The sequence below is a fragment of the Chlorocebus sabaeus genome, chromosome 13 (assembly GCF_047675955.1).
Source record: "Chlorocebus sabaeus isolate Y175 chromosome 13, mChlSab1.0.hap1, whole genome shotgun sequence".
NCBI classification, from domain to species: Eukaryota; Metazoa; Chordata; class Mammalia; order Primates; family Cercopithecidae; genus Chlorocebus; species Chlorocebus sabaeus.
In genome coordinates this window covers 36,220,249-36,283,291 of record NC_132916.1, presented here as the reverse complement: position 1 = coordinate 36,283,291, position 63,043 = coordinate 36,220,249, and the positions used below count along the sequence as shown (strand labels likewise).

At 38.6% G+C, this 63,043-nt stretch overlaps 3 protein-coding genes across 11 annotated transcripts; 1 reads left to right on the top strand and 2 right to left on the bottom strand.

The window, feature by feature from the left end:
* Positions 1-2,327: 2,327 nt before the first annotated feature.
* On the bottom strand, positions 2,328-15,653 carry FAM229B (family with sequence similarity 229 member B). Of its 5 annotated transcripts, none has more exons than XM_008007301.3 (4): positions 15,524-15,653; positions 5,690-5,849; positions 3,785-3,923; positions 2,328-2,542 (listed from the first exon to the last, which is right to left on the bottom strand). In XM_008007301.3, the coding sequence occupies exons 3-4, from the start codon at positions 3,907-3,909 to the stop codon at positions 2,425-2,427; spliced, it is 243 nt and encodes an 80-aa protein (XP_008005492.1). In that variant the 5' UTR covers positions 3,910-3,923; positions 5,690-5,849; positions 15,524-15,653; the 3' UTR covers positions 2,328-2,424. The 5 variants fall into 5 exon arrangements, with proteins under 5 accessions (XP_008005492.1, XP_008005490.1, XP_008005491.1 ...); XM_008007299.3 differs by having other exon boundaries at positions 15,535-15,645; XM_008007300.3 differs by having other exon boundaries at positions 5,690-5,846; positions 15,535-15,645.
* Positions 15,654-15,719: 66 nt separating this feature from the next.
* Positions 15,720-31,974, top strand: TUBE1 (tubulin epsilon 1). Of its 5 annotated transcripts, XM_073022421.1 has the most exons (13): positions 15,768-15,834; positions 15,938-16,011; positions 16,637-16,689; positions 19,001-19,058; positions 19,585-19,676; positions 21,717-21,832; positions 23,160-23,281; positions 26,370-26,557; positions 26,768-26,943; positions 27,812-27,952; positions 29,763-29,903; positions 30,575-30,749; positions 31,074-31,974. In XM_073022421.1, exons 6-13 carry the CDS (start codon positions 21,732-21,734, stop codon positions 31,230-31,232), a joined length of 1,203 nt encoding a protein of 400 aa, XP_072878522.1. In that variant the 5' UTR covers positions 15,768-15,834; positions 15,938-16,011; positions 16,637-16,689; positions 19,001-19,058; positions 19,585-19,676; positions 21,717-21,731; the 3' UTR covers positions 31,233-31,974. The 5 variants fall into 5 exon arrangements, with proteins under 5 accessions (XP_008005487.2, XP_008005486.2, XP_008005485.2 ...); XM_008007296.3 differs by lacking the exon at positions 19,585-19,676 and having other exon boundaries at positions 15,720-15,834; positions 26,370-26,462; positions 26,709-26,943; XM_008007295.3 differs by lacking the exon at positions 19,585-19,676 and having other exon boundaries at positions 15,720-15,834; positions 26,370-26,462; positions 26,706-26,943.
* Positions 31,975-32,698: 724 nt separating this feature from the next.
* On the bottom strand, positions 32,699-49,151 carry CCN6 (cellular communication network factor 6). Its single transcript, XM_008007304.3, has 5 exons — positions 48,782-49,151; positions 41,610-41,907; positions 37,884-38,126; positions 34,578-34,771; positions 32,699-33,303 (listed from the first exon to the last, which is right to left on the bottom strand). Exons 1-5 carry the CDS (start codon positions 48,881-48,883, stop codon positions 33,022-33,024), a joined length of 1,119 nt encoding a protein of 372 aa, XP_008005495.3. The 5' UTR covers positions 48,884-49,151; the 3' UTR covers positions 32,699-33,021.
* Positions 49,152-63,043: the final 13,892 nt, after the last annotated feature.

Genomic DNA, 63,043 nt, shown 5'->3' with positions numbered 1-63,043 from the left:
AAGCACATCTTACCATGGTGGAGCAGGAGAGACAGAGGGAAAAGGGGGAAGTGCTACACACTTTTAAACAACCAGATCTCGTAAGAACTCACTCACTATCATGAGAACACCAAGGGGTGTTCTCCATATCCATAGAGAATACTCCATATTCATATCCATATGGGTGTTCACCATAATCCAATCACCTCCTACCAGGTCCCTCCCCCAATACTGGGGGTTACAATTCAACATGAGATTTGGGTTGGGACACAGAGCCAAATCATATCATTTACTAATGCTGTCATCTGTCATTCTGAGTCTGTTACCATCGACTAAAGATTCTCCTGACTGTGGAATGCCTTTTCCTTTTTTTTTTTTTTTGGCATGCCTGGTAATTTTTTAATAGATGCTAATCACTGTGAATGTTACACTTCCGGTGCTGGATTTTATTGTAGTTTTTATTTTTATTCTGAGGGGTTGTCTCCCCTTGGATGCAGTTAAGTTACTTGAAATCAGTTTGATTCTTTCAAATGTTGCTCTTAAACTCTGTTAAGGCAAGTCCAGAGTAGTCTTCAGTCTATTCCCATCTCAATAACCTAACCCTAACCCTACTTTGGCAATATCTTGCTGAAGACTCTACTCAATGATCCATGTACTATATTAAAAGATCCACTATTGTTGAAACACGCATTCTTCCCAGCCCTGTATGAGCTCTGGGGAATTTTTCTTTTTTCTTGTTTTCTTTTTTTTTTTTTTTTGAGATGAAGTCTCATTCTGTCACTTAGGCTGGAGCACAGTGGTGCAATCTCAGCTCACTGCTACCTCCACCTCTCGGGTTCAAGCAATTTTCCTGCCTCAGCTTCCCAAGTAGCTGGGATTACAGGCACCTGCCACCATACCCGGCTAATTTTTGTATTTTTAGTAGAGTTGGGGTTTCACCATGTTGGCCAGCCTGGCCTCAAATGCCTGACCTCAGATGACCCATCTGCCTTGGCCTCCCAAAGTGCCAGGATTACAGGTGTGAGCCACCAAGCCCAGCCCTCTGAGGAATTTTTCATCACTCCTTTCTCCTGTCATTCTTTCTCCAGCCTCAGGCAATTTCCTGCCTCAATTTTGTTTTCTTCCTTTAAGGAATGTTCCATTTTATTTGGCAGACAAAATGAGGTTACTTAGAAATCATCCTGAGTCTCTCAAGGATTATTTTTAAGCTTTCTTAAAGTTGGTATACATGAGCCTTTAGTCTAGCTCCAGTTTGGATCTCCCATGAAAGTATGACTTTTCTGAGTTTCTGCTCAATGCCCCACATGTTCAAGATCTTTCCACTTTAACTAGTTGGCATTCAAACATCTCCCAGCTTGGTGTGAGCTCTGAGAGTTTTTCATCTTATAACTCCCTGTCAGTTTTTCTTTTTCACCTAATGTAACACATATGCATCTATGTCTACTTAATTATAAGTTAATAAACTTCTCATTTTAAAAGGCTTACATGTATATTTTCAGAAGCAGCAAGGTAGACAAAAAACACTGGTGAAAATTGTATCTGATCCTAAAGTCAGTCTTTTGGAGACTACAATTTCATTAGATAGATGCTGACAGCCATCAAGAGAAAAGGAAATCACGCTGAGTTTCTGGGGACTACTGCAAGAAGAAAAAGAACATAGAGAGCTGGCCTCAACCTCAAAAGTGATCCTACATCTAACCAAATTTAAAAATCCACATGAAGTTTCTCAAAACCTACTACACACAATTTATCAAGATAACTGGTTAGCACTTGGGGTACAATGTGATAACCTGACATCATTTTTCTTGGAAAAATCGGGGTTAGAACCATAGCTTTGACTTCATTATCAATACATTTAACCAACAATCTGGGCTCCTCTATGGAAGTAGCTTAAATGCCTTGCAGATTAACCATGGACTAAGAACTTTCTTTGATCTTGAATACTCTTCCAAAACACACAACCCCAGGGCTCCATTTCTCATCCAACATAATTATTCCTGAGCAGAGCATTATCTAATAATATCAAGCCAGGAAACTGTCTTGGGGTACTAAGGTGAAAGGATTTAGCCAAGTAGCAATCCAAATATGAACAAGGAAATGAGCCTAAGACACATTAAGTATTTAGAATAAGCCCCACCTGACTGATGACCAAGGTAGATTAAGCTTCATCTTTAATTATTGATGTTAATGATCTGCCGTGAGCAAGACGATCTCTAAGGTATTTTCTAATTGTGAAATATTATTCTGTCTTATGTGTCAGACATAACTGATAGCCTAACATTACGTGTGCTTTACTGACATTTCTGTCTGTCTTACCAAAAGTAAATAGTTCAACTGTTGTCATCATCTAAAGGTGCCACCACTTTTATTTGTTTACCAGATCAGCAGATGATACTGGTCCATTACCCTTGACCTAGTCAGACCTTGACAAAAGACTTAATGATGCTATTTAGGATGCATTTCCTTGCTGCTTTGTGCAGGCGGCTTTCTCATTGTTGCATAGACAGTGATAGGAACATCAGTTATTGTCAGGCAATGACTTCCAGGGCACCTCCGGAGTTGCCTGAATAAAAAAGCAAATGACATGTAGTTAGATATTAAAAAGGGGAAATTTTTTTTCAGAGCACCAAAGTGTGATTGTATATTTTACTGTTTTAAAACACTTTGAAATCTCTGAATGTCATAAAATGAGTATAACATGGTGATGCTGATGAGGCACCCATTTTAGACTGATATAACAAAGAAATTGTGGCCTCTGACATACATTTAATCACAGGAAATTCATATATTCAAAGATAATCCTCCAGATATTCATTTTGAAAGGTATGCAATGATTGCTAAATGGCAAAACAAAAGTGCATAGTTACAAACATAAGAGATAATACCATGGCAATTCATGTGCATATGCACCCTAAATCGCCTCAGTTGAGTGATTTCAAAACAAGAATGTTTGTGGCAAAATACAAAACTGAACATAGTATTTCACATACTGTTCAAATGTTGATAGAATCTCATATTTGAAATGGCCCTTAAATGACACCTAGTCCAAAAATACATCTAGTATATGAATTTCCTTTCCAACATTCCCACCAAATAGTCATTCAGCCTTGCACATTTCAAAAGACCGGGAGCTCACTACTTCCCAAAGTAGCCTATTTCATCCTGACTAACTCCAATTTTTAAGTACCTACACCTGTTAAACTTAAATCTGTGTTCCCAAAATTTCCAAGCCATGAGAATCTAACAATGTAGTATCTAAGGTTTTGCTATAGTAAACATCACAGAAGTGAAACTAATCATTCTGCAAAAATACTTTGTCTCACAGAATCTTCATACTCTATACCACTCTTTCTGCCAAAGGTCACAGCACAGCCAAAGTGACACTAATCAAAGCCAAAGTGACACTGAATCTGAGGTCTAAGTCTTTCATATTTTTAGCCTTATGCCTAGCACGGTGCCCTACACACACTAGCAACTGAAGATTTGTTTGTTTAATTGAATGTTATCTAATCGTGAAGCTATCAACAATCTATTAGGTTGGTGCCAAGGTAACTGTGGGTTTTTTGTTAATAGCTAAAAATGTACCTGAAAGAGAGAGTATGAATTGGTCTATCATCAAGACTTACAGAAATACAAAATACAGACTCCATACTAAGGAAACCTGGGCTCTGTTCATACTAATTTAGAAACAACAATATTTTTGAATTGCTGAGGGTTTTTTCTTGCTAATACTGAATATCAGCTGAAGGTTGTATTGATGATAGCCAGTATGTATTTCCTCACTTGTGAGGATAGAAGACTTTACCTGGTTGGTGACATCTCCTTCCCATTACAGGCAGCACTGGAGCTCAGCCCCGGTTCCAGCCCAATTGAAGAGTCTCCTCCTTCCACTGGAAACCTCCTTGGCTGGGTTCCAAATCGAAAAGGCATAATTCACTGAAAACCTAGATTAGAAAGTTAAAATATTGAAAACCTAGATTAGAAAATTAAAATGTTGGGGGTGGAGATAGATTGTCTTCAAAGACTTGTATGGAATGTTTTACAGAGTCAGAGTCTCACTATGTCGCCCAGGCTGGAGTACAGTGGTTATTCACAAGTGCAATCAAAAGGCACTACAATTTTGAAACCCTGGGCTTAAGCGATCCTCCTGCCTCAGCCTCCTGAGTAACTGGAACTACAGGTGGACACAATGTGCCTGGCCTTGGGATTTTTAATATTACTATTTTGTTATAGACATATAGAAATATTCTGAATGTTATTCTATTTTTAAATGGCTAAAAAAGTGTTTAAAATTACTGTATTTCACAACCATCCCTTACGTACAATTTTAAGTCTTGCAAAAAATACAAAATAGCCACCAAGCAATGCAAGGAAAATGTACCCTATGGTTAACATAACTGAAGACCATTTCTGCTGTGTGAAAACAAAATTCAGTTTGTCTTTAAATGGTTGTTGCAATCAACAAGCACCTCTCTACCTATCTATGCTCTTCTCTTCCTTTGGAGCACAGCTTCACATTCACTGAAATATCTTCAGCTAATCCTTCTTTTCCAGGTGATTATTCATTTCCCCCCTGCTTCTCTATAGTCACAGTATAGTCCCTGGCTCTGGCCCTTCCCAACTGTGTGATCTTAGTCAAGGTACTTACCTATATTTCTCAAGGGTACATTGGTGATAATATTTTCTACTTCTAGGGTAATAGTGAGGATTAAGTAAGGTAATACACATAAAGTGCAGTGCCTAACACACAGTAAGTGCTCAGTAAATGTTAACTATTACTATTCAGCAGGTACTACTGAGCATTAGTAAATGCATAGAAATGTCTGCAAGTATACCTGATATATGAAATTTATTATGAAATAGATATGATTTATACACACAAACATATATAAATGAACTCCTTACTGCCTACCTTGGAACTCTTCCCTACCCCATTGCTCCCACCCTTCACTCACTATGGCCAATGCAATCCACTAAGCCTGAATTTATATTTTACTTACTCTATAACTTACTTTTATAACCCCGATTATCTACATTTTCATAGCAACCTTTATTTCTGCTTGGTAACAGTTATCCTTCTAATTCAGGGTTTCTCAATCATGACACTATTCACAGCTGGGATCAGACAGTTCTTAGTTGGGGAGGGAGGATACTGTCCCGTGCACTGTAGGATGTTTTGTAGCATTCAAGGCCTTCACCCACTGGATGCAAATAGTACCCCTCTCCCAAAGTTGTGACAGTACAAAATGTCTATAGACATTGTCAAATGTCCCTGGTGGGAGACAGAGGCAAAACTGCCCACTGTTGAGAAACACTATCCTCATTTTTTGTAAATGTTTAATATCCCCCCTCATTCCAAGTCTGTCTTTGTCATCACTGAATACTTAATACCTAGAACAGTGCTTGGTTAGCTTTATCTTGAAATAATTTGCATGTATTCAACTATTAGTACACAAAGGATAGGAAAAATTTTAAATGGTGCAACTATTTCTTACACTTAGTATAGTATTCTATGCCTAAAAGTAAATGTTTATTGGTGGTAATAATAAAATCAAATAACTTTTGTAGACTGTGTGTCAATATCAAGAAAAAAAGTGTTTTGCTCAATGATGATTTAGTAAAACCATAGTAAACTCTGTGGTTTAGTATAACTACCTGTCTATGCAGGTATTAACATTTAACTAATTTGATCAAGGATAAACAGACTTACCAAAAGAGGCTGAGTCTGATTTCTGTAGAGGCGAATAAATCAATGCTTTCTACTGGCCTTCCATAGAAGGCTGGAATTGCCAAAGGAATGATGATCAAATGTTCCAGTGACACCCGGAAATTATGACATCAGGAGATTCTTTCACATAGTTTCCTACCTGCTAAAGAATCAAACATCTCAATGCATAGCTCCAACAACAAGCTGAGGCTTAGCTAACAATTTTCTGTAAAGCTTTTTGGAGAGTTTCATTCTTGTTTTTACTGGCTTATTTCCCTACAATATTAGTATTTTCATCCATGAATGGGGACCTACAGTCTGATCCATCTGTACAAAATCAGAATTGAGATTCTTCTCATTTTATATCCTGTTTTCCTCATTCTCTTTCTCTCCTAGACCTTCTCTTATAATATCCCAAATAAATACAACCTATCTATATCCTCATCCCACTCCAATATCCTCAAACCCAAATTATACCTTTACAAATTTCTCTATAACTCTTACATGGGATTCTTTACACCCTCTCTCTAATGCCTGGACTAACCTTTTTTTTTTTTTTTTTTTCCTGTTTCCTCAAGAGAGCCTTCAAATTCCCAAATGGCTGGAAGAATTACAATTGTGAAAGGAAGAATACACCTTGTACTGTCCTCATTATTCTGTTCCCTGGGCCCCGGCCTGCTTCTCTGCTGATTTCTCTAACTGCTCTCCCTCTCCCAACTCATTCTTGGCTTCTAAATCAATAGCTTACCTCATGAACAGCTGCTCTACTCAGTAATGTTTAGTTTAACCCTTACACCAGAACATAACTCTTCAGCTAAGCAGTTTTTCAGTTTTCATATCTGATGATTAAACCATTAAATGTTAGTGAGCATTCTTACCACTGTTGTGTTTTCATATGACTCATGTTATAGAACACTGGCATTTTACATAAGAATTAACTTGATGTTGGATACAATCTTACCTCTACCTTCTTTTTCTTACTAGGGTACTATCTGTGAATAAGTTGATCACCATTTTAGCTTGGAAAACTGATGGTGTCACAGTCACACAAACAAATAATTGCTGGCCATTGTTAGCTAAGGTATCATTAGGACCTAAATATTTAGTACTTAGGATGGCAAAAAAAAAAATAGTTTACATATTTGAGAAGTGGTAGCAGTGGGAAAATGATGGGTTTCAGCATCAGAATTAGGTTTGATTTTTTTTCTTTTTTTTTTTCTTTGAGACAGGGTCTTGCTCTGTCACCCCGGCTGGAGTGCAGTGGCATGATCATGGCTCACTACATGCAGCCTCAACCTCCTGGGCTCAAGCAATCCTGCCACCTCAGCATCTCAAATAGCTGGGACTACAGGTGCAAACCACCATGCCCAGCTAATTTTGTATTTTTTTTGTAGAGACAGGGTTTTACCATGTTGCCCAGGCTGGTCTCAAATTCCTGGGCTCAAGTGATGCACCCACCTTGCCCTCCCAAAGTGCTAAGGTTACAGGCATGAGCCCACTGTGCCCAGCCAGGTTTGAATTTTGACACAATGTTAGCTCTGAGATTTTAAGCAAATCACTAAAAGTTTGTCTGTAAAATGGTATTAATTCCTACCTTATAAAGTTGTTGTGAGGAATTAAAAACAATTTAACATGTATAAAGCCAATGACTGGGACACAAGAATTCAATCAGCACTACTTCCTACATATTTTTGTGTCATTCTTGAAATCAGAGTATTAAGACACTGATTTCACTTTTTAGTCACCGATATATATGAAGTAAAATATCTGTAAGTGGAATATTCTTAAAATTCTGTAATTTACCATTTTAACTAGTCCATTTGCCATACCATGCTTCTTTAGAATGGGTGATACGATGAAACAAATCAAACGTTAGCCTTAATGATGAAACTTTACAACAGTAGAATGATACATCAGAACACAAAAGGAACTTGAGTCTCCAGCATATTTTCATAAAGCAATAGATAAACGGAGCAATACAAATGGTGAATAAAAAGATGGGGAAGTATCCAAATACCTCCTTAAGTATCATAAGCTCAAGAGCAATAGTCTTTCAATTCTCAAGATATTAACTCATGAGATGCAGAAAATTAGTGATATTTGAATTTGTCATGTTCTAAGAAAAAAAGATCCATGGACTTCATTCATTCATTTAAGGAATATTTGCTGAGAATCCACCACGAGTCAGGCACGTGTTAAGTGTTAAAGATAAAAGGTTAAGCTAAAACCAACACAGTTCCTGTTGTGGTAGAGTTTATAGGTTACAATAGGATTTGTTTTGGTCTAGGATATTTAATCTAAATCTAAAAGATGAGTGGGCATTAATTGGTGGCAATGAGTGGGAGACAAAAACATTGACACAGTTGAGGAGGGGGCAAACAGAGGAAAACAGCATGTGCAAAGGTCATGCCAGTAAAGACAATAAAAAAATCTGAAAGGCCAGCATAACCAAAGCATGGAAAACAGAAAATAAATATAGTCTGAGACATAAGTACAGACCAAATCATGCAGGAGCATAAACTCAAGTTAAAATTTTAGACTTTGTCTTATGAACAAGGAAGCCCATCAAATAATTTTAATTTCTCAGGACACATATTTAGGTTTCATTGATTTTTCTCTATTTTCTATTTACCATTTACTTGATTTCCACTCCAATCTTTATTATTTCTTTTCTTCTGTCTACTTTGGGCTTAATTTGCTTTTCTTTTTCTAATTTCTTAAAGTAGAAGCTTAGGTCATTGATTTTAGTGCTTTCTTCTTTTCTAATGTAAACATTTAATTCTACACATTTCCACCAAAGCACTCCTTTAGCTGCATTCCACAAAATTTTTAATTTTGTATTTTCATTTCCTTCAGTTAAAATTTTTCTTTTTTTTTTCTTTGGCCTATGGGTTATTTATAATTATATTGTTTAATTTTCCAATATTTAGGAATATTCTACTTTTCTGTTACTGATTTATAATTAGGTTCCATTTTTGTTAGAGGACATTCTTTGTATGACTTGAATCCTTTTAAATTTACTTAGACTTGTTTTTATAGCCAGAATGTAAACTGCCTTGGTAAATGTTGCGCACATACTTGAACGTATATGCTGCTATAGTTGGCTTCAGTGTTCTATATAAGTATTTTCCAATATTTAGGAATATTCTACTCTTCTATTCTGATTTCTAATTAGGTTGGTTCCGTTTTTGTCAGAGAACATTCTTTGTACGACTTGAATTCTTTTAAATTTATTTAGAGTTATTTTTATAGCCAGAATATAAACTGCTTTGGCAAATGTTCCACAAGTACTTGAATGTATACGCTGCTATAGTTGGCTTCAGTGTTCTATGTAAGTAATTTGTTGATTAACAGAATTGTTCAAGTCTTCTACATTCTTACTGATTTTCTATATAACTGGTTTATCAACTATTGAAATAAGGGTGTGAAATCTCCAACAATAATTGTAATTTTATTTACTTCTCCTTTCTATTCTGCAGTTTTTAGTTCAGGTATTTTGAATATGTGTATAATTTATAGATAAATTATATCACCTCACATACACTAGAAGAACCGTATAAAAGTATAGTCCATTTCCCCTCCCACTACATATAATTTTGTTGTCATATTTTAATGCCATCTATAGTACAAACCCCATACACAGCGTTATACATTTTCCTTTAAGCAATTGTCTTTAAAACAAGAGAAGTCTTTTATATTCATCTACATATTTATAGTTTTCAGTGCTCTCTATCCCTTTGAGTAGGTCCAGATTTTCATACAACATAATTTTCCCTTTGCCTGAATGTTTTCATTTAACAGTGCTTGTCTGTTGCTGATTAATTAATTTAGCTTTTATATCTCTTTTTTTCATATTCATTGTGGAACAATATTTTAACTGGGTATAGAATTCTCAATTGTCAGTTTTGTTTTCTTTAAGTACTTTGAAGATTTGGGTCCACTATTTTCTGGCTTGCATTGTTCCCAATAAGAAGTCTGTTGATTTTTTTTATCTTTGTTCCTCTATATGTAATATGTCTTTTTTCTCTGGCTGGCTTTAATATTTGCTTTTTATCACTGATATTAAGCAATTTGATTATAACGTACTTGTTGTAGTTTTCTTTCTGTTTCTTGTGCCCAAGATTCACCGAGCTTCTTGGATCTGTGGGTTCATAATGCTTATAACATTAGAAAATTTTTTAGCCTTTGTTTCTTCAGATATTTTTTTGTTCCCTCCTCTGGCACGCCAATTACATGTATGTTACATTGTTGAAAGTTGTCCCACAGTTCACTAGTTCTCCTTTTATAAAAAATCTTTCTGTTTTCTGTTTTATTTTGCACAGTTTCCATCACTACATCTTTAAGTTTGCTGATCTTTTATTTTGCCTAATGTCTAATCTGCTCTTTATTCCATCCATTTTTTTCACCTTAGATGTTGTACTTTTCATCTCTAGAAGTCTAATTGGGATCTTTTTTTTATATTTCTTTGTCCCTTCCCAACCAGCCTGGGCTTCCTTCTGTCTTTCTGAACATATACTGCTTTAATGTTCTTTTAATTTTATGTAATTTTCATGTTTACTAATTCTTTCATTTGTGCCATTTCTTGTTCTGTTTTTAACTAATTTTTCACCTCATTATGGGACTCACCTTTGCATATCTGGCAATTTTTGACTTGAGTGCCAGGCATTGTGATTTTACATTGGTAAACAATTTTATTTTTATTCCTCTAAGTATTTTTAAGTTTTGGTCTGGGACACAGTTATTTGGAAACAGCCTGGTTCTTTGGAGGCTTGGTTTCATGCTCTCTTAGGCTAGATCATAACAGCCTTTCATCTAGGGCTAATTTTTCTCCACTACTGAGGTACCTTTCTGAGTATTCAACTCAATGTTCCAGCTATTTTAAGGTTTCTCCACTCAAGATACAGGGAATGTGAATTAGTCCTAGCCCTATGTGAACCCTAGGAATTGTTCTGCCTGCTTATTTCCAAGGTTCTTTCCTCAGTGTTACTTAGTTTCCATGAATTCATGCAAGGATCAGCACTCAGTTTAGGCTCATGAGGAACTCCCTAAAGATTTACAGTTTTCTTTTTGCATACTCTCTCCTCTTTGGCATTCTGCCCTGCAAATTGTAGCTGTCTGATCGTCCAAAATTTCTAACTCTGTCGCCTCAACTCAATGTGGCCATTGGGTTGTATTTGGACTCTATTCATTAGAAAGGTGACATTAGGTCTAGCCTACCCTCAAGGAGAGGGGCTTACACAAGAACAGGAGACAGAGATCATTGGGTGCCATCTTAGAAGATGCCTACCACAGATGCTGTATTCTGATGTAATGTCTGAGAATGCTTGTGCAGTACACACAAGTGTTTATCAAATATTTCTGGCTTTCTCTTTTCCAGAAATTGAAATTTCTGGCCACCTTATGATTACTTGGAGCCCATGTGATTAGTTTTAGTTAGTGAATTATAAGCAACCATTAATTGCTAGTGCAAGACCCTCCTGAGCTTTGTCTCTACCACAAAAACCAGAAATGTATCTCATATCATAAATAAAAATCAACCAAAATTAGTTCAAGACTCAAACGTAAGACCTGAAACTAAAACTACTAGGAGAAAACAGGAAAAAAAAATCTCCACAACATTAGTTTGGGCAATCATTTCTTGGATACGACCCGAAAAGCAAAGGAACAAAAACGAAAGTAGACAAAAGGGATTGCATCAAACTAAAAAGCTTCTGCACAGCAACGGAAACAATTAATAGAATGAAGAGAAAACTCACAGATTAGGAAAAGATATTTATAAACCATACATCTGCTAAGGGGACAACATCCAAAATACATAAAGAACTCAAACAACTTCATAAGAAAACACATAGCCCAATTAAAAATGGGCAAAGAATCAGAACAGACATTTCTCAAAAAATACATATAATGGCCCACAGATATATGAAAAACTACTCAATATCACTAACCATTAGGGAAATGAAAATTTAAAAACATAATGATATTTATCACCTCACACCTGTTAGAATAGCAGCTATCAAAAAGATAAAAGGTAAATGTTGGCTAGGATGTGGAGAAAAGAGAGCCTTTTTAACACTGGTGGTGGGAATTAAATTAATTCAGCCATTATGGAAAACAGTATGGATTCCTCAATCAAAAATAGAATCACCGTATGATCCAGCAATCCCACTTCTGGATATATATCCAAAGGAACTGAAATAAGTATGTCAAAAAGATATCTGCACTCCCATGTTTACTGCAGCATTATCCACAATAGCTAAGATATGGAAGCAACCTAACTATCCATCAACAGATAAACAAATAAAGAAACAGATAAAGAAAATGTGGTATATATACACAATGGAATACTAGTCAGCCCTAAAAAAGAAGAAAATGCTGTCATTTGTGACAACATGGATGAACCTGGAGGACATTATGCTAAGTGATATTAGCCAGCCACAGAAACACAAACACTGCATGATCTCACTTATACGTGGAATCTGAAAAAGTCAAGCTCATAAAAGTAGAGAGTAGAATGGTGGTTACCAGAGGGTAGTAAAGCTAGAGGGTGAGACAGGGATAGGGAGCAGAAGATGTCCAAAGGATACAAAGTTTCAGCTAGGAGGAATAAGTTTTATAGATCTATTACACAGCATGGTGACTAGTTACTAATAATATATATTTCAAAACTGCTAAAAGAATAGATTTTTAATGTTCTCATCACAGAAAAAATCTGAGTATGTGAAATGACAGATATGTTAATCAGACTGATTTAATCATTCCACAATGTAAATTTTATCAAAAAATCAACTGTACCCCATTAATATATATAATAATTAATTTAAAATCAAATAAATCAAAAACTGGACCAAATAATGGCAGATCATCAGCCTGAGTGCCAGAAGGGGGATACCATAAAGCATAGCCCCCAGACACCCTCAATGGACGTGCATCATGTACAAAAAAAAAAATGTGTTGTTTTACACCACTGAGATTTTGGGGTTGATTGTTACCATGGCACAACAAAGTTTATGCTGATGTATACAGACTTTTGTCCAGACTTAGGTACCGCTATAACAAAAACCTAAAATATAAGTCACCATACCTAAGTGGTCAACGAGCAATTAAAAAGGAAACTGTTGTGGAAAGCTAAAAGGATAGTGATATATGTCACTCAGGAACAAACCTATTGGGAAAAACCTTTGGGAAACTCTGTGATAGCCTAGAAGGAATTTGATTTAACTAATGAATTTAAATGTTGGGAGAAGAGGCTGGAAAACAATAACATGTCAGTTGCTATTGTTTGTCAAGTTATATGAGAAACAGATTAGCTCAGAAATGGCGGTGTGTGCAAGCAAGAATAAAAACAGAGCACCCACAAATGTGAACTATATTTCAATGACAACTTACAAAAGCTATAGAATAATTTTCTTCTAAAATATTTTATTCCCCTTCAGAACTCTGCAGCATGTTTTCAGTGCCTTCCCATACTGAATGTGCTATAGATGAGTCTAAAGTAGTCCAATTGTTTTTTCTTCATCCCACTCCCCTGTTCACTTCATGCCTAGGTACCTAAAAAATTCTTTCTTTATTCTGAAAAGTTGAATGACTTCATGAGGTTACATGTCTTGGTGTTGATTTTTCTGTAGAAATTGTCCTATAGAACATAGTGTGTATCCTTTTAATCTATGTATTTTTCTTCCTTTACTTTTTATATCAAGCACATTTCTTCCTCCATTTGCTGTGGGCACATGTTAATCTTATGTTGAGTTATCTTTGTCTCCTCCATACATATTATTTTTAATAACTTTCATATCTTCGGGTTTTGCCTAGTATTCTGTCATTATTTTAAGCCTTTCCTCTACATTATAATTTGATGTGCATCTCTCTAGTCTGCTTCTTAATGCTTTTAAAAATTATTCCTTTAAGTCCTTTAAGGTGGATGTTGTCTTCAGTTAATTTCCTTAGTTCTTTTATCTCCATTTTATTTCATTTATTCATCAAATATTTACTTACTATCTACTATATGCAAGGTACTATTCCTAGTAGTGGATAAAAATCACAAGACTCAGCCCTCATAGAGCTTGAGTCTTATTATTTTGGTATCTTGTCTTGAAGTTCCTGTTTTATTGCATTCATATTCTTAAGTTCTTCTTCAGCACAAAATATATATGATGAATTTTCTTTTTTCCCCTCTTAGGCTAGGTTTTACCCCAAGGTCTTGTACTTTATCCATCTTTTACACCTTTCCTTCCTTCCTCTCCCCCTTCCCTCCCTCTCTCCCTTCCCTCCCTGTCTTCCTTCCTTCCTTCAATATTAGTAGTCCATAGGATTCCCAATGATTTTTTTCTCTTTTTCATTTTCAGCATGTGGAATTTTGTTCACTATATTTGCTCTGTATGTTAGTCAGCTATCAGTATAATAAAACTGCAGCCCAAAATTTCAGTGGCTTCAACCAAAAACATTTCTTTTCCTTATAAGATTCTGAATAGTCCACTGCAGTTCAACCAATCCCAACTTGGCTAACTTGGGTTTGCATATATGGAAGTTTTGGAGTGGCTGGCATGTGAGGCTCTACCTTGCTTGACTCTTAAGCAGAACTGTCTCTCAGTCTGATTCTCTACAGACTGGAGTTATTAATAAGACATGTTAGGACTTTTCTTTCCTATATGTGGCTTCTGGGGAATAATGATTGGGACTGCATGAAGGGTGGGGCTCTGCAAAAGCCAGTGTATCATCTCACCTAGCACTGATAACACACTGATACAGACCTATTCACATCACTGCCTACAAACTGGACCAAGACTTGCAAATTTTGGAAGTCCCAGACTTTGGGACTTTAGCATCAAGACCTAAAGTGCCCAACTCTACCTCTACCGCTGACCCCATACTCAGTAAGCAGTTAAGAATAAATCCAGCCTACAAAAATTTACTGACCAAAAGCTGCCTATTACCAAAAGAGATAAAATCCATTGCAACTTTAAACCTACCAGCTACCAGAGAAATGTAATAGTAACTACTACATGTCTTGGTGGGACAACAAAGTGTTCTAATCAATTGAATATTACAATTCATATTAGCACATATTCATAGTACACACCATATGACTTTTTATTAAACAAAGAAGACTTCTTAGAGTTTCGTAGTTCTTCAGAATTTTTGTGGAAAAGATTTTATTAAAGAAGTACTTGAGTTCTTAATTAAAATCTGGTCTAATTTGATCAATAGAAGTTTACATATTTTAATGTTTGACAATTTTAAGGAGTTGGTAGTTGTCATGCCTAATTTTTTAATCTTCTCCTCCTCTATCCCATCTAAATGCCTAGTGTTAATCTCGTCTCTTCTATCAGACTTCTATTTACTCAGCTACATCCTCAACCACTGAATCCTATTGCACTTAAAGTCAACGCCATACAATTCTTTGAGTATTTCGCGTGTATGTCTTCAATCAGGTTGTAAGCTTCTTGGTACTGGATCTATGCCTTAATTTCTTTTTAATCTTCCCAGAGAGCCTACAAGTTAATTTGAGGAGTAAACAGCGTTTAACAAATACTGGTGGGGTCTGTGATCTTAGTTTTGCCATTTTTGTCAAAGTGTATAACCATTTAGTTCCAATTGTGCCCTGACATGTCTGTTTCTCTGGGGTTTCTCTTTGCTCAACGCCATTGTTCATTTTCTATTAGAATAAAGGTCTTGTTGGACAGAGATGCTAATTCAGATTCCAGTCCCGTGGAATCTGAATAAACGGACTGATCCACCGCCCAGGGTGTTGAGGCTGTGAACAAAAATTAAACCTCTGATAGCCTACGAACAGCTTAACGATACATATTTAAAAATATCACTCCAAAGCCTAGTTACCCGCCAGTTACCCCGGCCTCCGGAGCTGCCGATGCTCAAAGATGTTGACAACGCAGTTAGGATCTGCAGTCCAGAGGCCCAGTCGCTATGGTAACGGTGAGACGCAAGTGCACTTGCGCGGCCTTCTGACGGAAAACCTTAGCCTGAACCTAGGGACGTGCTTAGCGACGGCAGCGGCTTGCGGCAGCAGGGTGACTTACGGCAGCCCTCTAGTAGAGCGCCGTTGCGGGTGGAATGCGGAAGCGGCCGCGGGCTAGCAGGCGCCCAGAGCTGGCTGCGCACCAGCATGACACAGTCGGTAGTCGTACAGGGTGAGCTACGCCGGGCAGATGGAGACCTGGTCGCCGCGGAATCCAGCCGCCTTGTTTCCTGCCTAATGTTCTATTCTCTTTCCTTCCTCTCCTCCGGTCGCAGTCGGCCAGTGCGGAAACCAGATCGGCTGCTGCTTCTGGGACCTGGCACTAAGGGAGCACGCCGCGGTCAACCAGGTACCCACCCGCAGCCGCGAACCCCCTCGCCTGTCAGCTAGGTCTTCCAGCCTATACGCAGGAAATACTCGACTTGAGCTTTCACCTGACCCGTTTAAGATGCATGGGATCTTCTCAATAAATAACGTACTGGTTTTTAAACATGTTGCTGTCAGACACACACTAAACTAAAAGAACACTGGCCGGCGACCTTAGTCTTAACATTTTTCCTGATTCTCAGGGTCTCCTCTTTATTGGTGTTCGTGTGCAGAGCAGTGAGATTGTGTATGGGAAAGTACTGTGTAAAATAGATAACACGTGTGGTTATTGTATTCCTTAATTTAACCAGTCAGCTTTTAAAAAGATCACCAAGAATCCAGAGAACGCTCATTTGATGGACCTGTTCTGCAGTCCTATGGGTGAAATCCTTTCTTTAGCACCTCCTGCTGAACTTTATCTGTAGATCCCATGGCATTTATTCTTCTAAGGAGATTGGGAAGAATCAGGCTCCGCATTTTGTGATACTTGCTTTTTCTTTTCAGAGCTTCATCCTACCCATTACAGTATTATGTAATTAAAATTGAAAGAACTTGATTTGGGCGAGAAGCGAAACCTAAATGCTATTAACATATGTTTTTCTTTTTAGAAAGGAATTTATGATGAGGCAATAAGCAGCTTCTTTAGAAATGTGGACACCAGGTAAGATGGTGTTAAAGTCTGTCACAATGGGATACTTTAAGTTTCAATAGCTTGGGAGATAATTCTTCAAAGGACAATAAAAATAGCCAGTAGCTGCAAAGTTCTGTTTCTTTGTTTCGTTATTGAAAATATATTCCTTCTATTAGATTATTAATATTATATCGTCTTGCAGAACAGGTTTCCCTTTAGTGTGACTTCTTTTAACTTAACCTTGAAATAAGTTTCATTAAAGGAAAGCTGAAATTTTCCCAGAGGGCATCTGGTTAATGCATCCTGTAATAACTAACTTTTGAAAGAAAAATATGTTGTTTACATATATGCTGTAAGTATAAAAATATACTTAAAAAGGAGACAAGCAGTTGTTGGATTGTTTTTATTTAATAAAGAGTATATGTAAGTACTATATCTCTTTTATCTGAAAGAGTAATTTAAGTTGCCGTTCAGGATATCTCCGTAAGCTTTTAATATTAAATCATTACGTTCATGCGTTTTCAAAATACTTCATAAAACTAACTGTCGTGTGCTTAAACTGAAAAATATATACTTCATATCAGGCTTTAATCCAATAGGAACATCACTTCTAGTTTAAAATTGTTGGCTGGGTATGTGAGCAGTTATCTTCTAGAGAAAGCTGGTTAGTCCCTGCTTCCTGCATGAATTCCAGAGTCTATCTAGGGCACTGGCTTGCAAACTCAGAAGTGTCATTGGCATCTTGAGATAAGTTCAGTGCTCTCCAGTACAGCCAGGTTAACCAAAGACCAAATTATCATTTTCTGTCTTAGGCACATTACGTTAGTAGGAAGTCTAACTATAAAGCTATGTAATAATCTGAAGGTTGCTTGGTGACTATGGAATCAGACCAAAGGAAGTTAGGTGTATTACTTTAATGGCTGGCATCATTTATCTTTATTTTATGGAGTTATCTGTCACATAGACTATAGATTCACTCTTATTTGTAGCCCAGAATATCCTCACCTCTAAATTCTCTTGGGAGTCTAAAATTTGCCTCTGTAATACTTCCTTTCAGACGCTTATCTTGCTAAGTTCCTACGCCCACCTCTTTACTTCTTGTTACCCAACGCTTACATTGAGTATTACATAGTTGAGAGTCAGCCTGGGAGCTTTTCTTTCTTCGTAAGGTGGCTCGTCATAACTACACTCTCATCTCCTTTGTGTGTTTTATACTTTAACCTGAGAGCACTATTTTTTTCCCGGTAAGTTTAGCAAGCAGAGTTGTGGCATCTTGCACTTCTTTCTGTGTACTATGAACACATGCAACATCTGTTCCACAGCTTGGTACAAAAAATCTTTTTCGAAGTAAGACCATATCTTTGTGTACTCTTCTTACCAAATTGTTATACCTTTTGAATAGCATGATAGGAATTTACCTACAGCATGGGTTGGCATGCATGTATTTTCTGTAAAGGACCAGGAAGTAAACATTTTAGGTTGTGTGAACCATAAAGTCTTTTGCACCACTTTTGATCTGTAGCATGACTGTGGGCATAGGTAATACATAAAGGAATGGTTGTGTCTATATAAATAAATAAATAAAAGTTTATTTAGGAAAACAGGCAACTAGTTGGATTTGGCCTGACAATTGGCTGCCCTTCATATATTTTGTCTTGTGAACTGTCTTTGTTGACCCATATACTGCATTAGATTTCAGTACTTTGGCAACTTATTTCCAAAGTGAAATTCTGAGAACAACCTTAGATACTCAAGGGTAAATACCAGTTATATCTGTTGATGGGTGTTTAGCTGCAACCGGAAACCACATTAATGGTGGCTTAAGCAGTAAAGATACCCATTTGTCTCACAAATCTGGAAATCAGATGTTCTAGTTTTAAAGGAATGCCTCAAAGATCTAATACTATATATATTCCACTGTCCAAAAGTGTGCTGGCTTTTTGTACTTGTATTATTACTTCATGACTATAAAATGGCAGTCTCTGCTCCAGGGATCACATCCATATTCATGTTTGAGGCAGGAAAAAGGAAGAAGATAGGCGCCAACTGCATCTCGTCGTTCTTTAAAAGCTTCCCAGAATACTTCCCCTTTATCTCATTGGCTAGAACTGGATTACATGGCCAGCCCTAACTACAAAGAAAGCCAGGAAAATAAGTACCTCACTTTTTCAGCCTAATGGGAGGTAAGCAAGGAAGAAAGAGATTAGGAATAGCTGTTGCGTCTGCCTCACCTGGCCTATAAGCAGTCTTATTATATAAATGGAAGTTAACTTTATTACCTGATAGCGCTATTAGCCATGGAAGATCTTATGACCATTTCTCATTTTTTTTTATCTTTCAGAGTGGTTGGTGATGGTGGAAGTATTTCCAAGGGAAAAATATGTTCTTTAAAAGCACGAGTAAGATACATAAGCTTGGATTCTTATATTACATGTATTTTTAAAATAACTATGCTCAGTAACTATCATGAGAATAAAACTTTAAACTTTTCAAAGTAGAAAAAAATTACTAAGCCATATTTAATATAAATATAACTAAGCAGACATTTGTGTCCACCTAACACATTAGGGGGAAAAGCCCGTACTTTAGAACACTGTTGTTAGCCTTTTTTCAGGAGAAATAGTGTCTACATAAATAACAAAAGGAGCCTTCTTAACTCTAAGGACCTGAAATACATACTAGTACAGTTTAATGTTTTATTCAAAGATATTGGAAGATTTATTTGCATCAAGGTTACTACCAGTACAAAACATGGAACCAGCCACATCGTAGTGAATAAAAACCGTTAACCATGTAAGTTCTCCTGAACCAGGTACTTCAGATTCATAGCCCATGTTTACAGTCTTATTTACGGTCTTAATCATTCCAACAATATTTCTGTGATTGTTTCTGTGTAACGAACTACTTTTTCTGATTTTTGGTCAGTGATCTTTGACTGTAACAGAAAAGAAAGTTTAAATGTTATGGAAGGAATTGAGATGCTAAGGATCAGACCTGGAGTAGTAGCTTAAAGACTGGTGAGCAATACTTTTGTGACATCTGGGAACCATCTTCTATCTGCAATCTCTGATGTCCTTGGAAAACAAAATTTAGGGCAGAGATCATGTGCTTGCAGGCTGTTACAAAATTGACTAACACAGTATGTTTTGTGATGTAGCGAGAGCAGGTATCCCAATCCAAATCTTAGAGAAAAAGAGACTGACATTTCCTAAACTACTCCCAACTGAATCTTTTTCCTACAACCATATCAGTAAGCAGATGGAGAGGTGGAGGAAACACTATTAGGAAAAAATAAATCAGCATGTTTTTGTGGCCTTTGACTTTTTTTCCGAGAAGGTACTCTTCCATTTTCTCCTTAGGAGCTCTCAGTATTGTGTGGTTGTGATCACTGTAGAGTCCAGGCTTCACAAGATAGCTTGGTGCTTGGGTCCCTCCACTGTGTTCAGTTTCTTAGGTTAATGAATACTCAGAATTTTATAAATCCTATGTTACAAATAGGGAAAAACTAGGCGGCTCTGAAAGGAAATACAAACATCAAATCCTGAAACAGTTGTGACTCCAGACCTTGGATGCCTAAGTGAAGAACCCAAAATACTCTCCCAAAGTTTAGTTAATTTCCAAAGGAAAAACAAGGGCCTGATGTAACAAGGAAGGTCTGGAAGAGTTATATGTCAGGATTTTGATGTTAAGTGACTAGGGCAATAATGATTCTATCGAAACTAATTTCAGGAGGTACCTAAATATCAGTTTGTATTTGCATATTGCTTCCCTTGCCAGGTAGCAGAGTAATTGAGGGTATAATTTATGTATGTTTAATCTTCCACATACCTCAATAAATCTATTTTGGAACAAGGCCAGTATAATCTAATTTGTTTTTTCTTTTATAATCTCACAACTTGTAGTACTAAAATTTGCCCATACAGTGAAGTCTCTCTTTGGTTGGTTTAGGTGTTAAAGTCGTCAGCATTTGAAGTCAAAATTGCATATTGTCAGAAATATCCTTGAAAATACCTAACATTGCCAAACATAATCCTATACAGTCCTCTGTATGTAAAGTGTATATATGATTGCTCTATATAAAGGAGCACATTTGTAAAACATAGTTTTATAGTCTTTATGATATACTGCTATATTATTTTAATTGTAAATCTTAAAGTAGCATGGTTAATTACACAAATGATTCAACTCACTGCTTAATGGTAACAGAACTGAAAGCCACAAACCAAGCACTTCTTCTGCTACACTGAATCAAAGACTTAACCAATCACTGTTTAGTGTACCCTAAGAATTTGTTTCAGCTTTGCTTTTTTATTTAACTCTACTTAGTTTACTTTTTCACTCTTCTTCCTCACTGTAGAATATATAGAAAGTACAGGGAAGTGGGAGGATGGGACATACAATCCTACTGCCAAGCTATCCCTGCTTTACGTTTTACTAGATTTCCTTCATCTTTTTTTTTCTGTTTTTTCTTTCCATAATTAATTTCGTGTTTTGTATTCTCATTTCTTCTTAGAAATATAGGTTTTCTGTCATGTCAGCTAAAGTTTGTGGTAATGAATTAGATCGTGAATTACTTGGGGGAAAGGACCATGTTGTCATTTTTTACATCTATCCAGTGCCTTTGCTTTGCACGTAATGGTAAATGTATTCATTTGAATTGGGCAGTTTTGGGCTGTGGTTCATAAAGAGCAGCATGATTGTTCCCGGTATGCAGATGTATTAATGCATCCCATATTTATTGAGAACTTATTCTGGTTAAGGATGCCTTTTACATTTCTGAGACCTTGTTAGAAATTCAGTTGAGGGGATTATTCTTGGGCTTTTTTTCCCCAACTAGGCATTTTAGAGTAGGATAAAAGAATTTAGAATCCATTTTTTAATTGGATTCCACCTTTAAACAGAATGAAATTATTTTTTAATTTTTACAACAGATTCTACATAAAGATTTTAATTAAACTATCAAGAGAACAGTGTAATATTCAGTGCATAAATTATTTTCATTTACAGAGTTAATAACTCTAAAGGAAAATACATTAATTATATTTTATTTTTCTTAGGCTGTCTTGATTGATATGGAAGAAGGGGTAGTGAATGAAATTCTGCAGGGACCACTGAGAGATGTATTTGATACGAAACAGCTGATCACTGATATTTCTGGCTCAGGAAATAATTGGTGAGAATACACAGCGTAAAAATTGAATATTTTCTGAAAAAAAATGAGCAATCTTTTCTTCATTGTGAGATTCCACTGATGTGAAACAAGATGCAATTTGCCACATAATGCTAGGCCTTTCAGCCCACCACCTTAATAAATGGTGGCTTGGAAGCCATCTGTATTTACTCCTAGTTCCTTCTTTTTTAAAGAAAAAGATGAATTATGAAAAATTAATTCGCTGAATTCCTTTTCATAAATTGATTCTTGAGGAACACTAAATAGTGACAAATGTTTTAAGTATTTCCATTAACTGTTATCTATGTTATTTGACTTGCTCTCAAGTTGTCCAGTTGGTCAGATGTAATAGAATTGATAGAGATGCAAGCCAGACCAGTATCCTAGCATTCAAGCTGAGCCTGAGGCTTTTTAGGCCCTTGAGTATATCATGGTCCCTTCTCTTTACTGTGAAAAAAGCTTCAACAGTGATTACTTAAGAATTCACGTTGAGACTGTTGCTGTTTTTTAGAAATTAAGTAGCTCCTTGTTATTTGCAAATCTCTCATATTCATTATTTTCACTATTTACAGCCAGTCCCTCAGGTTCATAATGTGGAGTGATGTATAATTTTACTAAAACATAAATTTGAATCTTATGTTCCCAGAGAACCAGTCACTTAGTACGTGAGCCCATCTGACCACCTAACTGCATTTTCACTAATTGTTGTGTAACTTATTATGTAACTTTTGAGTTATACCTGAAATGCATGTTATGGGAAATTTTTTTACTTTAATTCATCATAGTGATATTTGCAAATTTGGACAACTAAAAAGACTTGCCGAGCTGCATGAATATCAATTTCTACCATGTGCCATTTCATCTAATAACATGATATGACCATTTTTTTTCTCATATATGAAACCAGAATAGGTTTGTTTAAATTTTTTATTTTCAGTGTCTCTTTAGTTTACCATATTTTGCTTTTTAATGTGTAAAATCCACTACAATTCAGAGCTTACCTTAAATGGAGAGAAGAAAAAGTTATGTAACTGAAATCTTGTTTTGTCGGAATTGTACCTTAAGAGAAGGTTAAGAAGATAAATTTAGAAAATCATAGTTTAGTATTCATTACTAATGATCTTACTTATCCACATATTTGAAGATTATAGATATTGAATATTAAGTTTTCTATCTAGTATCTTCAGGATATTGTATGATTTATTTACATGAAACGAATAGACTTTAGCTCAATAAAAATACTTTTCAAATTTGTTTAAAATCCTTTTATTTAGATTAGAACTAATAAAAAAATGCAAGGAATTTTTAAAATCCTTGTTCTTATTTTCAGGGCTGTGGGTCACAGAGTTTTCGGCAGTCTTTACCAAGACCAGATTTTAGAGAAACTCAGAAAGTCGGCAGAGCACTGTGATTGTTTGCAGTGTTTCTTTATAATACATTCCATGGGAGGAGGTAAAATTTCTCACTCACTTTCCTGTGACAGTGTTAAAGTATAAGTGGGAATTCATTTTGCAAGCATAAGTCTTGTTTTTAGACACGTGCTTGATAAAGATAGAACTATTCGGAGGGTGTATAGTTTGAGTATGTAAACATACACCTTTTTATCTTAAAATTTTGTGGTATTATGTCACTATTTTCTCTCTTTTTTTTTTTTTAATGTAAGCCCTCTTAAGAATCAACAGAACTATACTGGAAAATTTTCTTTTACGGAACATGCAGCTACTTTTCAGGATGTATGAGCTTTTGAGGAATGCTGACTTTCTCCTCAGAGTTTGCCTGTACAGTCCTGTTTCCTAGAGTGAAGCATTTTTGACATGTTCATAAAGTATGCTTGCCAGAGAATATCAGTAGCCTGTCTTTAACCATCTTCAAGCCTTTCTTGTCTCCAAAAAGAGAAAAAAAAGCAAAAGAAACTAGTTTAGTCAATTCCTTTAGATCGTTTATTACACAACAGTTAATTGACTTGAACTAAAAATAAATGATCAGCATTGCTTCCTTCCCCCAGGAAAGTCTATACCTTAGAACTGAAGTATTTTGCTCCCCTCTTCTGTAAAAATAGAAACAGAATGTAATTTGCTGATTTTTAAATAGGCTTAGCAAATATTAAAAGAACAAAATTGTCACACTTTTTTCCTCCAACCTGAGATTAAGATTTTATATTCAGCAAGTTATGTGTATGTACAGTTGATTTTTATACATATTATTCATTGACATAGCATTGTAAAATTAAAAGTTAAAATTGCTGTGTAACCATGTCTTTAAAAGACCCTCATAATCATTCAGTTAAGAAACAAATTTGTCTTTGTACTAGTATAATTAACCTGCAAATTTGAGTTAGTTTTTTTAATTGATTTATAGTTCATTATATCTTTCTAAAAAATACCTTTATTACCCAACATCTGAGAAGAACATACTTACAATTCACTTAAAATGGCAAAAATAAATATTACTAAAGGTTAAAAGTAAAGTTCTTTTTTCCCATGTCTAATCTCTACTCCCTGTCCTCACAGATGGTCAGGTTTGTGGGGTCTTTTTATGTCTGTTCTTTCAGATATATTCTATGCCTATCAAAGCATGTATGTATATTTTTACATAAACAATATTATCCAATATATACTATTCTGTAATTTTTCCACTTTATCTCTTCCTGGAACATCTTTCCATATCAGCTTTCTGTCATAGAATCAATTATACAGTTTAAAGTGAGTTTGTTATTGATGGGTGTTAAGTGTTTATGGTATTTAGTTTTTACATCCCATCATCAGTGAAAGTGTGGGACAAATACTTCTGCATTTGTGCCACTATAGCTTTAGACAGTATTCCTAGGAAGAAGATAGGACCAAAGCATATGTACATTTTAAATTTTGGCTGATATTACCTATACACCTTCCTACAATATTGCACCAGTGCTTCTTACTGGCAACAGTGTGTATGAGTTTCTATTTCCCTACACTAGCACCAACACCGAGTATCATGAGACATAAATCTATTATATGCAAAAGTATATCTAGTTTTAATTAGAAGAAAGGTTGAGCATCTTTACTTCTATTTGCAATTTGTATTTCTTTTATTATGAGTTAAATATTTCTATCCTTTGCCCATTTCATGGTGGCATTATTCATATTTTTTGTTGTTGATTTGTGGGAACTTTTTCTTAGAGAAACTTAGTCCTCCATCATATACATTGAAGGGTTTTTTTGTAAGTTTGTCCTGTTATTTTGTTTATGGGTTTTTTAAGTATATATAGAAGTTTTGTTTATTTTTAATGAAATCAAAACTGTCTTTTCTGTAATGGCTCTGGTTTTTTAATGATGCTTAGAAAGTCCTTCTCATTAAAGATCACCCCAAGAATCTCCCTCACTTTGACTTAGTACTTTTAGCATCACAGCCTTTTAATATTTATCTGCATGGATTAGAACATTGGCTTTTAAACTTTTTTTTAACCAGAATGGTATGAAATACATTTTATATATCACAGTGCAGCATACACACACGAAAAAATATATTAAGAAAATATTATTTACTCATACTACATCTGACATGTTATTTTCTACTGTTTCATTTAAGAAAAGAAAACAGTACTAATCTATTCATTAGTTTCATAGCCCGCTAATAGTTCAGAACCCAGTTTGAAAAACACTGGATTAGAGGATTCCAGTTTTAAGTTCTGAAAAATTTCTGAATTTATGTAAGTGTAACTTTATGTATCAGAAAAGTACCTTTAATGAGATTCCTAGAGTTTCTGCTTTTAAATAAGTTGTGCTTCATATTTGAAAATTTTTGAAATTCGAGGTAGACATGCTTAATTGTAAACAATTTTAACTGTTTAAATTGCTTGATGACGTGATAGTTTTCTTCATCATGAAGATTGTATACACACTACACTAAAGCTGTCAAGTTAGTTTTCTTAAGTTGTTTAATATCAAATGTAGACTGAACACTATCTTAGTTGAATTTTTTACTTGTGCATGTGCAGTTGGTTCTTGTGGCATTACATAGGTATAACTTAATTATGAAAAGGAGTAAAATATAGATAGCCCTCCCAAACTCACTGTCAGAACCAGAGATGGAATTCAGGACTTCATTTCCTGAATGTTGCCTTCATTTCCTGCCAAATTTAGATTAGTTAATATGTAATCACAGAAATAAGTTGAAAATTAGTTTTTCAAATATAAAATTCTGGCCAGGTGTGGTGGCCCATGCCTGTAATTCTAGCACTTTGGGAGGCCAAGGCAGAAGCTTCTTGAACCTAGGCATTCAAGACTAGCCTGGGCAACATAGGTAGACCCTGTCTCTACACAAATTAAAAAGTTAGCCAGGCCTGGTGGCGCATGCCTGCGCTCCCAGATGCTTGGGAGGCTGAGGCAGGAGGATCGTTTGACCCTAGGAGATCAGGGCCGCATTGAGCTGTGATTATGCTGCTGCACTCCGGCCTGGGTGACAGAGCAAGACCCTGTCTCAAAAAAAATAAAGTGTCAAATTCCTCACAATTATATTCTGAATCATTTATGCTAATTTTTTAAAACATTTTAATCCTCAGGAACAGGATCTGGACTTGGCACATTTCTTTTAAAGATGCTTGAAGACGAATTCCCAGAAGTATACAGATTTGTGACTTCCATTTATCCTTCTGGTGAGGATGATGTCATAACCTCACCTTATAATAGCATCTTGGCAATGAAGGAACTTAATGAGCATGCAGACTGTGTGTTGCCCATTGACAATCAAGTAAGAAATGACATTGGAACTTATGGATGAATGTTATATATATTCAGTCTTGTATTATGTTTATGTGTTTATATTAAACATTCTCTTCACTTTTCAGCCTTCTTAGAGAAAAAAATCAGTTTAAATTGTTTTTCTTTCTCTTTCCTAGTAGAATATCATCTATATCCACTCTTCTTAATAGCTTCTCTCCCGATGTTTTTCCCTCAAAAGTCTTTATTTGACATCATTAGCAAAATCGACCTCATGGTGAATTCTGGAAAGTTGGGTACAACTGTGAAGCCAAAGAGTCTGGTTACTTCAAGTTCTGGGGCTTTAAAAACGCAGCATAAGAAGCCCTTTGATGCAATGAATAACATTGTGGCAAATTTGCTGCTCAACCTAACGAGGTAATTCTATCCAGGGATAGTCGAAAAGTGGTTGACACACTTGCGAAACACGTAGACAAAATTAAATATTTTTTAGCTGTGGAATGTCTTAATCATTTAAACCAACTAATCTGTACCTCCTCATTAGCTGGACCAAAAGATTTCTGTGGCTTTTTGGTATCAGAGATTGCTTTGACATTATTATATTCTAGATTATAGAATATATTAAGCAGATTCTTGAGGAATTTAGTTGTTTCTACAGTTACTAATTATTGACCTATATGTATTTAACTCAAATATAAAGTTTGTTTTAAATAGGATATTTTTATATGTGTAATAAGCAACTGTAATAGTATATTGGTTACACTTCAGATAATCCAGAAACAGGAATTACTGTAGGGCCAGGCATGGTGGCTCATGCCTGTAATCTCACCACCTTGGGAGGCCAAGGCAGGTAGATTGCTTGAGCCCAGGAGCTGGAGATCAGCCTGGGGCACATGGTGAACTCCCATCTCTACAAAAAATAAAAAATTAGCCAGGCGTGGTGCTGTACACCTACTGTAGTCTCAGCTGCTCAGGAGGCTGAGCTAGGAGGCGGCGGTTGCAGTAAGCTGAGATCACACCACTACACTCCAGCCTGGGCAACCAGAGTGAGACCCTGTCTCCAAAAAAAAAAAAAAAATTTAGATGTTGTGTGTTATGTTTTGTTTTATACATCATTGTTCTGATACTAAATTTCACTAATATGGAAGAAAAGCATGTGTTCTACACTGAAGAACAGTGTGCAAAAGAATTTGAGAAACTACCTGCTGAGTAAATCGAGCTACATTTAAAAGTGTATAATTTTAAAATTAAACATTTTCTCATCATTTTAATCTTAACTTTTTAGCTCCGCAAGATTTGAAGGATCCCTTAATATGGACCTTAATGAAATCAGCATGAATTTAGTTCCTTTTCCTCAACTTCATTATCTCGTGTCAAGCCTAACACCTCTGTATACACTGACAGATGTTAACATTCCTCCTAGAAGGTAAGGTGTAACTGTTTCAATTTTTTGAGGCCTCGTATTACTTTAAAAAACATTTTTAAGAGAAAAAAGTTTGCAATAACTCTAGTTATTTAATTGTATCATCTTATCTGTGAGAAGTATATAAAATACAGTTGATGACAGCCGTTTTTCCATTAGATGAATGCATCTTTATTTAGAAGTAATTGTTGAAAAATGTCAGTATTAAACTATTTGAACTTTAATGATTAAATGTGTAGGCTTATGAAAAGTCCTTTGAAGTCTGACAAACACATTTGAATCCTAATTGTCACTAGCTACAGGACCTTGGGCAAGTGACTTAAACTTTCTTAGTTTTTCTCATCTGTAAAAATGAGATAGTACCTACCTCATATACTTACTGGGTAGATTAAATGAGTTTGTTTTAAAGCTACTATCACAGCCCAGTACCATAGAAGAATTTCAGATGTAACTTTGTATGTTTTCCAGAACACCTTGCTTTATAACTGTGTGTCATTGTTAAGCATAAAGATTACATCAGTATACTTAACAAAAAATGTAGTCTTGAAAGATACTCTTAGCATGTATACTGACGATGAGCTTGAAAAGTTCACAGTGGCATTCACAGTTGACTGAGGGCAAAGGTCCTGCCAAACTCTGTAAGGGGACAGTATGTAAATAAGAAAGGAAAAACTAAATTGACTGAGTGCCGTGGCTCACACCTGTAATCCCAACACTTTGAAAGGATGAAATGGGGGGATCACTTGAGCCCAGGAGTTCAAGACCAGCCAGGGCAACATAGTGAGACCCTGTCTGCACTTGTAGCCCCAGCTACTCTGGAGACTGAAGTGGGAGGATCACTTGAACCCAGGAGTTTGAGGCTGCATTGAGCTATGATTTTGACCCTGCACTCCAGCCTGGGCAACAAAGCAAGACCCTGTCTCTAAAACAGATTGAAAATAATTTTTAGAAAGTTTTTAAAGAAAACTAAAGATTCCTTTTTATAATTAAAGTTTTGACAAGATAATTCTATACTTTAGGAATGTCGCAAGTGATATTGATAAGTTTTCATCTAAGCCAACAGCAAACGACCACTTTGCCAACTAATAGATAGGACTCCCTTTCTGCATGGGATGTTGGTGACCTTAACAAGCTAAGCATCATACCCAGTGTGTGCAACATGGTGATTATTAAATGTCTATTGGCATCAGCCTAGCATTGGAGTCTGTGTATTGTTAGATATAAACTCTTTGTCAGTCACCTTTATTTTCGTCTTTTATCTTTCAGTTAAAAGACTTAGGTTAAAAGTCTGCTTTTAGGAGCACTACTATGGAGTTTCATCTTTTATAGGAGAGCTTCACATTGTCCTTTGATAATTTCCTCCTGTTAACTAATTTATGATATAATATACTTTACAAAGTAATAGTCTTAATGTTACAGGCTTTTAATTAGTTTTAGTAGTTTGGATACTATGAAATAAATAAGGTATACTGAACTAAGTAATGATGATACAAATTTCAAAAATCAGTACTACATAGAGTTCAGTAATACTACAGTCAACATTTTGTAGCTACCTGAAATCACCAATATACTGCAGAAGCTTTTTCCTCCCAGAAAAAGAAAATATTACATGATTTCTTCTCTTTTCATATCATCAAGATTGCTTCAAGAAAATTATAGTTATTTAATATTTTTAGAATACATATAATCTAATATTTTGTTAGTGTAATATTTAGTGTGGTATATTTACTTATAGAGGACTATCTTCATTTTAGTTATACCTAGAAGAAAGAAGTAATATTTTGTATAAACAATGACACTTTCATTGTTGCAGATTGGATCAGATGTTTTCAGATGCCTTTAGTAAAGATCACCAGCTGCTTCGGGCGGACCCCAAACACAGTCTTTACCTTGCCTGTGCGCTCATGGTTAGAGGAAATGTACAAATTTCAGATGTTCGTAGAAATATTGAAAGGTTTGGTTTCTATTTTTAAAGATAATTTGTGTGTGCTGCTTGGGACAGTGTGGCATAGTAGTTAGTTAACAGCCGCCCTTCAAATTCTAACAATGCCACTTACTAAAGTGTGACCTTGAACAAACTACTTAGTCTCTTTGTGCCTTGTTTTCTTCAAGTGTAAAATAAGGATAATAATAGTACATAGTTTTTATTTAGGAGTATTAAATGATATATGACATGTTTTATGAAAGTGTTCAGAAAATCATAGCTATACTATTTTTATTACCAGTACCACCAGTACTACTACTACTACACTTCTGATTTTTGTGTTACTATTTCATTCTATTTATAAGAAAACTAGTCTGTTGAATTACAAAGTAAGGAAAATGATAGTACCTTCATTTGTTTATATCCCTAGATTTCTCCTCTTGAGGAATGAGTTTCTAGCTTCTTGAATCACCATCACAGCCAATTTAATGTTCCCTTACAAAATGTCTCTTAGTTCACTGTCAGACTGTACCATGTTATTGCCAATGGTTAAAAAATAGATAACTTAGCATATAAACTAAGCAATTAGAATGATACCATCCATAATGTTCTGGCTTAACTAATATGAGCACTGCCATAATATGGCAGACATTTTTAGTAACTTAGTTCTTACCTTTGAGATTTTTTTTTTTAAATCTCAGACTAAAACCATCTCTACAATTTGTCTCCTGGAATCAAGAAGGCTGGAAGACCAGCCTGTGTTCCGTACCTCCTGTGGGCCATTCTCATTCTTTATTAGCTTTAGCAAATAACACATGTGTGAAGCCCACCTTCATGGAACTGAAGGAGAGATTCATGAGGCTCTACAAGAAAAAGGTAATTATTGTACAGCTTTGTAACTATATGTGTTTATTTTGGCTATTTAAGATGTATTCTTAAAAATTACGCTATTACAAATCAGAGGTGATCTTTTCTATATGTGTTGTACTGATTATAACTGAAGAGGAGAGGCTTGCTCATACTACTTTTACTCTAAATGAGAACATTCATGAGTTTATGGGATTCATTCAATTTGACACAAGTTCTCTTTCAAGTGTAGAGCTGAACTCTAATTTTAATAAGGAATGTTTACCTTTTAGGATAGTCATATGTATTAAAGTTCCTGAAATGGTAAACGTTACCTAATTTTTTAATTTATAGGCTCACCTTCATCACTATCTACAAGTTGAAGGGATGGAAGAAAGCTGTTTCACAGAAGCTGTGTCATCTTTATCAGCACTCATACAGGAATATAACCAACTGGATGCCACAAAAAACATGCCTGTGCAAGATTTACCCAGACTAAGCATAGCTATGTAAAAAAGAAACCCTCAAAAATACTTTCTTAATTTCACATTGTTTTTTCTGACCTTTCTGTTTCAACATTTTTGTAATTTGGAAACCAGTTTTTTCATATTAGGAAATATTTTTGTCTAAAAGAGTGATTTCTGTTTAATCACAATTTGTTGGTAATACCAGTGTGTGAAATTAATGAAATCTTAGTACCTTCACTTCAAACATTTCTCTTCAGAAAAGTTCCCTTTTCTAAAATTGGGAGAACAGAGTTCTTGAATATTTTGCTGTATTTATAGCCTCATATTTAGGCATTTATGCACTGTTAATCGTATCTTCAATTAAAATCTTGTATAGATATATTTTTATAATTATTTATAATTTATATTTTGATATTCTATTTAAGTTATCCTGATTCTTTAAACGTAGTTCCTGGGAGTAGAAGAACACAGTATAAATATTTCCATGTAATAGCCACTAAATTTTCAGGCATAGGTTTTATTACAACTGTTAAGGAGGTTTTGCTGCTTCTTTAGATAACAATTTGTTTGCTCAAAAGAATCCTAATTTGTACACTTAACATGTATTTGTATTAAACTTTTTAAATAATTGCTTTCTTATCAAACCAATTGATTTTATAATAAATGTCCATATTTTTCAACAGTACTACTTGTTATTGTTCTGCATGTCATTTATACAAATGAACAGAATGTTACTAAGCTTGATATCTTCCAAACTTTGCAATAAATGGCTGTAATTGTTCCAGTTACTATAATCTTCAGTTCTAGCCTTAACATTAATTTATTTTTAATAGCAATTTATATTTCAGATCCACAGGTTAATTTTAAGTTTTATTATTTATATTTCTTTCCTTTGCAATGTAATGATACGGTTCTTGGTTTTTGTCTTGGAAATTTAATTTTTTATAATATTCAATATAAAAAATTTTAGATTGCAGTTGTTAACAGTGGCCAGAAAAGTTGCATTTTCTCCTCTCCAAAAGAAACTGATGTTAAAGATCAGGCAATGAAAAGTCTAAATATATTTACAGCTTAATCTTATTACTGTTCAAGAATTAATCTAGAATTTCCCTTGCTCTATAATGATTTACCAACTAATGGGCACCCAGGCTACATTGTCAAATATAGATTAAATTATTTAAATTTAGTATGCCTTTTTCCCCCCCAAAGGAGTCTCGCTCCTCCGTGCCAGTGCAGTGGTGCAATCTCAGCTCACTGCAACCTCCACCACCTGGGTTCAAGCAATTCTTCTGCCTCAGCCTCCCCAGTAGTTGGGATTAGAGGCACATGCCACCACACTCAGCTAATTTTTGAATTTTTACATTACAGACAGGGTTTTACCTTGTTGACCAGGCTGGTCTCAAACTCCTGACCTCAAATGATCTGTCCACCTCGGCCTCCTAAAGTGCTGGGATTACAGGCATGAGCCACTGTGCCCAGAGTAAAATTTAGTATGCTTTTTATACATCTTTAGCAAGTATTCCAGATTATTTTGTAAAATATTTTATTGTAAATTGCATATTTTTTCATATACAAAATGCTTAGATGGTATCAAATGTCTGCATATTATATAATTATAAGATATATTTTAGAAATGAGTTCAATTTTTAACTTTTTCAAATTTTATGTATATTTTTAGGATATCTTTTTTTAAAAGCTTCTAATGCCTTAAATGTAGTGATCTAAGAACAGGCATTCATACTGTTTTAAACAAAGCAGATTTGCCACCATTTTATACTCACTAATTTTTTTATTATATGACAGGGTTGACTAACTTTTCCCCCATTTGCTTTGTTTTACAGAATCTTGAGCTCAGAAAATATATCTCCGGGTTCTCTGCAGTTTCTCTGACATACACAAGATGTAATCCACAGCATCTTCCATTTAAATGACCCCTCATTTGGGCAATCGAATTGAATAGTAATCATTTTAGACTTATTAGGGATACAGCATCTCTTATCCAAGCATATTCCACAAAAAGTGGGTTTGTAACTCTGAGTACTTGAGCATCCAGAAAAGACAAATTTTTCAGCTTTGGAGAGTTGGAAAGTAGGTTGGCATGTTTTTCCTTTGGGGATCTGAAAAGATACATAAAATGAAGTCATTCTTTAAATTTGATTACAATAGTTTAGAAAAACAACATGTCGAATATTTTATAGTACAAACAATTATTTGGAGGCATTAATAAAAGTTGTTATGTAGTGATTTCCAGCACTCTCTTCTCTACCCTTAAGATCCCCTTCTCATCAGAGGTCTGTCCTAACTGTCCTCTCTATTCTTCCTCCATCATATTATAGCACCTATTCCTCAATGTTTTTTGCTATCTGTTCTTTACTCAATTTTACAATAAATAGAAATTTCTGTTTTGTTTAATATCAAGGGCCATGTCTTATTAAATATTTGTCTAAGACTTAGCAAAGTCCATAACACAGCCCAGACAGTTTTCAGTGGATGGGTAGATGAATACTTACCCTAATCTTTCTTTAAAACTGAATTGTCAGCCGGACACGGTGGCTCACGCCTGGAATCCCAGCACTTTGGGAGGCCGAGGCAGGCAGATCATGAGGTCAGGAGATTGAGACCATCCTGGCTAACACGGTGAAACCCCGTCTCTACTAAAAATACAAAAAATTAGCCGGGCAAGGTGGCAGGTGCCTGTAGTCCCAGCTACTCGGGAGGCTGAGGCAGGAGAATAGCATGAACCCAGGAGACGCAGCTTACAGTGAGCTGAGATCACACCACTGCACTCCAGCCTGGGCAACAGAGCAAGACTCCATCTCACAAAAAAAATAAAAAACAAAAATTAAAAAACGGAGTTGTCAACTTGCTAATATGATAGAGAATAACTTTGGGGTGAGAGAATTGTGTAGCATTTCTAAAAATTACCCTTTTTGAGACAGACTTCCTGCCTCGTTCAAGAAGTAAGACCAGCTCTAGTTATACCAAACAATCTTAGGGTAAATATTTTATTGTAGTGTTTTAGCAAGTTTACTATGTAAGCATAGAGCATTTTGGAAATGGTGCGGCTTCCTTCCAAGTTAGTGATATATAACTAAGATCAGACTTCTCTAATGTTCATAATATCTGTTTTCATAATTATAGTGTAGCAACCAAAATCTTTTATTCATTAACATAGAAAAAACAAGTTAGAATCTGCTCTGGTTGGTAAAATTTTCCCCACAGCGTGCAGTTATTACCTGTTTTCCTCTGAAATAGTTTGACTTTAAGCATTATAATGAGATGGTTTTATTTTTCTAAGAACTAAACACCATCCCTCCCTCCAAAACACACACATGCTTACTTTTCAGGAATCTCTTAATATTGAATTAAGTTAAATATATTTAAACTTTACCTTTATTGTCTTTAATATATTGCTGTCACAAGGCTGAATGTAACACAGTCTTTTCTCTTTTCTCATTTCACAGTTGCTGTTTTCATTGGTCACCCTATTAGATATTCCCATCCCACATGTTCTGGAGCAGGGAGTCCACTTTGTTGCTTGCACAAGACATTTTTTTTTCCAAATAAGTGGGAGATTTCTATAAGCTAAAATGGAGAAAAGTACATATGTATACATATAAATGTACTTGTATAAATGGATAATTTTTAATCATGTTTAAGCTAATGTTTAAGAAATCTGAATATTTTTGTATAATATAACTCAGAATAAAAGAAGCTGATGGTCTAATTTATCATTCTATCTCCCTCTTTCCCAACCCCAGAATTAACTTTTAATCAAGTATTACAGTCCAACCTCTTAGGAGGAATAAAAATACTTTATCTTTGAAAAACTGAGAAGATTTACTCATTTGCATTTTTCTGCTTTGCCTGTCCTCTGAATCCTAAGCCTAAGCTTATGTTCCTGTTGAGTTGTCTTTTTCCTGGTTCTTGCCTGATCATTTCTAACAGACGTTGAAACAAAAATTAGAGAATTTGAGATATTGATCAGAACAGTGTGATCTTAATGTTAACTTTCATAATATGTTAAAATCTAAAATACAAAAATTATATTTGAGAATGAGACTATCAGCAAGACCAGATTTCTTCCATTTGTTTTAATCTAGTCTTTTAGAAAACTGTCTAATTAACTAATGCTATACTGAACTAAACTAATAGTTTATATACAAAGTCATTGCAAGTGTATAATTTCATTCATTCAACTTAATTGTCACACTCCCTATGTTCTTAGGCCCAAAGCACTCTCCAATTGGGTAGGATTTCAAATTACTTATGAAAAAACAGAGAATGGATGGATCAATAGATGGGTCAGTGAGTGAGTAGATAGAGCCCCTCCAATGTCTGCTGCTAAAGGGAAATAGAAGGGGAAGAGAGAATATAAAAGGGTATAATAATGCTCCCATTTCCATGTAAGGTCACTGGGAGCTTCTTGTTATAAATGAATCAAGCCCTTGGCTCATTTTAAGCAAACTACATATTGACTTACTGTCTCAAGGCATTTCCTTAAGGTTAATGTGCATCTTGAAATGAATGCTTTGGGAGTATGGTTGTGATTTGAGTCTGCACAGCAAAATTCTGGCTATATTACTTCAAAAAAATCAATTTAAAACTTGAAAAAGACCCAGGGGGAAAAAAAAAAAAAGGCCTTCTTCATAGGAAATAGTCTCTTTAAAGTATGTGCTCTATTTTAATTGATACTATGACACTGTTTTCAGTGTTATTACAGTAAAGTCTCTTGCAATTGCACGTAGAACTGAGGAGAGGAAGCAGAAATGTGAAGATACCTGGAAGGTAGACAACAGTTTAAAGACCTCTGAAATAGTTTGCAGGAAGCAGATTAGAAGCTTGGCACACATCTGCAATAAATAAACGCAGGTTAGATTACCGTGTTACCAGTAATCCTACTTGTTAAACCAAGAGCTGTAGTTCAGGAATTTACCATTCATTAAAAAGCAAGAAAACTAGAAGAGATTTTTTTTAAACAAAGCTTAGTGTTTGGTGAGCATTGAAAAAAGCATGAGGGCATTATGTCATTGCATGCTTCATACTGACCTAGCAAAAGCTAGATTCCAACCATAGACTATAAATTACTGTCACAAATGTATCTTAAAGTATGTGTTTTTGTCATTATGGTTCATTTTAAAAGCCAAATTCCTGTGTGGGCCATAAATATAATTTCACAGTTAAGCAAGAAGAGACATTAGACTGAACATTTGAAACACATCTAGCTCTAAATCGCAAATACTAGAGAACACTCAAAGCGCTAACTACCAAGACTATCTGATGCCTTTCCCAACCAAGGTCAAAGTGGATCCACTGAACTGCTCTAACTTCTAAAATGAGACCAACTTGAACTTGATCCAAAGGACTTCACTCGTGGAAAACTGCTCTAAGGTAGTCTTTCCAGGGAAGTTTATGCATGGGTTCTAAGAGCCTTACATTGAATCACTAAAATCCAACGCAGAAAACTAACTGTTCTGTACATTTTGAAAAAAAATAATAAGGATAGGGCTTATAATTTCAGAGGTTTTAGACCATTAACAGTGTCATGCTGTCAACTGAACATGTCTAGTAAATGCAAATTCACCACAACCTGGTAAATTTTTTTTCTAATTAACTGACAAAACTGGAGTTGCTGAGGATGTTCCTTTTATAGAGTTAGTTTTTAAATATCTAAAACTCATTTCCCTGCTTGTGGTTGCCTTTATTAAATATCCACTTAATAAAAATGAACTTATGAGTTGTTAACATATACAAGTATTCTGCATTTGCATGGCACCTCTCACTAAGCTCTAAACTTTAAGAAAAAGCCATTCTTGATTTCTGGTTGAGAACACAGAGATGTGAACAAGAACCAGACTTCGATGTTACCCCTTCTGAGCCCTTCCTCTTCTGTACTTTATTTGCTGGTGGTTTTAAAACTCCTGTTCCCAAAATATGCTGATGCTTAAATAAAATGCTAACTTAGAGCAGACCAGGATACAAGGTTTATGAATATACTTAAGCTGTTTGCAAATGGTCAGGTATACAAGATGAGTAATGAAGAATCACACTTCAGTTTTCTAGTACATAGATACATGGGTAACCTACTTAAAAATGCCTGTGTGTGTGTGTGTGTGTGTGTGTGTGTGTGTGTGTTTACAGAGAGATTAGCAATTGAACTTCAATTTCAGAGTGAATGAACGGACTTCCTATGAGATTTCTATTTTTAGAAATAATATTTACAAGTTCAAAATATGTGTCAGTTTTTATTTTTCAGCAGTAGCCTCTCATTTCTGCCTGTATCACATAGAAATGTTGCCTTTTAAAATTTGGGGAAGTGGATGGTCAAACTTCTTGCCCATAATAGAACAATACAAATAAGTTATTCCAGGGTACATGTGAACAATATTTGGTCAATTTTCCTGAGAAGAGTTTGGGAATAAGCAGAGGTGTAAGATTTTAGAAGAGCTTCCTGACCTAGTAGATCTTTTAAAAATGTTTTTAAATGTTTTACCAGAAAATTCCAAAACATTATAACATTTCCTTTTCAAAAGTTTATCCCAGTCTGAGGCAAAGATTGAGTAAAATGGTACACTCAAACTATATCTCACTCTGACCACCAATCAGTAAGTACTTACTGAGTACCTATGGTACATAAAAGGAACATGAAGGAATACCACCAAGGTCATACATGAAAAATAACTCTACTTATGAGCACCTGGCATTGTTTTGTAGCTTGCTGAAAGCTGCTGTAGTAATGGTTCCAGGCCACAGTTTGATTGATCAGACTTCTTTCCACCTTTAGCTCCAGAGCAGTGACTGTCAGCCAGCTTTGGTATGAACAGAGGCGTGCATCCAATGGCCCCACTCACACAGAGGCAGCTAAACAAGGGGTTGGGCTGAAACACTTGGCCATTGTGATAATGTACCTGGTTGAACTCGCATCCAACAGCTACAAGGTCTGAAAAGAGAAAAGAGCAAAATTGCCAAAGAAGCCATAACCTGTGACAGTGTAGACCTCCAATTATAAACCTAAGAAGAAATGGATTATCTCCTGTATGAAGTATAGCTCTCAACCTCTTAGGTTCCATTTGGAACCTCCTTCATGGGACATCTGTAGAACGGTTTCTAAAGTGAGGCATTTTCATTATGTTGTAGGCTATACACCCCACATGGTCACTTCCAGAATTAAGACCAAGTAAACATCCTGTAAAATTACCATAAGAATAGCAGTTGATAATAAATCTGAGATAGGTTGATGCCTAGTGAGATAGGTTTTCCCAGACATCCAACAATAGGCTAGGATATATTCTTAGGAAGACAGGATAAGTGAATGTCTGAAGAAACTATAGTTAACTACAGAACTGCAAGGTACTGATGGTTTTTGTTAAGAGATTGTAGGAGAGTTTCACTTCCTCTGAGGGGTATTCTTGACCTTCTGGCTAGGCTCTTCCCCAAGTGCGGTCCTCTAATCCCTTGGCAGTACCTGAGACACTTTTAGGGGATCTGCAAGGTCAAAACTCTTTTCCAAATACTAAGATGTGGCTGGCCTTTTTCACTGTGTTGGTATTTGCACTGGTGTACAAAAGCAACTGTGGCTAAAACTGAACTGCTGGTGCCTTGGCATGAATCAAACTGTAGAAGTAATCTTGTATTTTTCCTTGCCAGGTACTTATACTTTAAAAGGCGGGGGAGTTTTACCTAAGAATGTCCTTGATGGCACAGTAAAAAGTATTAATTTTATTAAATCTTAATCATCAAGCACGGGTCTCTTCAATATTCTATGTAACAAAATAGGAAATATACATAGAATATTCCAGTGCAATAGCTGTCTTGAAACTTCAGCAAATGACTGTCTCAGGGAAACTTAAGGAACCATGTCATTGGTAAAGTTGTGAGCTGAGCTAACCACTTTTTTTAGTGGGAATTTTACTTGAAGAAATGACTGATGATTAACTGGTTATTCAGACTTGCGTATTTTGGAAACCTTTTTTTTTGAAAATGAGCAAACTGAGCCTGTCACTTCAAGGAAAACAACTGTGACAGCATTTTTTGTCAATGCAAGAATTCGAGATTTCAAGGAAAAATTCAAATTTTGGAAAACTTGTATCCATCACTGAAATCTTTATATTTATCCAATATGTAGACTTTCCTGGTGAGGATGACATTAATGTGATTTTTTTAGATGTTACATAATTAAGTGTATCAATATTTTGAACATCTCTACAACACAGTAAACATATTTTCCAAATGAACAATGCATAGAATGGCAAAATTATGCATGAGTAAAAGATCTATTCCAAATGGGTCTTGGATAGACCAATGCATTTTAATGTCACAGAGTTGAAAGTTCATTGATGTGGTTTCAGAGTCCATGATGCAGCTACTTTTTAAGACACTATCACTTGTCAAGTTTTAACATATCAATAAACATACAAGTATATTCACAATTATCTGAAAAGCCTGTTAAAATATTCCTGCCTCTTCAAATTACATATCTGTGTGATGTCAGATTTTCTTCACATATTTCAACCAGAAAAACACACAGTAACAGATTGAAAGAAGCAGCAGATGTGTGACTCTAGCTGTCTTCTATCGAGCTAGACACTAGAGAGATTTTCAAAACATGTAAAACCATGACACTCTTTTACTAAATTTTTCTTTGGAAAATAAGTTATATGTTTCTTCATAAAAACATTATTCTTATTAATCTGCAATGGGTTTATTCTTTTTAAATGAATTAATAAATATTTCTAAATTTCTAATCCATCAAATATCAATGGATAAAACCCACATAAAAACTCTTTAGGTCCTCATTAATTTCTTAGAGTATAAAGGGGTAATTTTTAGACTATAAAGGGGTCATTTCTAAGACTATAAAGGGGTCCTCAGATCAAAAAGTTTTTACAACGTTGCTCTTGATCAGGGATCATCAAGTTTTCTGCAAAGAGCCAAATAGAAAATATCTTAGCCTTTGCAAGCCAGAGAGTGTTTAGTGAAAACTACTGACTCTGCCATTGAAAAGCAGCCGTAGACTCTACGTTAATGTGCCATGTTCCAATAAAGCATTATTTACAAAAACAGGCTGTTGGCTAGATTTGACTCTCAGGTCATAGTTTGGGGCCCTAGTTACAGATCATCCCCATTCCTATCCTCGTGGCTATGCTCTATTAAAAGTCTCATCACATTTTGTGTGAAAATACTTATGGAAAGGTCTGATACCTTAATATTTGATTCTCTGAGGCCAAGGCCTGTTTCTCTTGTTTTCCCTGCCATGTCCTCAGTTGCTGGCCACAGTGCTTGGTTGTGTAGTGGATGGTCACTAAGCGTTTGTCAGGTTAATGAAATAACCTGCCCAGCTTGGGAAAAATGGGTGTCCTGAATGCCACATTGTTTGATAGGTCATGTTTTCCCTACAGGATTCCAATAAATAACATTTTTGAGAGCCTACTGAATATCAGATGTTGTGCTAGGTGTTTTATGTCATTATTTTATTTGATCCGCCCAGCAACTCTATAAGCTAGGAAGTACATATTATGTAACTGAGGCACAGACAAAATAAACAACTTGATCAAGTGTATTCAGTTAGCAAAGCAGTCAGGACTTGAACCTAGATCCCGCATTTTTAACCATACAATACAGTGCTGGCAGGGGCATCAGGCTATCAAGCTTGAGCACTCTACACATTCAGTGTGACTCCAAAGATAGGCTCTGATTCCGTGGCTCATAACCAAACTTCTGATCGTAATTTGCCTTCCTACTTAAACTTTTCTACAGACGGACTAAACTGCCCAGGTGGCATGAATGTTTCTCTTTCCTTAGAAATTTTATTTTTTTATCCTAAATAATTTGGCATCCTGAAATAGTGTCAATGTTTAGATGGTCTGAATCCGTCTCCAGAGCTTAGTCACACAAGGCTGAGGGTCAGATTGTGGTTTCGGGTGACCTCACCTTTTTTTTTTTTTTACAAATCTGCTGAAGTAAAAAGCACAGCAACTCAATCATCAGTTGGCAAAGCTGAGGTTAAAGTTGTATCTCTGAATACTGGGTATACATTCTAATGTTTTTAAGCAGATTATTTTTTGTTACAGAAAAGGCTGAAGTTGGATTGTTTTTGACAGTATTAACAAAAGCTGTCATTTTGTAGCACTTTAAGAGGTCAGACTCTAGATAATTCCTTTTATTTTCTATCATTAAAAGCAATTACCTGAGAAGAACTGCAAGATCACCTCAATGCAATGAAAATAATGGGTTTCTGAATGTGTGTAAGCATCTGCTAATTTCACGTAGTATCCAATACAATGGAGCCAGTCCCACTGGTGCATGAAAACTAAACCCACCTCATATTTAGCCAAACTAAGCTGATCACTCGAAGCTAACAACTGCAGGAAAGAAATCTGTCTAGACTCAATCTTTTCCAGCAGGTCCAGAAGAAGACACTTACATGCACACACTCCAGTCTCGTACCTAGGCCTGTCTACTGAGTAGTCACAATACAGCCCTTTGTGTGGGTCACAGAGCTCAGCTTCATTGCAGATTTCCCCTGGTTGCTTGGCACAGATCTTACAGCATCCACAGCCGTCTCTCACCAGGCTCACTCCAGGAGGGCAATGGGGCTTCTGATGAGGGCATTTGCAGGGCCAGTGACAAAACTGTTTACGCTGATGTGCATCTGACACTTCTCCAGGCCTTCCTTCGGGTGTTGTATCTAACGGTCCAGTGCCCTGTGCCCTGCAGCAGAACTTCATATGATAATAAAGGTGATGTTAGAAATAGCTTCTCTATGTAATAGTATAATAGGAATAGAAGATTTCCCACAAACAGGTAGTATACAGTGTGGTGAGTTATAATCATTATAACACCTATCAGCATTTGACACAATTACTCTCCTTAAACTATTCTTCACTCAGCCTCCCAGACTCTTGGAGGCTCTTATTCCACTTATTCCACTCTTATTCCTCCTTTCTCATTGACTGCTCCTTCTCACTCTCCTTTGCCAGTTTCTTCTCATCCTCTTAATCTATAAACCTCAAAGCCCCATGGATAAGGCCTCTAAAGTATCTTCCCTCACTAATATCTCTTATCTCCAACTCATACCCCTCTTCTGAACTCAAACTGCCTACTTAACATCTCCACTTCGATGTTTAATAGGCATAGCAAATTTAATATGACCAAAAACAAGCCCCCAAGCTTTCCCCCAATCTGTTCTTCCACACACTTCCCCATTTGAGCAAATGCCAATATATTTCCAAAATACCTTGATATTAGATCATGCTTGACTCTTTCACATTTTACATCTAATTCCATCAATAAATGCCGTTTATTATACCTTTAAAAATACCCACACTAATCATTTATTGATGCCCTCTCTGTTACCATCGTAATCCAAGTCACCATTGTTCACTTGGATGATTACAATAGCCTCCTGAATGTTCACCTGGCTGGCTCCTTTGTCCACTTGACATCCAGAACGATTCTTTTAAAATAAGCCAGGTCATATCACTCTTTGCTCATATGGAGTGAATTCCTCATGGCTTCCCATTTCAATGTAAAATTCAAAGTGCTGCCATGGCCCTGAATCATGTGGTCCCCCTCCCCATATTACTTTGCCCACTGCCACTCACCCACTTGGTGCCTCTACACCAGCCACACCAGCATCCTTGTTCTCTGACTCCAAGCACATTCTGCCCCTAGATATCTTCATGGCTCACTCTTTTATTGTCTTCAGGTCTGTGCTCAAATTTCTCAGTGAGGCCCTCTTTGACCACGCTTTGTGAAAGAGCACCCTATCCCAGTCCTTTTGCCATAGAGTTTCCCACCTTTCTTATTACCTACACATTTCAGTTGTTTACTTTCTGATACCTGCACCAAGAATGTAAGCATCTTGAAAGCAAGGTCTTTGCCTAATGTCTGTCTTGACGACTGCAATCTTTATAAATCACTTTACTTGGTTATTTCAATCAACCTTCATAGCAACAGTGTGCAGTGGTGATTATACCATGCGATAGGCAGATAATGGTACCCTCAAAGATGTCCATGTCCTGATCCCTGGAGCCCGTGCATATATGTTACCTAAAACAATGAAGGGGAGTTTGCATATGTGATCAATTTAAGAATCTTGAGGTTATCACTCTTGATTATCCAGGTGGGCTCAAGGTAATCACAAGTACATTGGGTCCACCGGTGAAGGAAGCAGGCCTGTCAGAGAAGATGCGATGGCAGAAGCAGAGGTAGGAGCGATGCCGTTGCTGAAAGGGCTCATGGTCCAAGGAAGCCAGACAGCCTTTAAAAGCCAGAATAGGCAAAGAATGGATTCTCCCCTGCCACCTCCAGAAGGGCAGCAGTCCTGCCAACACTTGATTTTAGCCCTGTAAGACCCACTTTTGGACACCAGATGTCCAGAACTGTAAATAATCCTGTGGCTTTAAGCCATTCAATTTGGTGATTTCTTACAGCAGCAATAGGAAACTGCATACTCCATTTTATCAATGAGGACCCTGAGACTCAAATTATTTAAGTTGTCCTATGTGACAGATCAAGAGGTAGAAGAGCAATTTAAATCAGGCAGGCAGGTTCCAGAGCCTAAGCTCTCAACACTTACCCTCCTTCCTTTCCTAGTCCAACTCCTACTGCAACCCAGCTTTGATACTGAGCAAATCACTGAATCTCTGCATCTGTTTCTCCAGGCTAGACCTCATCCCTTAAGCTTACAACTTATTTGTTGCTACTGGACATATGTACGTTGAGGTTCTACAACTACCCTCCCCCTGACAAACTGCTCCTCAACTAGCAGTTCCCATTTTAGTGAATGGCATCACCATTCACTCAGGAGCCCTAGTCAGGAAGCTGAAAACCATCTGGATTTCTTCCTCTCCCTCATCCTTCACACCTGAAAGTGTCTGACCTACAGGAAAGGTGAAAGCACTTATGCACAGCATTCAGGTCCCTCCTCGTGTCTTGCAGTTCTTGTATGCATTAGGTTCCAGAAAGTTAAAGTCCCTGCAGTTCCCTGCATATGTGATGCTGTTCCTCCTGCCTGGAACATTCTGCCCAGACCCTGCTCCTTCTTCATCTAGTTATCCTTCAAGGTTCTGTTTCAGTATCATCTTTTCCAGAAAGGTTCCTGTAACTTCCCTGCCTTGCACAATTTTAAACTGAAATTACCCAAGTAAGTGCCTCTCTCTTCCACTAACCATAAAGTCACCCAACCTCAGGTGCTTGTGGTTTGTTTGTGAGTATACCACCAGCACTTAGCACAGTGCCTGCCAATTCACTTATGTAAATAACTCTTAATGTTTATTTGATGGAACTGGGGGCTGTTGAATTGATTCCTAGATCTAAGTCAATTTGCACCCCAAAAACTCTACATTTAGAAGTATCTGTATGAAATTCCACCTAATATTAAACACTCAGCCTTTTTTCCTACCACTGGTAAAACACGTATGCCCCAGTAAAGAGTAACATTTCAGCTGCCATTCAAAAGTTGCATGCACAACATGAGAATGGGTTTTGATGGGGAGGATAGGACACTGCTGGGCTTCTGGACAAGGAGCAGGGGAAAAGGAAACACCAAAGTGGAGAAGGGAGTAGAAATAGTAAAGCTAGAATCCTAAAAAACGTTTAAACTTAAAAAATTTTGCCTACTTCTCAATTTTGCACATGTTCAGCTATAGCCACCAGTGATTCAGGATGCCAGGTTCCATGGCCTCTTTGCTGGTCTCACGTCCGTGAAATCTCTTCAGTCCCCCCTCTTGCCCCACCTCTCTAAGGCATTTGACTCTCCTCTACCTTGGATTTCATTACATCTCGTCCCCCCAATACACCGCTTACTTTTCAATGTACTTTCTCAGTCTCCTCCACAGGCTCCTGTTACCCTGAATTTGACTTAGATTTAGGCCTATTGGTGTTTCTTAGCTTTAATGTATTGCTTGCCTCACTCTACACACCGTCTCTTGGCAATCTCACCCACCCCCTTGCTTTCAGTTTTCATCCTATGCAAGTTTGAAATCTAAATTTCCAGCCTGGACTTCTCCACTGAGCCCTAGACCCATGAGCTAACTCCCTACTGGACATCTCCACCCAAATGTCCTCCAGGAAATACTCAAGTCCAAAAGTCATCATTTTTCACTCTTCAAAGTCTGGAGTCAGGAATCTGGATTCATCTATGTCATCTTCCTCTCTTTCACCTCCTATGGCCATTCAGTGACCTATCCTATGTATTCTATTGTCCTTGTCTTCCCAGAATCAGATGCTCTTCCCCATTTCACTGCTACTAAGTAAGCACTATCACTACGAGTTCCTGACTGGCCTTCCTCCCTCCAGAATGACTTTTCAAGTGTATCTACTACATTGCCACTGGAGGAATCTCTTTAAAGAACATGTCTGGTTATATTACTCCTCTCCTTAAAGCCCAATCAGGCGTTCCCCACAGTCTATACTGGGCAACCTAAACTTCTGGGCCAGGTATCCAAAGCCCTCCCCTGCCTACCTCTTGAGCTTTAGCTCTCACACACTCTCCTTCCATGCCTTGCCATTTGCTGGACTCCCTGGGTTGGTTTTCTCCTCCCTGCTTTTTCTCGTGTTCTTTCTAATGAAATGCACACTCCAAAAACTGCCCCCCTGGATGCCTCTTTATCTCTCCAGTTTTGAAGCACTTCCAGATCATCTCTGAGGTCAAAAGGTAACACTGTTGACATCCAAGGATAAAGAGAAAATCATAACAGTAGACTGAGAAAAGCATTACATACAGAATTACATTAAATATGAGATCTGACTTCTTATCAAAAGACAGAGGAGGAGGAAGAGATGGAGAAGAAGATGCCCAAAGACAATGTTGAAAGGAAAAAAAAAACCCAACCTGTCAACCCAGAATTATATGGCCAGTGAAACTATCTTTCAAAAATGAAGCTGACATAATCTGTAATCCCAGCACTTTGGGAGACTGAGGCAGGTGGATCACTTGAGGTGAGGAGTTCAAGACCAGCCTGACCAACATGGCAAAACTCCATCTCTACTAAAAATACAAAAACTTATCCAGGTGTGGCGGTGTGCACCTGTATCTCAGCAACTCGGGAGGCTGAGACAGGAGAATCATTTGAACCCAGGAGGCAGAGGTTACAGTGAGCCAAGACGCGCCACTGCACTACAGCCTGGGCAACAGAGGGAGACTCCGTCTCAAAATAAAGAAAGAAAATCATAACAGTAGACTGAGGAAAGGGGGAAGCATTACATATAAAAGTACAATAAAATTGAGATCTGACTTCTCATCAAAAGGAGGAGGAAGAGGGAGAGAGAGAGAAGAACAAGATGCCCAGAGACAATGTTAAATGGTGGGGGGGGGGGGGTGAATCCTGTCAACCCAGAATTATATAGCCAGTGAAACTTTCTTTCTTTCTTCTTTTTTTTTTTGAGACGGAGTCTCGCTCTGTCACCCAAGCTGGAGTGCAGTGGCCAGATCTCAGCTCACTGCAAGCTCTGCCTCCCGGGTTCATGCCATTCTCCTGCCTCAGCCTCCCTAGTAGCTGGGACTACAGGCGCCCACCACCTCGCCCGGCTAGTTTTTTGTATTTTTTTAGTAGAGACGGGGTTTCACCGTGTTAGCCAGGATGGTCTCGATCTCCTGACCTTGTGATCTGCCCGTCTCGGCCTCCCAAAGTGCTGGGATTACAGGCTTGAGCCACCGCGCCCGGCCCGAAACTATCTTTCAAAGATGAAGGTGAAATAAAAACTATTTCTGGGTAAACACAACCTAAGAGAAATTGTTGCTAGCAGATCTGCCTCACAAGAAATACTAAAGGAGGGTCTTCAGTCTGCAGATCTTCTGTTATGATAATAACTTAGAAATACAGGAAGAAATGAAGAGGCCTGGACATAGTCAATATGTGGGTAAATATAAAGAATCTTACATTTTTCTCTTTTCCTCAGACATATTTTGATTGTTTTCAACAGCAAAATTTCAAGACAATAAGCGGCACTAGAATGGTACAATAGAAAGAATAAGCATTTTGGCAACAGATCCGAGCTTTGCGATAGCTCTGTGATCTTACAGAACTTCCCACCATTTGATCTCCTCTGTAATATGGGATTAATAATGCCAACCTTTAAAGTTGTTTTGATAATTAAGATTTATTATTATATAACCCCCAGCACCCTTGGGCCGGGCGCAGTGGCTCATACCTGTAAACCAAACATTTTGGGAGACCAAGACAGGCGGATCACTTAAGGTCAGGAGTTCAAGACCAGCTTGGCCAACATGGCAAACCCTATCTCTACTAAAAATACAAAAATCAGCCAGGTGTGGTGGTGCATGCCTGTAATCCCAGCTACTCAGGAGGCTGAGGCACAAGAATCACTTGAACCCAGGAGGTGGAGGTAGAGCCGAGACTGCGCCACTGCACTCCAGCCTGGGCAACAGAGTGAGGCTCTGTCTCTAAATAAATAAATGAAGCAGCCAGCACAGTATTTGGCATATAGCAGATATTCAGTAAATGCTAGGTATTATCAGATATTTTATGAATTTATGAATTCATAAAAGCAAAGTTAAGCACAAAATAATCCATTCTTACCTCTCTGTGTGTAACACGTTTCTGTGTTTGTTGTTGTTTATTTTATACACATCTCTCTGTGTTGGAATACTTGCTGTCTAAGAACATGCAGCTGCTCTCCATCCACAATGACAGGCTTTTTCTCAAGAACAGTGGAATAGGAGACACACAGACAGGGGAGTGAGCCCCTCCACAGAACAGCAGCAATGACCTAGACCACTGATATTCTTGCATGATTCTTTTGAAATCGTAAATATCTCTCTATATGGCATAACAACTTCCAATTGCTTGTTTTCTAAGATATATCTACTACTTATGGTCCCAATCAACTACTAACTCACAGACACGCCCATGTTTTCTAAATCACCAGATTTCAAAGCTCTGTCCCCTGTCTACCGTGTAAATAAATCAACAATTAAGTCACCTTGTTTTCATCTTCTTATTTAAGAAGACTAAGGCAATGAATTGCTCATAGTAAGTTAAACTTCCCTTTGGTCTGTTGCTTGAAATATTTCCAAGCCTCCATAGACTGCTTCCCTTTCAGGAAGTGAGAAACACATGGACTGAGAAAAGACAAAGTAAGAGAATGTTTTAAAAATGTAAATGTTTGTTCCAAAGTGCCCCTTTCAAACAAGGACAGGCTTAACTGGAAAAAGCCGCTGTCAAAATTCGTTTTTCCAGGGACTCTTTGCACATTTTGCAGACAGCAATGGAAAGTTGAGCCTCCGCCTGGAGCTGGCATGGAGAGACACTGTTTCCCACACTGTGCCAGGCTATGCCTTAGACTCTGCTACAAAAATATATAGGAAAGCGTGGGGCTGTTCAAACATAGCGAAAGGAGGCTTCAGTGCCATTACCTGAAAGGGAGAAATGTTTTACATTTCTTTCATGAAGCCCATGAACTAACACAGAACTTTATTTGGAAAGAAAAATGGCTTCCTATTTCTTATGAAGTAGTTGCACAAGCCATTGATCCTCCCTCTTCCCCATCTTCGTTTTGTTTAGTTTTGGCCTGAAGAACTGAGCATGGCTGTAGTCTCCGGAAGGGAAAGAGTCAGGGGAGAAGACTTACCTGTGCCAGGCCAGCAAGCAGAAGAGTGGAGAAGAGGAGCCCCAGCATGTCGCTGGGACCGTGGAGCCACCCTGAGGGGTAGAGAAGTCGCCGCTTGTTCATTGCTCCGGCTACACAAAGCTCCCCTGTCTCCTCTGCAAACCCCAAGCTCCTCTGCACAAGAACACACACCCGCCACCTCCCACACTACCAACTCTCAGCCTGCACTTTTATTTTTAAGGATCCGTTTTAATACCCTGTTTACTTTCATGGGACTCTTCTAATACCTGCCTTCGCTGTGAGCATGTCACAGGTCAGGAGCGGGCGAGCACTTTCCTCCCGGGACTCACGAGGGCAGGGCAAGTAGTGACTGTTCTCTAAGTGACTGTGCGACCTGCCCCCAACAACGGGTGGGGTCCTACGTCATTCCCTTCCTTGCCCTCAGCTTCTCCATCTGTGTTTGCCCTGCTCGGGGTCTTCTCTGGGCTGCCTCCTCCTTCCCCTTCGTCCTCACATACAGAGTGCACGCCTGGCCCCCCCACAGGACCCATCGCAGCCTAGCCCTGGCTTCGCCCCTCCATGTTAATGGCAGGCTCTCGAGGGACCCTGACTTCCCTAGCTCAGATTCTCTCGGAGGCACCCACAGTGCCCTGGGCTCACCTTTATCCCAACACCTTTCTCATGCCAGGTGGACTGTGAGTGGAAAAAATATAGATGGAGCAGGGGGCAGACTCCTACAGTACCTGGCCTGAGAGACGCCTCTTTTTGTGGCCACAGTTCCATGACAGATGACAATGAAGTCAACCTCCATTTTTCCAGGCCTAAAATATAACAGTTACACTGGTAGCAATCATTCATTTAATGAATTAAGATTAAAAATAAGCCTGGCCAATATGGTGAAATCCCGTCTCTACTAAAAAAAAGATACAAAAATTAGCTGGGCCTGGGGGCAGGTGCCTGTAATACCAGCTACTTGGGAGGCTGAGGCAGGAGAATTGCTTGAACCCGGGAGGCGGAGGTTGCAGTGAGCCAAGATCGCACCACTGCACTCCAGTCTGGGGGACAAGAGCAAGACTTCGTCTCAAAAAAAAAAAAAAAAAAAGATTAAAAATAAAATTTTGATAGGTTTGTACTCCTCTTCTTCATACTCACCTCCCTGAAACGTGTGGCCAGCAGCCCATCTCCTCCTGTGTCATCACGTGGGACCTTTGCTTCTCCATGTTCTCAGCCTGGGTCTGTGTCCCATCTTCACTTGCTGCTACCGTGGCGCTTTGTCCCTCTCAGGTCCCTGAGGGGTCCCACCTGCCTGCCCCCAACCCAAGGCCTATTTCTATCTCCTTTGATCAGTTACCTATCCCGCCTTTTCTTGCTGCCTCACCTATTCTATACACATTGCTCACCTTTGTTTCTGTTCAAGGCAGTCACCACTGTATAAAGACAACGTCAAGCCTCACTTAGGTCTGAGCTGAGGGCCTGGGAAAAACGAGGTTGTCCTCCACCACAGAGAATCTGGTGTCCTTGGAGAACCACGGACACCCTAAAACCTGCCGATCACACAGAGCTTACTAAGGAGTCAGCTAAACTGTAAGTATACGTACATCGAACAACAAGGAATACCCACTGTAGTTACGGTGTCAACGCCTTATCCTGCCTCCCTAAGAAATAGGACAAAACCAGAGAATGGAGTAGTGAAGAAAATGTGTCTGTTTTGGTTCAATCTGATCTTTTTCGTTTTATCTCCTGGTAGCACCATTGGTCTGTTGGTTCCCAGTGTGATTCCCACACCACACCAGCCGTCAGGATGGATAATTTCATGTTTCTGGTTTGTCTATGAAAAGCAGAGGAGTCACAGTCCAACGTTGGGGTATTCATCAACTGTGTCTCTCCAGCTCCAGCTCTCCCGGTTCCACATAGAGTAATGCACATATCTGTGTAATGTTTGAATTTAAGGAGTGTCACCCTCCTCCCATTTGCTGTCTGTGAAATGCTGGCGGCAGCAGGTGTTTTTCTGGAATCGTCTTCCATCCCTCTGCAGTCTCGCTGATGTGGAGCAGGGGAAGACAGATGTTGACCATCCTTGCCTCTTGGTAGGAAAGGAACATCTTACTTGAAAAGTAACCTGCGAAACCTCCCCCAGCTCTGGAACACACCTGCGCTGGGTTACTCACTGTGGCATGTGTTTAGACACCTTTGGCTGTGGGAGCTCCTATTTAACTCTTTCCAGCCAACTGTGGGTGGACTCTGTGAATAAGGTATTTTTAGAGGTTAGGGCTGCTATTTTTGACCTTATACAATAAAAGCTATCACAGTGTGTGTCCTGTTCTGAGCATGTTTCCCTATTATCTCATTTAACAGAATGCTAATCTGTCTAGGAGCTCATATCACAAGTGTTCCGTTTGTGATGTACGTTAAAATAGACATGGCGCTAAGCGTAACTCAATGTGCACCATGTTTTGTGATTTACAAAGAATTTTCCTGCATATTATGTTTTTTAATTTCACAGCTCAGTGAGGTGGGCAAAAGCAGTATTAGCATCCTCATTTAACAGATTAAAAAGTGAAAGCTAAGCGATTATACTTGGTCAATAAAACACACTTAATCTCTGCCCTCTACAGCTAAATAATCTACTGGGAGAGAAGATGCTGAACAAATAAACACACAAAATGTCTGTCATTGAAAGTTGAATAAAGGCTAATAAGAGGAAAGAAGAGACTATGAGAGACAATGACAGGTGAGAGCTAATTTAGATTTTGGGCAGAGAGGACATCAGAGGAAGTGATACTTAGAGTCGAGAGATGAAGCTAGATGAAGAGTCGGGAGATGACTCCCAGTCCAGGACTCCTTCCACTGGCAAGATGCACAACTGTAATGGTGGTGAGCTCCCCCGCACAGAGCACATCCCACTCCTCTTCCCATAAGATTCCTAAATATCATTCCGTTACGAACGTCATCACAGCTAGAATAGTCCCTTCTCCTGGGAGTACCAGCCATCCGAGCAGGCAGAGTTCGGAGCTCATGCCTGTGGTCAGCAAGCTTAGTACAGTATGAGTCTTCCTTTCCTCATCCCCTCTTTCCTTGTCTTCTGATCTTACTGGTTGTGGAGAAAGGTGTATTGCCAGCCTTGAGAAAAGAGACAGATACCGTTTGTGGAAGTAATGCATTGAATGTGTGCTGAGGGGGGTCAATATTTGCTCCTGGGAAACTAGAGATATAGTAACAATAACACAGCCTGAGCAATGTAGTGAGACCCCATCTTTACAAAATAGAAAGTAAAACAATTAGTCAGGTGTGGTGGTGCATACCTGTAGTCCTAGCTACTTGGGAAGCCGAGACAGGAAGATTGCTGGAACCCGGAAGGTTGAGGCTGCAGTGAGCTATGATCACACCACTGCACTCCAGCCTGGGAAACAGAGAGAAACCCTGTCTCGAAAAAAAAAGTGTGATAATGATAATGATAAGAGCTAACATTGGCTAAGAGTCACTGTGTCTCAATATTGTACCGAGTGCTGTACAAGTATTAACTCATCTGATCCTTCAGCAACACTGGGTCTGTGTGCTACGATTACCATCTTTGGTTTACTTACTAGGAAACTGGGGTAAGGTCACATGGATAGCAAGAGGTAGAACCAAGACCGCAAGAATTTCATTACCATGCTCTGTGGCTGTCCGCATGGCCTATAAATGACTCCATGATCAGTAGCAGGATGATTTATTGAGATATTAATTTGCATTGAGTTCTCTGTATTTTTCTTCCGCCTGCTCCCCTCCTGGGTTTCAAGAAGTTACTGAGGCCCTTTAGGGTTCCCGCCTATCCATCCTCTAAGCACAGGGTGGAAGCTGCTGGCATGTGTTATCTTGCCTTTTGAGATCCTGCCTTGTTCTCACTGGTGAGAGGTGATGCTGGGAGACAAGGTGGAGGAAGAGGAGCGCAGCCGAGGGTTGGGTGAGGACTGGGCATTCAGGCCTCTCTGTGCAGCACCCCAGGGAGGTGGCTAAAGCTCGGAGGGACTTGATGATTCATGGTGCTTCCAGGATGCTGACCCAGTACCAGGATGCCCTGAGCTGGTTAAGACCCTCAAAGAACTTGGTGAGGATGCAAAGCCTCAAGTGTCTATGCAGGCTTGGATGATACAGGTATTGGTGGAATACTTGAACTGATAATCAGAGACGTGGCCTCTTTTCTAGGCACCTTCTAGGTCTGCTGGATTATCGTTCAACCCCCACTCGTGGTGGCAGTGGTGTGGGTGGGTGGGTGGTCATGATGGTGGCCATGGTATTGGGGATGGGGAGGAATGCACCAATGACACCTTAGAATAAATCCATCTCAGGGTGGAGGCAGGGTGGAGGCACGGTGGAGGCAGGAGAGGAGGGTTCAGAGCCTGTTTTTTTTTTTGAGACGGAGCCTCGCTCTGTCACCCAGGCTGGAGTGCAGTGGCGTGATCTCCGCTCACTGCAAGCTCCGCCTCCTAGGTTCATGCCATTCTCCTGCCTCAGCCTCCTGAGTAACTGGGACTACAGGCGTCCACCACCACGCCTCGCTGATTTTTTTTGTATTTTTAGTAGAGACGGGGTTTCACCATGTTAGCCAGGATGGTCTCAATCTCGTGACCGTGTGATCCACCCACCTCAGCCTCCCAAAGTGCTAAGATTACAGGCGTGAGACACCGCACCCGGCCCAGAGCCTGGTTTAATTTGAATTAAAGAAAATGAATTTGTGAAGTCACACTCATACTTGCTACAAATACCACAAGCTTCACAAAATTGCCATTCTCCTGGAGTGTGGACTCTCCCTTGAAAATTCACAGAACTCAGAACCAAAACCAATGCCCGAGCATCTGTACCATGTCCCATGGCTCTCTGTTCACTCCTGGCTTGGCCTGCAACTGGGTCTCTAATAATGCAGCAATTCTACCCGCTGGGTTGCAGGCCCAACAAGGCTGAAGGACGTTTGCTCAGTGGGTGCTCAATAGACTTGGTGATTCAAAAGAGAGTCCTTTTAAATCACCTTATACTACGTACTGCATACTACCAAAGCTAAGCATGTCTTTAATTTTGCATACATTTACCATTGCATTCTTTCCTGCCATTTGCAAACTATTACCATTACAGTCATATGTCCCTTAAAGACAGGGATATGTTCTAAGATGTATGTTGTTAGGTAATTTTGTCATTGTACAAACATCGTAGAGTGAACTTACACAAACCTGTAGCCTGCTACACACCTAGGCTGTATGGTAGAGCCTGCTGCTCCTAGGTTACAAACCTGTACAGCATGTTACTGTACTCAATATTGTCAGCAATTGTAGCACAATGGTAAGTATTTGTGTATCTAAACATACAAGAGGTACAGTGAAGAGATCGTATAAAAGATTAAAAATGGTCCACCTGCATAAGACATTTGCCATGAATGGAGCTTGCAGGACAGGAAGTTGCTCTGGGGGAGTGAGTGGTGAGTGAATGGGAAGGCCTACGACATGACTGTGCACTACTGTTGACCTGATGAACAAATAGGTTTAGCGTAGCCTATTTTTTCTTCAATACTAAATTAACCTTAGCTTACTGTACCTTTTTTACTTTATAGACTTTTTAACATTTTTTTAACTTTTTGATTTTTGTTTGTTTGTTTGTTTGTTTTTGAAACAGTCTCACTCTGTCCCCCCCAGGCTGGAGTGCAGTGGTGCGATCTTACGTCTCTGCAACCTCCACCTCCTGGGTTCAGGCTATTCTCCTGCCTCAGCCTCCCGAGCAGCTGTGACTACAGGCGCCTGCCACCACACCTGGCTAATTTCTGTATTTTTAGTCGAGATGAGGTTTCAGCATATTGGCCAGGCTGGTATCAAATTCCTGACTGCAAATGATCCACCTACCTTGGCCTCCCAAAGTGCTGGGATTGCAGGGGTGAGCCACCATGCCTGGCCAACTTTTTGACTCTTTTATAATACAGCTTAAAACACATTGTACTGCTATACACAAATAATTTATTTGTATCCTTATTCTATATGCTTTTTCTAATTTTAATGTTTTTTCTTACTTTTAAAACTTTTTTTATTGAAAACTAAGACACAAACACCCACATTAGCCTAGGCCTACACAGGGTAGGATCATCAATATCACTGTCTTTCACCTCCATGTCCTGTCCCACAGGAAGGTCTTCAGAGGCAAAAACATGCATGGTGCTGTCATCTCCTATGATAACAATGCCTTCTGAAAGATCTGCCTATCCTGTGTTATAGCTAACTTTTTTTAATAAGTAGAAGGATTACACTCAAAAATAATGATAAAAATATAGTATAGTAAATATATAAACCAGTAATGTCGTCATTTATTATCATTCTCAAGTATTATGTACTGTACATAATTGTACATGCTATACTTTTATATGACTGGCAGTGCAGCTGGTTTGTTTACACCAGCATCACCACAAACGTATAATGCATTGCGCTGTGATGTTGGAGTGGCTATGACATCACTAGGTGATTGGAGTTTTTCAGCTACACTATAACCTTATAAGACTACTTTTGTATATGTGGTCTGTCATTTACTAAAATGTCATTGTGTGACATGTGACTGTATTGCACATCTCACTTACCTTTTTTTCTATATGTCTTTCTGTTAAAAGCATCCAGTTTTTTTACAAAGTACTGGTCTCAAGATCCCAACATGATTCTAGTGACATGTGCATGAGAGAGAAGGTTTGTTTTCTCTTCTTCCTCCACTAATATGTATACAAGCCTTGTTAATTGACACCTGTGCATTCTCTGAGGGGCTGTTCTGTGTGTGCTAGAGTGCTGCCAATGCCCCCATGGATGGAGGGACAAAGAGGTGCCAGGCTCTGCTTGGTCCCCTGTCCAACTTTTAATAAACCAAGTCCAAAAACAAGCAACCCCTAACCACCACAAAACGCTCTGCCTAGCCATCTGCGTGGGGCTTGGGTCAGAGTCTCCTTGAAAATAAGCAGGTATCCTCATTCCAAGGGCATTTAGAAAAGTCAGGCTGTGGCCCAAGGAAAACAAGGCCAAATATCTCAGAGGGAGATAATTCATTTTGTCACTTGGCCGTGTTGGTCTGGTTTGCAGAGGGAGCTCTGTGTGGGAAACAGGGCCGAGTTGATCAGAGGCAGACACTGAGGCCGACCACATGCAAAGGAGAAGTGAGAGAAGAGGAGGACAGAAGAATTTTCAGTATTTCCAAATGCGGGTGAAGTTAATCTTTCAGAGAAGGAAAAGTATGCATAATGTGGTGTGTGTCATTCCTGATTTGTAAAATGCTTGCACATGTGAATCATAATTCAATCAGATGGGGACAGTGACAGGCATCCTGGACTTGGAGTCAAAAGACCCTCATTCACATTCAAGCTCTGCTACTTTTCTGAGTTCACTCGCCTCAGACAATTTCCTTCAGGCCTCCCTGCCTCCAAGCTTTCTACCTCCCCCAGTCCAGCCTCAACATTGCTATTTGATCTCTTTTCCTTAAACACAAATTTGATCAAGTCACTCTCCCACTCAAAACCCATTTTCACTCCCCCTGAAATAGAACCCAGCTCCTGGGACACACGGTAGAAGGCCTTCAATGATGAAGCAACCTCACTCCTGCGCTATCCTTGCCTCACCTGCCAGCTTGGGTAGCATAGACTTGCTGTACTGTGAGTCCCCCAGCCTCTTGCTTTTGCTTATGCGATTCTACCAGAACAACCCTGCCCGTTGCTTTATCTAAGTGGTTTGCACAAGTGACTTCTCCCCTGAGAAGGCTTCCTAACCAGCACCCACAGCAAAGCTCCTCAAGCAATTAGTGCGCCACCATGCCCTTGTAAAACCCATACTGCAATCATCTGTTTATATGCAGGGTTGCAAGATTTTGCTTGTAAAAATAATGATAATAATAGATGCCCAGTTAACTGCTTTAGCATATATGGGACACACTTACACTTAAAAAAAAAATTCCTTGTTAACCTGAAGTTCAAATCTAACTGGGTATATGTTCATATGGCTTGTCCCTACTAGACTGGGCCACTGAAAATAGAGACTGAGACATCTTCATAGCCTTGGTACCCACAACATGACTGACTTACAGCAGGGGCTTGGTAAATATTTACTTTAGAGTTCCTAGCTTTAAAATTACTAATCTTACAGGCAAATGAATAAACACTCCACTCACTTTTTATTTGCCTTCTTAAGTGAGATCTACATTGAGGTCTAGGTTTTGCAGAAGGCCGAAGGTCACCCTTCTGCAAAATCTAGATTGCTGTTTCCAGACTCTCCAGCATCAACCGGCCACGAGCCCCTGCGGACGCTAGATGGCGCAATGGGTTAAGGGACCAGCCCTGCTCTGGGGTCCGGGCGCCCCTGTATAAAAGCAGGCTCTTCCTCTGCTGCAGAGCCCTGCATTATTGATTGTGACGCTGCCGCAGAGGCGGGAGGAGCCCGCCGCCATTTCGCCAAGTCTGCAGTATCGGGAACATGCTTTTAGGATCCTTTTCTCTCTCTGCAGAAAGTCCCTCGTTAGCTGGAAAGAGAGAGCTCTCTGTGGCACACAGGATTGTTTTCATTCATAGGAAGACCAGACTTTCCCATAGTCAGAATCATTTTTATTTCACATTCTCATTCTGAATAGCGGCACCAAAGAATAGCAGCTGTACTTTTTGAAAGCCACCGGTTTGAATCGGCACCTATCGTAAAATATTACCGAGTCACTGAAAGGCAAAATAGTCGGGGGCAGTGGGGGAGATTCATCACCTCTTTAGGTTTCTCAGTTACAAAGCATTCTTATAAAAATAGATGAAAGTACTACGGACGTAAAATAGTTTCATGATATTTAAAACCACGGCCGTATTTTCAGCCGGCATTCACTGGAACCGGAAATCGGCATCTTGGAACTGAAAATTCTGATCTGAAACTAAACCGTGGGTGGGGCCTCCACGCCGTCCCCGCCGTGGCACCCTTCCCTCCGGGCCAGCAGAGGGCGCACAATGGGCAGTCAAAGGGGATCTCGCAGGAGCCCTGCCTATGCAAACATTTTATTTTAGCAGGGAACTGAGATGTCTATTTACTCACCAGTGCTTTTATTTAGCCAGTGCCTTTCTTTGAATATAGATGTGCTGATTAGAGTGCTGTATTGTTCCCTCTCTTTGTGAGCCGCACATATAATGCATCCTCCATGTTGTTTCATTTGAGTTTCCTTTGTGAAATGAGAATTTAAAGACAGTGTAAAGCATCTTAACTAAAGAATCTTAGATTCTGTACTCATAACCATCAAATATAATTCAACAACACATTTAAAGCAGCTTTTCCTATTGACTCTTTACCAAACATTTTGCTTTTGTTTTCATTGGAAATATCTCCCCTTTCTTCATGTATCTGTGTATCACTAGTTTTAGTAACATTTGCTCAAATTAATATTTGCTCAAATTGTGTCATTATCGGGATACAATTAAGTGGAATGAACAGACTAGGAAAGAGGCAAACAACACACTGTGGGCCTACTAAAGAGGAGCCTCCTGTCCTACCACCTGCAAGCTCTCAGTGAGCTCAGGGCATGTTCGTATGTTTCACGAAAGAAACTGAGAGTTAATTAATCTGTCCGGGTACGCGGAGGTCAATCAAGACAGCTTCCACCTGAATTCAGAAAGGTTATCATCATTGTTTAAAAGAAATGCACACACACACACACGCACACACACCACTTTGCCAAATCCACATGTAATGTAATTGAATCAATTGCTAAATCAAATGCTGTCTTAAGACTTGACAGAACAAAACCGAGCTCACGCTTACACACAGTAGGACTGTTAATCAATGAGGCTCATCCACCAAAGACTCTCCAAAGCGAACCTCGTGCCACAATTTCAGAGTATGGAAAGCAACTCTTCAGTCCTGGATGGTGACTTTCAGAATGCCATCTGTGTCCTGTGCGTGCCAGGCACACAGACACTGCCCTTACCTGCCCCTCAGTTTTTATGTCCAAACTTAGTATGTCCAATTTCAGTAAGCAAGAATATCAGTTCTTTCAGTTCTTAAACTCAGGTTCAAAATACATATCATATATTTTTAGAATCCTTTAAATCAAGTTGCATGTAACTCCAAGTCCCCCTTTTACTGAGCTGTTGGACAGCTGAGTCATAATCATTATTGGGCAACTCCTCCATCCTGGTTTGGGTCAGGGTTCCAGGTCCATGCATTCCACAGGCAATGGTTCCTTTGGGTTTGACAATCCTGCTATTTCAGTATCAGCCCTGGGGCATGAGAACATTGGTGCACTGGAAGATGCTGCATCTAGGGAGCAATCTCCCTGGCTGGAGTCGCTGCTAGGGATGTCTTGGCACCTCCCCAGCCCAGCACGCTGCCAAGAAGAGGTGAGCAGCTCCCATTCTCACAGGACCTCTGACCAGTCTTGGAGGCAGAGAATCTCTTCCAGTCACCTAGCTGCTCCAAAAATGTGCCACTTCCTCCTCCCACTCTAGGAATTTACTGTAAACAGTAGTATCAGCTGTAAACCCTTTCAAACAAGATGGTGCCCCCACCCTCACCCCCATTCCCAAGAAAACTAAGGAGCTGCAGAAACTAAATGTGTGGATTGGCACTGCATGGGAAAAAGTTCTGTTCTAATGGGGCAAAGTAATGCTAAAGATTCAAAGCCACTTTGATCAAAATCATTCTATTTTTTTCTGGACAGTTACAAAAAGAGGAAGGATGGAAACTTTCCCACCATGGAGAACATGGGAGCTCTGCTTTGGGGCTCTTGAAGCATTTCCATGTATAAACACTTCGTTTTGTTAGCCAGCATTTTCAGTTCATGCATTCCTTCAGTCCCACCTCTAATTAAGCAAGGGCATTACATTTGTAGTATCAGTAATAAATGTCCCTTCCACTCCCCAAAAATGTCTATTACAATTGTATATTTTTTTCTACTATAGAAAAGGAATAACTTAAGTTTATGTGATGTAAATGTTGGCTTTGAGAAAATGAATAGGGAAGTGAGTCAGGAAGTAATCAACAGGAAGCATAATGGTGGGAAAGAAAGCTGGGACTCACAACCCCTGGGATCTGGAGGGTGAATGCAGGTCACTAGGCCACTTCCTTTAGGGAGCTCATTATTTCAGAGACAGCACACCATTGTTGGAACCCTGTGTAGCAGCACTGTCCAGCAGAACTTTCAGCAATGATGGAAATATTCTATAATATAGAACTATAATGTGCTGTTGAGCATTTAAAATATGGCTAGTGTGAATGAAGAACTACGTTTTTTATTTTAATTAATTTTAATTAATTTAAGTTTAAATAGTCATAAGTGGCTAGTAGTTACCATGTTGATAGCATAACTCTGAAGTCTTTTTTCTTTTTTAATCCATAATTTATCCCTCACATATTTTCATAATGTTTTTGTAAGCTAAGACAGCTTACAAAAAAATCAAGCACAGTATAAAACAGGAGAATTGAGGTTTTTTTAATGATTGAAAAAAACAGTAAAAGAAGAGGAAAGCTCTGTAAAATAGAGCAGAGAACTAGATGCTCCCAGACACATGGAATGAGTTAGTCAGTGCCTTTGAAAATTAAATTTATTTCTAAATTGCTGGAAAGTAAAGCAAAAATGAAAAGTCATGCAGGAGGCAAAGGTGGAATTTATAGTTAACCATTGTTTGGCTGCTCAGAAACACTCAGTTCCTGAAAATGGTCGCCTTGCCCCTGAAGCCCTCACTCCTACCCATCTGTTCTAGTTGGTATGGCAGAGCCCCTCTGGGTGATACCCCTGGGACCTCACCCAAGCTGGCCAATCATAGTCCTTTCCTTGAGAGATGACTGGAGACACAGAAAAGTGTGGTGTCTCCATAGACTGATGGATGGCATGTGTGAAACTTGGGGTGTGTTGAGCTGAGGGGCAGAGGACAGCAGTCTGCACCAAGGCAGGAGACGACGATGTGGTGAGGGTCACCAGTACAGGCTGTGGATTCACACTCGCTCTCTTACTACAATAGCTGTGTGACATTGGACATATGTCTTTACTTCCCCAGGCTTCCACCTCTGGAAAACAGAATAATTTTAGTTCAGATTGTACAGAGTTGTTGTAAAAATAAATTTTTACATTTATTTGTAAAAAAAATAAATAAATTTTTACATTTATGTTGTCCTGACAACATTCATGTTTTTGGATTTGTGTCATTCCCAAAGTCCAAGCATGGATTCCACTGGATTCCATGAGACATGCTCCTCCCCCATATTCTTTTTTTCTGCAGTTGTATTGAGCTGTAATGGACAAATCTCTCCCACATCCTTAAAATAAAATTTCTATTTTGCTTAAGCTAATTTGGATTGGGTTTCTGCTAACTGCCTCCAAACGAGTTCTCACTTGTATGCCACCTTGTTTGGGAGTCTAACTTGTCTTCCTCTCTATGCAGAAGGCGGGGTCAGCTGCAGGAGCACCTAACCTTTGCAGACTCTTCACAGGCAACGGGCATGGAATAGGAGAATGCAGATGGACCAACTGTAGTAAAGATACTATCTTTAGTGAACATTCGCTATGTTTGGGGATGCCTATCACCCACACTCTCTTCTTACTTGGGAATAAACCTCCCAGAATATGCATCTTGGAGGGACATGTGGCTCCATCTCCTATGATAGGATCTGGAAGTTACCAAATCAAGCTTTTCTCCAATCCTAGGCAATCTATGCACTGTGTTCTTCTCTGAATTCTAGGTAGATAAGAACATGAAGACCCAGTGCCTAGCACTGCTGCCAACACAGTAGATAATAATTGTCTGTTGAACAAATGAATAAGGGAGCCAGTGGATGAGTTAATGCGGAAGCAGTAAACCAAAGCAGAATGAGGAGTCTGCTGCTCATGGGCACCAAGAAGGCAGGTGTTTGCCCTGGAATGTCAGCCCTGCCGTGAGCTCTGTAATGGAGAAAGCGCAGGGCTGATGATCAAAAAAAATCTACTCATCACAAAAATATGAGGTTATTTGGTCTGTTTTTCCGAGAAATGTTTACAAGGTAAACCTTCAGTTAAGGTAACGAGCACACCTTGCCTAAGACAGATACGCGCTGTGAACCGGTCACTGATGGAGCAAGTTGTGACCCTGTTTGATGGTGGAGCGAGATGCATCGACACAGTCAAAGGACAGCTAAGAGTTCATCACTGGCATCTGTGGGATTTCTGACTCTTCGCTCTGCGTTCATCCAGCTCAGCTCCCTCGCGCCCCTGAAGGGACAGACTCGGCCACACCTTGCTCGTATACGTTTGGATGATGCGGCTCATCTCTCAGGGCCTTCATTTCTGATATTCCCCCACTCTTTATTGAATCCAAAACAAAGAAGGAGAAGAACCATTTCTGACAATGTTTGTCATCTACAGAAATAAAATTACATTTCTGTTTGCTTGTTTGTTTTGTTTTGTCTTCCTGCTGCTTATTGCATCAGGGGAAGACAGATTTCCACCAGTTTGGGATCCCCCAGTTTAAAATACTGACTAACTGGTGTTTGAAACCGGCACTGTGGGGGGGCCTGAAGGCTCCTTTGAGAGGTAGGCAGCCGTCTTCTGGGGAAGCAGGACAGCAGCATAGAAGCCAGTCTGACTATGCCTCTGGGACTGAGATGAAGTAAGAAGCAGGCACAGCAGGCCCTCTGGTTCACAGACTTCCAGTGAGTGGAGCTGCTTTCCACAGGGCAACTCCAGTCTAGCTCAGGGCTGTCAGGCTGCAATGCCCCTGCAGATCACCCAGGCGTCATGATTGGGATCTGGGGCGGGGGGAGGGGGGGGAACTCTGCCTTTCTAACCAGCTCTTGTAGTTCTCAGACCCTACTTGTAGTCGGAGGTTCAAGCGCCAAGGTGAGCAGCAACATGGTTATTTACATAACAATTTCCCAGAGTAATTTCCAGTACAGCAGATACATTCAATAAAGGAAGCCTGGAACAGAGATGAAAACAATCGTTTCACACATGAGCATCCCCACTTGCCTGAAGCAGTGGCTCTCAGCTTTGGCTGCAACTAGAATCATGTGGGGAATTTACAATATCCCAGTGCTCAGGCCCCATCTCAGACCCATGACATCAGCGTCTCCAGGGGTGAGCCCCAGGCGTCAGGATGTTTTAAAGCTCCCTGGGTGATTCCGATGTGCAGCCAGGGTTGAGGCTGGCTACCCGAAAGCAACCCTTTCCCATGAGTCACTGGCATTAACTGCCAGCTCCTCCTCCCACTGTTCCTTCAACTGGCTTCCTGTGCCTGCAACGGTGACTTCGCAAGCCTGCTAGAGCCATGTCCCTTAGATTTGAAGGTGTCAGTCGTCAGCCCAT

Excerpts from the sequence above, each read along its gene's own strand:
- CCN6 (XM_008007304.3), bottom strand. The coding sequence starts at position 48,883 with ATGAACAAGCGGCGACTTCTCTACCCCTCAGGGTGGCTCCACGGTCCC. Across the intron at positions 38,127-41,609 it reads CGAGACTGGAGTGTGTGCAT|ACCTTGTAGCTGTTGGATGC; the intron begins GTAAGTGTCTTC and ends TTCTCTTTTCAG. Across the intron at positions 33,304-34,577 it reads ATATATTAAAGACAATAAAG|ATCCCCAAAGGAAAAACATG; the intron begins GTAAAGTTTAAA and ends GTATCTTTTCAG.
- TUBE1 (XM_008007294.3), top strand. The coding sequence starts at position 15,810 with ATGACACAGTCGGTAGTCGTACAGG. Across the intron at positions 19,059-21,716 it reads TATGTTCTTTAAAAGCACGA|GCTGTCTTGATTGATATGGA; the intron begins GTAAGATACATA and ends TATTTTTCTTAG. Across the intron at positions 30,750-31,073 it reads TGAGGCTCTACAAGAAAAAG|GCTCACCTTCATCACTATCT; the intron begins GTAATTATTGTA and ends TTTAATTTATAG.
- FAM229B (XM_008007301.3), bottom strand. The coding sequence starts at position 3,909 with ATGCCTTTTCGATTTGGAACCCAGCCAAGGAGGTTTCCAGTGGAAGGA. Across the intron at positions 2,543-3,784 it reads AAGGAGATGTCACCAACCAG|GCAACTCCGGAGGTGCCCTG; the intron begins GTAAAGTCTTCT and ends TTTTTTATTCAG.